The 62,515-nt window shown below is 41.6% G+C and overlaps 2 protein-coding genes across 5 annotated transcripts in view; both read right to left on the bottom strand.

The window, feature by feature from the left end:
- Window positions 1-1,887: 1,887 nt before the first annotated feature.
- Window positions 1,888-53,172, bottom strand: VPS39 (VPS39, HOPS complex subunit). Of its 3 annotated transcripts, XM_021712946.1 has the most exons (26): window positions 52,930-53,103; window positions 42,371-42,436; window positions 38,706-38,738; window positions 38,155-38,219; window positions 37,795-37,837; window positions 36,486-36,580; window positions 34,802-34,900; window positions 34,293-34,385; window positions 31,277-31,460; window positions 25,432-25,552; window positions 25,200-25,320; window positions 21,790-21,919; window positions 12,597-12,739; window positions 10,779-10,922; window positions 10,198-10,339; window positions 9,984-10,070; window positions 9,618-9,691; window positions 9,177-9,275; window positions 8,447-8,564; window positions 7,852-7,980; window positions 7,087-7,189; window positions 6,509-6,554; window positions 5,445-5,594; window positions 5,149-5,283; window positions 4,816-4,907; window positions 1,888-3,951 (listed from the first exon to the last, which is right to left on the bottom strand). In XM_021712946.1, the coding sequence occupies exons 1-26, from the start codon at window positions 53,000-53,002 to the stop codon at window positions 3,876-3,878; spliced, it is 2,661 nt and encodes an 886-aa protein (XP_021568621.1). In that variant the 5' UTR covers window positions 53,003-53,103; the 3' UTR covers window positions 1,888-3,875. The 3 variants fall into 3 exon arrangements, with proteins under 3 accessions (XP_021568621.1, XP_008057638.1, XP_021568624.1); XM_008059447.1 differs by lacking the exon at window positions 38,706-38,738 and having other exon boundaries at window positions 52,930-53,172; XM_021712949.1 differs by lacking the exons at window positions 38,706-38,738; window positions 52,930-53,103 and having other exon boundaries at window positions 37,795-38,027; window positions 42,371-42,387.
- Window positions 53,173-55,766: 2,594 nt separating this feature from the next.
- Window positions 55,767-62,515, bottom strand: part of TMEM87A (transmembrane protein 87A) — a 59,454-nt gene continuing 52,705 nt past the window's right edge. For both annotated transcript variants that reach the window (XM_008059439.2, XM_021713014.1), the window contains one exon: window positions 55,767-57,016. In XM_008059439.2, the coding sequence (XP_008057630.1) occupies window positions 56,975-57,016 (42 nt within the window). In that variant the 3' untranslated portion in view covers window positions 55,767-56,974. The remainder of the gene's footprint in view (window positions 57,017-62,515) is intronic.

The raw sequence follows: 62,515 nt of genomic DNA, 5'->3' as shown, positions 1-62,515 counted from the left end.
CCCCATGGCTTGCATTACTGCCTGAGCTCTGACTTCTGTCAGATGAGCAGGGACACTAGATTCTCATACGAGCACAAACCCTATTGTGAACTGCACGTGAGGGATCTAGGTTGCGTGCTCCTAATGAGAATCTAATGCCTGATGATCTGAGGTGGAGCTGAGGCAGTGATGCTGATGCTGGAGAGTAGTTGCAAATACAGAGTAACATTAGCAGTGAGGTTCAATAGCACATCCCCCCCGCCTGCTGGTCCATGAAAATATTATCTTCTATAAAACCAGTCCCTGATGCCAAAAAGGTTGGAAACTGCTGCTTTAGACAATGCCATGCCAACACAGCCAACCCAGGGAATACCAGCTGGGAAGTGCCATATCAGGGACTGGTCTCCTTCACCTGTCAAAAAGGCCCCAAACAAACCATTCTGTAAGTCCTGCCTGCCCCACAGCTTTTATGCAGCATGGAGAGCTCTGGTTCAGTGTTGCATCTGGACTCAAAGATGTTTCTAATCTCTCCCTCATTTATTCCCCAAACACTGAAAGCCTGATGCATGCCAGGTCTTTACTAAGCCCAGGAACGCAAAGGTGAGGCGGGCCCATCCACATCCTGAAGAAATTCACAGCCTCATGACTACCTGGGGCTTCTGCCTGGGCCCTCATCCTGGGTCAGCCTATAGAGTACCCAGTACAGTGTACAGATGCAGAGACAGGAATACAGTTGGGGGTATAAATAAGGACGGGAGAAAAACAGGTCTGCCTGCCTTTTAGCTACTAGAGATACAGGATTTAGAGTTCTCTTTTGACCACTGTAGGCCTTAGGCTGCAGATGGTGTGTGAGGTCTTCTTTACTGTGAACCATGACCATCTAGATGGCCAAGATAGGCAGTCTCCAATAAGGATCTCTGGAGCAGTGAAATGTGGGAGACAATTTCTGTCCCTTGCTTAAGATTCAGTCATCACTCTCTTGCCAAGGCCTAGAGTCACAGGGTTAAAAAAAAAAAAATCCAAAATAAAGGTGATTCAACTCAAAAATGAACCAACCAGCGAAGTTCAGACCAGAAAGAAACTCCCAGAACAAAAGGGAATGTGACACCAGTTGCCAGGATCCAAAGAAGGGCCTGTTTCTACTTAAGTCTGACTGTAAAGTCAAGCCAAGACCTGGGCTGGGGTCTTAGGGAGTCTAGTCCTATTGGAGAGTTCTGTGAATGTGTGTAAGGGACCCATAGATTCACACCAGAGGAGCCTGAGGCTCAGAGAAGGAGGCCACAGAGCTAGCTGGTGACAGAGCCAGGCTGGGATCCAGGCACCTGACAGATTGGGGTGCTTTCTGGGCTGTACCACATTCTTTCTCTAAGCCATCTGCCCTACTGCACAATAAAGTCATGACTCTTAATTCCAGATGTTTTCATTCCCAGAACACTCCGGATGGCCACAGACAGCTTAAGGTAGAGGGGAGGCAGCACAAGACAAAAGGACCAAATTGCCTTTTTGGAGCTGCCGAAGTGGACCAACACTTCTCCACTAATACCTCCGGGTTCCTCTGGCCCAATTCCTTCCAGTCATCATGAGCTGCAGGACGAGGACTAGGCCTGTGTGAAGGGGAAATGCTCGGATCCTCCAGAGTTCCAGTGTGTCCAGTAGAACCCTGTGATGGGGGAATGTTCTGTATCTGTGATGCCAACATACCAGCCATGAGCCACACTCTCTGTACTGGAAGGCACAGCGGGTGAAACATACGCAATATAAAGTGTTACTTGTATACTGACCGTTTTTCTTAGTCACTAATTGGCTTAGAATAATTGGCTTTTTCTTCCCAATTCTTTGCTAAATTATTATCCTTTGCTGTTTTCATTACACTTCACAGGAATGGGGAAATAAGAGACCCAAATAAGCTTGGTTTCTTGTTTTATTAGGTTTATTATGAGGAGCAGTCAAGAATCTCATGAATCCTCATTGCACAGCTTTCATCTCCAGCTGTCTCCATACCTCTGTGGAGGGCGGAGAGTAGAGGGAAGGAAGAATGGAGTTTGGGAAAATGGGGTTGTGTATGTACACCAAGTGGGAAAGAAAACACACAATTTTTATTCTATTGCTTCAAACATAGTTTGTGAGAACAGAAAAGACAAGCACAGCAGACCATGAGGGCAGGGCTCACACGATGGGGCAAGTCCCTGCTGTGCAGCAGAGGGTGGCCTGGATCTTCCCTGCTGTTCCTGGAGGAAGTCAATATAGAAGGGACCATGGGCTGCACTGCTTCTTGTGGATGGGTATAGGCCATCGGGACAGAACTTTTCTCTCTCCACACACTGCTCCACGGAACTCTCATGAAGCACTGCCCGGTCTCACAACCAGAGCAGAACCTCCATGTCTGTGAATGGTGCCTATAGCACTCACTGTCTCTTCAGACCCCCAGGGAGCCTCATCTACTTGCCACCAGCAAGTTGGCCTGTCACACAGCACTGTGCCACTGTTTACAAGGGACCATGGCATGTGAAGGACAGGCCACTAAAACTGTCAGTGTTGGGCAGTGTCACCCAACCTCACTACCATTAAAGACACTGGGGCAACAAGACTTCAAGGCAGCAAAATCTCCAAGGAGGACAAAATGCAGGACCACTCTCCCCATGTCCACAGCCTCCAGAGGTGGAAACTCTAGCCTGCACACCTCTGGCAGGGTCCCTGCAGAGCTTAGCTGATTAGACAGTGAGTTATTTTTAAACCCACATGTCACTGTTCCTGCCTCCTGCGTCCTTTCTGTTGTCCCTGAACACCTCACAAGCACACCTGGCATCACATCGCTGTCAGCTATTGATCCGCTCATTCTCTGCATATAGCAGAGATCCACCTCCCTACATGATTCCGACGCAATCCTCCAACCACTGCAAAACAAAGCTGGGAACAATGGCCAGGCCAAGCTGTAAGGCAAGTGAATAAAACTGGCTGGAAAAAGGAAAGGTGCCCAAAATACTCTGCTTACAAACACTAAGCCAACCCGTGCGAGTAGCTTATGAGTGAAGAAGGAGTAGGTGCCTCTGTGGGGATGTGTGCCTAGATCACATACCTGGGCAGAGCTGGCCTACCCTCAGGAGCTGCGGTCATACTTGGCCCAAGGGGAGGTGCACAGACCCTGACCTAGGCAGAGAATGGTACTCTCCCAGGCATCTAGGCATGAAGTATACGGCCAGAAAAGATCTATTTACAACATACCTGACGATCAACCGTCAATGTATTCCTAGGAACTGAGACTTCCTCTTGCTTCTCATCTTATCTTGTTTAAATATTAGTCACTCTCACAGTTGAGAAGCAGGAAGGAAAGCCTGGGGAGGAGCAGTGGGGGAACTGATAAACTAGGAAAAAGAAAAGGAGACTGAAAACTAACAGGGGAGCAGGGGAGCTACTGGGGGACACAGGGCACAGCTACCATGGAGACACAACTGGCAGTACACAGAAAATGAGCCATTGGGTCTATGCGGTCATAGTTCTAGACAGCCACACTGAGGGGGTCTTTGTGAAGTTGTGCACTTATCTTAACAGAAAAACCCTAGATAAACAACTCCATGGTTACAAACACTCGCCTCAAGCAAGGTTCCTCATTCAGGTGACTGGTATGCAAAGGCAAGACGGTGCACCTCCTCCTGTCCAAGCAGGCACTGAATTCTCTGGACTTGCCCACAACATAATGGCATAAGGTATAACTAATCTCTTTTCCTATTAAAAAGCTGGCAATTTAGAGATGTTCCAGGACGCAAAGTAGCCAGCAGTGTCCAAATGGGGAGACACCTGGTGGAAGCAGCCCCAGATTCCTAAGGCCAGGTGCTCCTTCACCTCTCCAGGAGGGTCAAGCTGTCCATTTGCTGAATCCCGGGGATGTCATCCTGTCCTCAGGTATCAGCCGGGTTTACCTCTTTGGAACAAAAGTAGTGTACAACCACTCCATTGGGGTATCTTGCAAATGCACTGCAAGAAAGGAAAATGGCTTGGGAGTGAGGATTGCCTCTAAGATCCAACTTCTCTGGTAGTGGCACCTTCTTCAGAAGAGGCACCTACCAGTGAGCCATCCCAAGAGCAGCCCGTCCAACCCTCCAAGAATAGCCTGCCCTCAGAGTCTCTAGATTTTTATAGCTGCCATCCCTGTCAAATAACCGAAGAGGATGAGGATGAAGCGCACAGAGTTAGAGGGCACAGTAATATTTTTCATGAAGTCTTCAACACAAAACACATGGCAGATGGGCAGGTAGCATACAAGCCTGGGCTAAGCTGGCTCACTGAGAGCTGACAAGCTCATAAGAACAAGTTTCAGGCCAATTCCAACAAAGAACAGTTATGTTTTTCTAAAGAAAAGGATCCTCCCAGCTATACTTACAAAAGAACAAATCACTCTCCTTTGAAGGAAAGACACTGACTACAGTGTATGTATCTGAACATAGTATAAGCCTGGCTCAGGATTTTACTTAAGTCGTGAGGTAGCAGCTTGAAAGATCTTTTTCTTCCTTCAGAAGCTAATCCTTAAAAAATAAGAACTTTCTGCCCCCATACATCTTTTACACATCCACTGGCTACATCATCACTTCTAGTTACTGGAGGGGAAGAGCCCAATAGGCCCATGCCACGCATTTCAGGTCTTTATATTTTCAAAACTCACCACACCAGAGAGCAAAGACGGTTCTCTGAAGGTTTAAGAGCTAAAAGTAGTCCACACAGCCAGCAGTCATGTTTCCTCCTTGGTTAAAGGGCATAAATCCATCCCAAGCATTCCCCAACCCCCACCCTAAGGAACCCTCAACAGACCTCAGCTGTCACTCAGGTGTGGGGGAGGCTCACCTGTTCCCAATCTTCTTCTTACACACCATGCACACCTTCTCCTCTGTGATGATGCACTTTACCTGCTGGTGTAAAATCCGTTCTTCCTGGACCTGGAAGAACAGAGAACAAGGTCTGGCATGTAGAAACAGAAGGCAAAGGTTGGCACTATTCCTCTCAGCCTCCACAGATTCTTCTTGAAACACTGGCAACTAAATGTTAAGCTAGCTACTGAATCAGTTTGAGCTACACCGTGCAGGAACACAAAGTTCTGCCTCGGCTGAAATGAAACATGTGCACACTATCTCGTATACTTAAAAATAACAGCCACCCTAGAGTTTGGAAGGTCCATACCCTCAGGAACTCTGCATGGAGAAGGTTCTTGAGCACTTGATTGAACCGTTTCTTTTGTGCATTTTCTTCTAAGACCTTTTCCAGAAAGATGCGTATATCATTGATCTGAGTGTTTGCTGGCAGAAGATTGAGGGCCTAGGAATAGGAACAGAAATGGGACAGGGTGAGGTGGAGCAGGAGACCAAGGAAACATCTGAATCCTCAAAGTTCTCAGGCCCTGGTCCCTCTCTGCATTTCCTCTTCTCATTTGGTGCTTCCTGCAAATGTCCTCCACCTCCCCAAGAAGAACTGCTGACCTTGGTGGTATCCAGTTTGCTGTGGTGCAGTTCAAGGACCTGCAGGGCAGCTTGGAGGTTGGCTTGTGGCTCCAGCAGTTCCAGCTTGATTGGTCCCAGGCAGTGAATGCTGGGGGGTGACAGGTACATCCGGAGCAGGGACAGATATACCTGTCTCATACAGATACGAGCCATACACGTTAGGCTGGCAGCAACCCTCCCAGGTCCCCCCAGCAATGAGCCTAAAGATTAGAAGTGTTAGTGTATAGTAATAGCTGTCATGAAGCATTTAAAACTCATCACTTTCACCTTTTAAAATTTGGTAAAGTCAAACAGCCAACTGAAGATGTTAATTAAGGATCCTTTTTTCCCTGAGAGAAAAAACCAAATGCCTTGTATTTCTTTAGCATTATACCACTTACAAAATGTTAACACTGTAAAATAACTCAAAAAGATTCTTTCTTTCCTATGGCTTTGAAAGCTAAAACTATGTCTACATTTTGGCAGGTGGGCATTAACCCAAGATAAGATGATGCATATTCTAATAGTACTGATACCACAGGGTTCCTCAACCTCAGCACTCTTAACATTTTGGGCTGGATAATTTACTGTTGTTGGGGGTATCCCGTGCAGCATTTAGCATCATCTCTGGTTTTACCCTCAAGATTCTAGCAGCAAACCTACCCCAAGTAATGGCAAACAAAAATGTCTCTAGACATTGACAAATCAATGTGTATTCCAGACACAGTAGATCAGAACTTTCAGATGTTCCTTCTCAATAGTAGGCTGACCACATAACTTATTATACAAATCAGGCTTCTTGAAAGTAAACAGACAAGAGTGCTATTAATAACCACAGGGACAACCAAAGATATAAGGCAGAACTAGCACAGGCACATCAAGATGAATGGTTGCCTTGCCTCTCCCTCAATACTCACATGCAAAATCAATCAATGCCCTGACCCATGCCTTGTCTTACTTTGCAGTTCATACCAGTGCCACCTGTGACCACACCGGATGGGGTAGGGTATGCTAAAGGAGCAGAGAAATGCACACGTGATCCCTGGGCCAAGGCCACTACTCACATCTTTATTGCCGTCTTTGTTTTGGTCATAGTGTTTGTGGCAGTACCTGCAAGGGAGAAAGTGGTGAGAGCAGGCAAGGGGGCTGCAGCTACATTAGGAGCCATCTATGCAGCCTGCTTGAGCAGCCTGGTGGTAGCCAAAACCAGAGGCCAGGTTGGGAGACAATTCTCACTCCTGCAGTGTGGGGAGATGGCCTTCTTAGCTTTTTAGCTCTCTTGGGGCCTGCTTTTATTTTATTTATTTTTAAATTATTGAGTAAGGGGTCTCACTCTGTTATCCAGGCTGGAGTGCTGTGGCATGATCACAGCTCACTGTAGCTTCAACCTCCTGAGCTCAGGCAACCCTCTGCCTCAGCCTCTCTAGTAGTCAGGACTACAGGCGTGCACCACCATGCCTGGCTAATTGTTTTGATTTTTTTGTAGAGATAAGGTCTCGCTATGTTGCCTAGGCTGGTCTCAAACTCCAGGTCTCCAGCAATCCTCCCACCTCAGACTCCCAAAGTGCTGGGATTACAGGTATAAGCCACTGCACTCAGCCAAGGGCCTACTTTTAGACTCCTGAGGAGGGGGCCAACTTACTCCTCAGCCATTCTTGTATCCTTCAAGATGTGGACATAAATGAAGAGTGCTTGTTCGTGTTTCCCCATACGCCCCAACAGGAGAGCTCGTTCCTCTAAGAGGCCTAGAAGGAAAAAATTATGTAAGTAATTGTCACCACCCTTATGCAAGCACAAGGTCAGGGACTAAACTACTAGAGGAATGGACTTTGAGGCAACATAAAATGGAAGAAAATATTTTTATTGCCTGGGTTTTTTTTCCAAGGAGAAAATTTCTACAATTTTAAAAGGGGGGGACAGAGCTATATTAGGAAGTACTTTATTCCATCTTTCTTGTGAACACTTATAAACTGGGTAAGAACACTCATTCAACAGCCAAGGGCATAATAACCATTTACATCATGCTGGGCACTTCAGGTATGGGGAACAAACACCTGGTCTCAGCTCTCATGCAGCTAATACATCAGAGAAATATTTTTTACAGACAAATGATACCAGATTACAAAAATTGCTAAACAATGAACCTGGCCAAGAACATGTTCTGAAGCAGTAAACAGGTTGCAACCTGGCTGTCAATTAGCACATGGTCCACACCCAGAAGAGAGACTTCTCTCAGTCACAGTACAAAAGTGAGTTTTCAGAGGGGACAAAGCAGGCACACTGGCCTGAAACACCTGATTTTTCCCAGACCTAATTTTGCGGAGAGGCGGAGAACCAGAAAAGGAGCAGATCTGTTTTTGCATTACTTTCAGCTGAAGTGGCTTCTAGCCCTAAGTCAGATACTCACCATCAAAAGGAAAATCACAGATGAGTCGTCCTGGATCATAGTAGCTGGAAATCTCCAAGAACATGAGGAGCTTCTGCCGGTACTCTCCTAGTTCACCCTCTTCTTCTCCGGCAGGGACTAGAGTTTTGCCTTTAAGGGAAACCAAATGCAGCAATGTGGGGTCATCAAGAATAATGAAGGGCTGATTTAATGATGTTACCACATGATAAGAAAGGGCCTCCACAGTGGCTTCTAGGACTTCTTTAGCTCTTGGTCTCTACATGGCCCCAAAACATCAACTTAAGGTTAAAAAAACAAGCTGAATTGAGAAATACTCTGGTATAAAAACCTGTTCCTTATCAGCACATCTGTTACTGTGCAGACAGATGTGTTCCTTCTGCCCTCCCCTAGGGATAACTCTGAGTCACTCAGAGATGCCCGGACTCAGAAAAGAGTTCCCGAGTCTTGTGTGCCAGGCTCCCTGGCTCCTCTAAGGAACTTCCTGCACACCTGAGCAGACAACAGTGAGGCCTCCTTTCCCATACCACATATGATGCCCAGCTCTGTGCCTGCCTCTAAGGCCTGGAGGCAACCAGTTTCCTGTGAGTATTTGTACCTGCAGGGAAGGATAGGAGATATTCCTTCATCAGACCTTGCACCTTCTCACAGTACAGCTGGATCAGGCAGTTGTGGAACCGAGAGCCCGTCTCCTCCCAAACATGGATAATATGTTCCTGGGGCGAAATGTAGGTCTTTGTCACTGGTACCCTCCCCATTGTGACTTGGTCTCCCAGTCTCCCTCACATTTTTAAGGCCCAAAAGATCCCATCCAGATTATCCCCTCATCAAGCTGCAGAGATTCCCAAGGGATAGCTCTTCTAAAACCGCAGGAAAATTTCACAATGCACTCCAGCAATACCATTAATTGTTGCTCAATTTCCAGTCTAAACTCCTTTTATTAATTTTGTCCCATAATCATCCAAACTCTTCTATCAGCCCACGTAATTCCGCTTAAACATTTGTATTCTAGTACTTAAAACCTATGTGTTTGTCCTGTGGTCACAGTTGAGTTTGGTTGTACAAATGTGGCCTTAAAATCTTTTTCTGAAACACCATTCATTTATCCCTCTATACTTTACCTAAATGTAGTAGGTATCACTAAAGGAGCATTTCCAGCTTCGTCTACTAGGATCTTTTTCTTCAGAGGAAGCTGAAATAACCCTCTTCCTTACAGTTCTATGAATCCCCAAGTGACAAACCCCAAATCTAAAACGCCCAGTAACTGAGCCATGTAGTCCTAGATCCTAGGTTTATAGCTTTTAAGTGCAGACCAAACAGTATCTTACCAAGTAAGGAACGGCCAGACCTTTAAAATTCTCTATTAAGAAGCTGAGCACTCGATCGCGTGGCAGAGCCTCCACCTCTGGGAGATCTTCAGTAAATATCTGTCAGAACAAACCTGAGTTTCAGCAGCAGAACCACTCGACCGGAATTCCACCAAATACACACACATACAAGTGTAGAGATCAAACCGACAGACTTTTGGAGGGGAAGGATGTATAAGAAGGCATCTGTAGGCTGTCAGTGTGTCAGACTAAGCGGCAAGCGTCCTTGACACTTGCTCAAGGTTCTTTCTACCATTATACTGTTGTCTCATATGTCCCAGTCCACCCTTTCAAACACCAAGGAACTGCATGAATCTATCCTCCTCTCTACCCTCTGCTGTCCCAGGGACACTCAGGACCAACTGTAGTACCAGATAAATCCAAGGGACTCCCATAACCCACCTTCAGGCCATCTTCTGGGAAGTCTCTCAGCACCCATACTGAGTAGGAAAAAATCAAATGCAGATTTTCTGTGCCTAGAGAGAAAAGTAAGGCTTGTCAGCAGTTGAAGCCCATGGCACTGGGAAGGCAGGTGGGCAGGTCACCCCAGAAGTCATTTTCTAGACAAGACGGCTCTGCTCAAGCACCAGTCACTCAGCACTTGGCCCTATTGGGCTGGCTACATATCAAGGGGTTTGACCACTGAGGGACTTTAATGCCAACTGGAGAAACGCAGTTTAGTGAACACAAAGGAGGGAGGAACGTGATCAGCCAGAATCAGAAAGGGAGGGAGACCAAGAGCTTCCCCGCTTTCAAAGTCAGACTTACCCAGATGTTGCAGATACTGCACTGTCCTCTCGTGGCCTTTGAGAGGGGAGTTTGCTTTCTTGGACTGGTCCACCAGCACCTGCAGAGCTGGCCACAAAGCCCGAGGACAAGGTCATAAGCCTCTTCCTCTGGGGGAGACGTATTGCCCCTCAGCAGGTTTCTCCACCCATATACAGGAACCCCTCCCAGAGCCAGGAACGCCTCCTGCAGTCACCTTTCTCATGGAGTCCCTTCTTCTCATACAGGATGATCAGCTCACTGTACTTGTGAGCCTTCTTCAGCACATGCTCGCTCTCCTCGATGTGGCAGTGATTGTTCTCCAGGCGCAGCAAGGGGGCCACCAGGGCCACATTTGTCTGCAGGGGGAGCAGGACTTCAGCAGAAACTGGCTTCCTGGGGAGCCTCGCCCTTCCCTAGCCCAGGCCTGCTCACGCAAACAAGAGAAAGCAAGTAGCCCTTTTTCAGGATGGCAGGTAGTGGCTTTTAGAGTACTTATACCCTTTCAAATAAAATGTTTTAATATTCTGGAGAGGGGGAGAACAGGGAGATATCTTCCTTGAGGAAATACTGTCCCTGTTGGCCTTGTGGCACTAACCCCAATCTGACCAGAGAAGAGCCCACTGTATAATTCTGGGTTGACATCATGCCTTATCCTCTTAGTTCAAGAGACTCACAGATATCATATAAAGACTAAGTAGTTCCTAGCATTAAAGATTCTACTCTTACTAGTGGGAGTTCCCCCAGAGTTTGAGGACAATGGGGGCCTGTGGGCACCAGAGTGCTCAGATAACTCACATGGAGGTAGCACTTGAGCAGGGTAGTGTCAATGATTTGCAGGAGCTTCTTCTTGGACTTGATGGTGGGAGTGCCTTCCATGAGTGGGGAGGTGCTAGACTGGTGATCAGAGTCATTCAGTTTCTTTACCAATTGACTTCGTTTCTGCAAAGGTCAAAACTGTGGGGTCAAAGCCAGGATTAAGACTTCCTTTGTCACCTAAGCTACAGGTAACTGAATACTTCCAAATCAGCTCATGCTTATCAAGTTTGATCTCATACTAGCACTTAATTTTTATTAGGGATCAAAGTCATTGACTGCCAAATTGCCAGAGACAATAACAATATTATAATTATTTGTTGAATGATTACTACTCATCAGGCACTGTGCCAAGCACAGTCAGAGCTAAGTGAGCCTTCTCCAGCTTGTATACTTTAAACCTAAAACAAATGCAGGTATTACTATCCCCATTTTCCAAGTAAGGAACCCAAGGCACAGATGTTAGATACTTCCTAGGTAGCAGAGACAGGATTCAAACTGGAGCCTGATTCCAAAGTCCATGTTTTTTAAATTTTTTAAAAATCAACTTTATTGAGGTAAAATTTACATACAATAAATGTACTCTTTTAAAGTATACTGTTAGGTGCATTTTGATAGATGTATACATGCATGTAACCATCACCTACATGAAGGAACAGAACATTTCTATCACCTGAGAAAATTCCTTTATGCACTTTCCAAGCAATCCCACCCACCCCACCCACTGGTCTGCTTTCTCTCGCTGGAGGTTAGTTTCTGCCTATCCTAGAACTTCATCCAGCGAATACTCTCTCAGGTCTGGCAAAACCATAGTCTTGCTCTGCCACCTCTCTGGCACAGCACCAGAAGAAGGTGAAGAAGGCCAGGGAAGAATTTGTACTCACCTTCCTAAAGCTAAGACATGGGCAGCAGAGGGCCCTCCATAATGGCACAGGCTTTGGGAGACATTATGCCCAGGAATCTTTTTTACTCGACACAGGGCTGTGTAGGGTACAGGCAGGGGCAAGTGTGTATACTTCTTGCAGGCTGCCAGTCATAGCTGGATAGCCCTGGAGTCCTATGTCAAGGATGTGCCAAGGCAACCCATGTTTGACCAGACCTGCGTGCACTAACTGATCCAGAAGCAGGGAATAGAAAGTGGCATTACAATCTTTCCAGCAATACATTTCAGTGCCTACCCGAAGATACCTTACAAAGGCAGAACACTTAAGAGGAAAAATATTAATAAGTTCTGAATGCATGCACAGAAAATAAACAATGGTCTTCTGTGCCATAAATCTGGGATTAAGGGGCTTTAATGGAGATACTAGTTTTAGTGTTGGCTTTAAAATTTCACTATTCTGTCCTAATAGTAAATTGAAAGAAATTGAAATCTAATACCTCTGCAAAAAACATGTTAAGGAATATTTATGGAGGAGGAAGGTCTTTCCCAATATATGACTAAATTTTTAAAAAGCTGTGAAACAGAATAGACAGTTTGATATCCATTTGTATAAAGAAACCAATAAATAAATAAAGCTAATTCATAAATAAACATAAAGGTCTAGAAGAACAACATTAAAATGTTGGTTACTTACATTTTGGTATGTTTCCTGGTAACCATATGTGGCAAAAAACCCAGCTCAATGGTTCTGTTAAGTTGGGAGAAGCAGCAGAAAGAAACTATGCCCCACCCAGGCTTTTTATGCACTCACTTGTGGGATGCCTATGACATTATAGAAGGCCCTCAATCCCTGGTATAGACAAACAAGTACTAGAACTTCCATGTAAACTCTGGTGTATCCTCCATACTATACACACCTGCGTCAGGTAGTCAATCAGAGCTAAGTGAGCCTTCTCCAGTTCAGCCCCGGACAGCACAGGCAACGGATTAGGATACTGTAACTGCTTCCTGTAGTCTGTGGGCAGCAGGTCGGGGTACAGGCCCATCACGTGGGTGGGATCTACATGGAAGGTAAACATGATTCCTCAGGAAAGGAGCCCAGCAATTTAAGAATAAAATAAAACAAGACTATTACTTATAGCAAAATAAGTTCCAGACTAACTTTTTAAAAAAGGAATGACTCTAAGTTCATGAAAACTCAATAAGCTATATATACTTAGAATGTGAGCACTTTATATATCTTTCTTTCACTAAAATGTTAAGAAAATGGCATGACTTTATATTGCAAGACACAGACACATACACAGAATTAGAAATGAATATCTGTCAACTCTCTGAAAGTAGAGGATAAAAAATTTCCAAGGAAAAATGGTGACAGTGAAATGAAAAAGATCAAGAGACGTAACAAAAATTTTATAGGTCAAAAAGGAAAATTACTAAAAAAACAAAAATCAAAAAAACCCCCCAGAACAACAGGCTAGGAAACATATTTGCAGTATATATGGCACAAGAATAATATGTTGATTATATACAACAAATTCACAGAAATTAGTATTGAAATATAATATTTCATTTGAGAAATGGGTAAAAGAACAATTGAAAAGAATATAAATAAGTGGGAAAATATTCTGCTACATTAAGAATCAAAGTGGAGCCGGGCTCAGTGGCTCAGCCTATAATCCCGCGCCTTTGGGAGGCTGAGGTGAGTGGATTGCCTGAGCCCGCAGGTTCGAGACCAGCCTGGGCAGCGAGACCTCATCTCTACAATAAATCAAAAAATCAGCTGGGCGTGGTAGCGTGTGCCTGCAATTCTGGCTACTTGGAAGGCTGAGGCGGAAGGATCGCCAGAGCCCAGCAGGTCGAGGCTGCGGTGGCCGGGAGCGGCCACTGCACTCCAGTCTGGGTGACAGAGTGAGACTCCAACTCAAAAAAAAAAAAGAATCAAAGTGGTATACATTAAAAATATCAAGGAGGTGATTTCCATTACAGTATCCTCACAGATGTTTGTAACAGCAAAATGCTGTTACATCCCTCCACTGCCACTGAAGACTGGTTAAATAACACGTAGTACATCAATCCTGTGGAACACTGTGTTGTTTGTTGCCAACTGGCACTTAGCACCCATTTCTGTTCTTTTCAAGTGTTCTTTCCTGGCCACAGGGGCTATAAAACTGAAAACTACTTTTCTCAAACTTCCTGGTAGTCAGGGTTTTGGGTGAGAATGTGGTTCCACTAATGAGAAGCATGGGTGTGAGACTGGAAATTGAAGTGAGATAGAAGATTCCCTCTTTATACTGAGCTGCCAGCTCATGAGTGTTTGCAGGCAGACTCGGGGTTCCAGTGTCTAGTTCTCAGTTGTCCTTATCTAGAGGCACATGCCCACATGCAGCAGTCAACATCTCGTCACCAGCTCCATGGGAACAGAGGTTGCTGCAGGGCTTGGGGAATGGAAGCAGCAGCAACTTGCTGACCTCTGGATCACAGGGATGTGCCCAGGAAATCAGTGTGCAATAGCAGATCTGTCTTCTGTGCCTGCAACTCATCTACCCATTTGTGCGTATGTGGTAAAATACACACCACATAATATGTATTATTTTAACTACTGGTAAGTCTACAATTCAGTGACATTAAATAACATTCACATTGTTGTGCCACCGTCACTACCATCCACCTTCAGAACTTTTCCATCATCCCAAACTGATACTCTGTATCCAATAATCAACAATCACTCTCCACCCTCCCTCTAGCCCTCTACTCTATGTGTGGTCTCCATGAATTTGCCTCACCAGGTACCTCATATAAGTGGAATCACACAGTATTAGTCCTTCTGTGTCTGACTTGTTTCACTTAGCATAATGTCTTCAAGCTTCATTCATGTTGCAGCATATGCCAAAATTTCATTCATGTCTGAATAATATTATCAAAATTATTCATGTCTGAATAATATTCTATTGTATGCATATACCATAAGATGTGACATTTTATGTCCACCTAATTAGCAAAACAGTTATTTTTATACAATACCCCCCAGTGGTTGAAAATTGTGAAAACAAATCACTCTTGCACTGCTGCGGCAATGAATATTGCTACCTCAGTAAGGAACAAAGTACTTGAACCTACTAATCTTACTTCTAGAAATTTCTCCTAAGAAGATATCCCAAATGATGGGGGTGAGTCCCATAATATGTATGAAGAGATATATAAAGCATGGTTTGTAACAATATAACTTGAAATAATGCAGAATTCCTTTAGCAGAATAAAGTATATTTAACTCAAATAGTAAGAGTATTATGAAATTACAAATTATAACTAGGAAGACCACACAGCAACACAGAAAAATGCTATAACAATTTTAAACAACAAAAGCTATGAAACTGTGATCATAATTTTGTTAAAATATATACATGTAAAAAAAAGTTTGAATGAGGAAGAGATGAAATGAGAGTTAAGGTTGGATCTAAGTTTTTCTTTTCTTTTTTCTTTTTTTTTTTTTTGAGTTGGAGTCTCACTCTGTCGCCCAGACTGGAGTGCAGTGGCACGCTCCTGGCCACCACAGTCTTGACCTGCTGGGCTCCAGCAATCCTTCCGCCTCAGCCTTCCAAGTAGCCGGAACTACAGGCGCGCGCTACCACGCCCGGCTGATTTTTTGATTTACTGTAGAGATGAGGTCTCACCAAGTTGCCCAGGCAGGTCTTGAGCCCATGGGCTCAGGCAATCCACTCACCTCAGCCTCCCAAAGTGCGGGATTACAGGCTGAGCCACTGAGCCCGGCTGGATCTAAGTTTTTAAAGTTTTTTTCTTCACATTTTTACAAACTTTTTTTGTACTAGCATTACTTTATTTTCATTTTTTAAAAAAAGTGTCAGAGTGGGGTAGAGGAAGGTCACGTCCTTTCCATAATGTAAATGAGTTCTTGGCAAGCTGACCAGAAGACAAATCCTACAAAGGACCCACATTATCCCCAAGGCACCCGTGCCTGGCAACATATTTCTTTTTTCTTTTTTTTTGAGTTAAAGAGTCTCACTCTGTCGCCCAGACTGGAGTGCAGCGGCAGCTCCCGGCCACTGCAGCCTCGACCTGCTGGGCTCCAGCGGTCCTTCCGCCTCAGCCTTCCAAGTAGCTGAACTACAGGAGCGTGCTACCACACCTGGCTAATTATTTGATTTACTGTAGAGATGAGGTCTCGCCAAGTTGCGCAGGCGGGTCTCGAACCCGCGGGCTCAGGCAATCCAGTCACCTCAGCCTCCCAAAGCGTGGGATTACACGCTGAGCCACCGAGCCCGGCTCTGGCAACATATTTCTGCCCAGCCAGGGAGACCCTGTTTCTCAGGATCAGAGAATCATGATATGAAAAAAACCTTCCCAAGAAGGAACGGGTAGACAGGACGGCTAGCAGCTCTGCAGGGGAGGGCGGCATGGAAGCACAACTTGAGGGAAGAAGACAGCTGATGGGAAATCAAGTGAACACATGGCCTCGCTGAGGCCTCATTTGCCTCCTGCCCCCGAGGTTCATGTCTATAAACAAGGATCTAATTACATTGTTCTACTTAAAATGTGTTGCCATGTGAGGCCTATTAAACAAAGTCCAGCCTCCTCCATGGCATTCAAAGTCCTTTGAAATCTAGCTCTAACCTATCTTTCTTGGGTTACCTTCACACTGGCTCTGGTTTCACAGGTTCTCAGACATGGGATGTGAGTTCCCTGCCTCTAAGCCTTTCTTTATGCTCCACTTTCCTTCTCATTCCTCAGGGCCCGGTTCACCTCCTCTCTCCCTTACTCCTGGAAGACTTCCTCACTTCCCGATGCCCCTGGAGAACTTTTTCACAATTATCCTAATGGTTCACTGAGTGGTTTTATAGGTGAGTTCTCTGTGGACCTATAACGTCTTACTCATTCCTGAAGCCCAGGACCGAAGGAAGAGCTAGCAATGAGTACACCTGATTTGCCTTGGAGGCAATAGGTTCTAAGCCCAGGATTATGCCACATGTAGAAACCAGCACAAAACAGACATATGACTAACGATGAAATGATACCCCCCATGCAAAACAAAGGATACATACCTACAGTGTGGCTTTGGCCACACTGATCTGGCAGTTTCCTGAATATACCAGGAATCCTTCCCACCTCACCACATTTGTACTAGCTGTTATCTCTGCCTGGAAAACTCTTTCCCAGAATCTGCAAGGCTCATTGGATCACCTACTTCAGGTTGTAACTGAAATGCTCCCTTCTCAGCGATGCCTTCCTTAACCATTATATCTTAAATTATAATCCTGACTCCCACCTTCACTACTCCTGATCCCCTTTCCCCTGCTTTATTTTTCTTAGCACTTATCAATTCCCAACATATTATAACTTTATTTATTTTGTCATCTGCTCCCTACCCATCAAAATATAAGACCCACTACTTGGCACTTAGAATCATCTTCAGTATATGTAGACACTTGATACACATTTGTTGAGTGAAAGAATAAATGGGTAGATAATGGACAGAGTATCTGTATGGGTTTCAAGAAATGTAAGAACTCTCTCACTCATACTCTTGCCATTCCACACCACCCACATTGGACCACCAAGATCCCTAACTCTCAGGGCCTCAAGCAGTGAGTCTTCTCATCATGCCCTTCTGCTGTAGCACTTACCTTCCTACCTTGAATCAGAGCTTTTTATGTATAAGTTGTAGGTTGCCACAGAGAAGTAACTCTAAAGTAGTGGTTCTTAAACATTTTTAGGGTCTCAGATATCTTAGTTTGATGAAAGGCTTTGATCCTTTCTACAGAAAAATCCATATCTGAACAAAACTTTACATTGAGTTTAGGGTGGTTCATAGACTTACTAAAGCCCACTCACAGACCTTATGTCCCCCAGGTTCACATAATAAAATTAACACAATGGGAGGAGACAGAGTTTCTTCCTGACTCATAACAAGTAGAAATGTAACTATGACAGTGACACTCCTATGACAGGAGTGACACTCCTATGAGTGACAGTGACACTCCTATGAGGGAAGAACAGGGAAGCAAACCTGGGCCCAGTCCATCCTGCACTAGGAAGAAAGGGCCTGGGCTTGGTAGATACCATATTTCACCCATTTGAGACTATTCTCTGCAGTGGGACCTCCCTCTGACTCAGATGAACATGCCTCTGTACAACTTCCTTTTGCTCCAGTTCTGCGCTCACAGAGCACTCTCCTGACTTGGCATCCCAGATATACCCTGTTTTAAAACCTGAGTTTCTTTCATGTGAATTGGCTCATGTGCAGTTGATAGGTGGGGGGATATGTCTACATTAGGCAAAAGTCATGTGGTTTGTGTGAGATTTTCCCTAGCTTGTTAATGTTCTGAAGCAACCAGGGCTAGGCTTCCTCGCAATGAAGGAGAAAGCCTTGGCCGGGCATGGTGGCTCATGCCTCTAATCTCAGCACTTTGGGAGGCTGAGGTGAGAGGATTGCCTGAGCCCACGAGTTTGAGACCAGCCTGGGCAACTTGGTGAGACCTCATCTCTACAATAAATCAAAAAACTAGCTGGGATAGTGGTGCATGCCTATAGTTCCAGCTACTTGAAAGGCTGAGGCAGATGAATCACCTGAACCCAGTAGGTCAAGGCTGCAGTGGCTGTGAGTATGCCACTGCACTCCAGCCTGGGTGACAGTGAGACTCCAACTCAAAAAAAAAAAAGAGAGGGAGAGAGAGAAAGCCTTAACTACACACAAAGACCTAAAGAAAAGAGTTGAAAATCCTACAGAAATACCTTCCTTTAGAGCAAGTAGCTTTAAGAACCACTATCCTGTCTATTAAGTTAAGTCATCTGGAGAAGCTGAGCATACAAATGAAGCAAAGATGTCTCCCCCCAATATTAATCTTTTGTCTCATAAAGGAGTCTTTGTCCAGCATCATATTTTTTGTTTTGATGAAACTGGTTTCTATTAGAACCACAACTCAAAGGAGAAAGCATAGCCCCAGGACTGCAAAGGACTATTATGCTAGATACAAAATGCAGTGGGAATGTAATTTTAGTAGAATTATATTATTTTTATTAGTGCTATACTTACTAAGTCACATAGACTTTGAGAGGTCTGCTCCAAGCTTAGTTTTCCGATAAGCTCTGTCATTTTTAGTGAGCATTTGTTTTAGGATGTAAGGTTTTACAGGACCACATACAAAGCATTATAGCAAAAATGCCTGGACCTTAGTATATATAAAAAAGGTGTCCTATATGATTATTCTGGTCACCAGGAAGGATCTAGCCTCCCTATTTATTATTGTAAATAAATAAAAGGGATACCCATGGGATTTTGGATGAGGTCAGCCTGTTATGAATGATCTCTGGATGTACTAAAATTATTCACTTTGGATCTGAGGACCAGACCTTAGACTGAGGTCAACAGAGGCACTGCCTGAGAAGTTCAATCAATAGCCAGCTGCCCCTTAGACAACACTGCCACCAGCACACATTTTCCTGCTGCCAGAAAGGGTCCACTTGTGCCTTATCTTCCTCAACAGACTGTTCTTTGAAAGAATTCCTATCTGGTTATTGTTGCTCGGAGCACAGCACAGTGTACTGTACTCTAAAATACCTCAGTATATATTTGGGGAATAAATAAATTAAAAGGCAGTAGCTTCATTAGGATTGGCTTTAAAGTTTTAGGATTGAGGTTCGAGTATTGTTGGTACATGGAAAAAGGGTCAAATTACTACAGCAGTTCTATCTTACTATTCCACTGTCTTCCCAAAGAGCTGGTGGTATGCTGAAAATAACACCCCAGTTAAGTTCATTTGGAGAAAGGATGGCAGACGTTGATCAATTTCAGGCAGTCCAGCTCCCATCTCCCTTCTTAGGAGCAACCTACTTCCTTTTGGTGAGCTCCCTCTTCCAGACTCTGTATAGTCTTAGTGGAAGGCTAGCTCTAGGCACCTACCTTTGCCTTTTAGAAGCAGAAGGGGGCCAGACCTCTTTCCTCACCTCTGCTAGAGTCAGGGAGGGGGACCATAACCTAATCCTGATTGATCAGATCCCCTTGACCTTGAGAAAGTGATCCAAAGATGACAAGCAGTATGGTCCACACCAACATATATCCCATCCTACACGTTCCTCTTAGGTAACATGACACTCCTCCATCAAGAAATGCAGTTTGTATTTCCTTGCCCTGAACCTGCCAGGACCCCTGAAAATCAACAGAATACAGCAGAAATGACAGTCAAAACAGGCACTGAGGCTTCCAATTTAGGTCTCTTGGATTTTTTTCCTTCTGGGAAGAGCCAGCTGCTATGTATGAGGCCACTCAGGGAGCTCTGTGAAAAGACCCACACGGATAAGGACTTAGGCCCCCAACTCCCAGTCAGCACAACTTGTCCGCCATGCAAGTGAGCAAGCTTGGAAGGGAATCCTCCAGTAGCCCAATCAACATAAAACTGCAACCATATGAGAGACATGAAGCAAGAACTGCCCACCTGAACTCTTCCCAAATGCCTGACCAACAGGTACTAAGAGAAACAGATAACTATTGTTACCTTAAGCCACAGAATTTTGGGGTATTTTGTTACGAATTAGATAGCTAATATGCTAGTAAGGGACAATTTGTATTAAGGATGCAACAACAGGGGAAATGGTAGTGACAACTGCTAAGAGGATGGCTAAACCAGGGCAGGACTGCCAGGCCTGTCCTGGCTACAAACTGATGACTGTCCAGGCTTCCTGTTTCCAGCTTGGATGGCCTCCAGCGTGCCTTTCAATCCCATCTATTCCTGAGCCTAGTGTCCCATCAACTTTATGGGTCCTTCAAGTTGCCATCACCTTATTATTTCAATAAATCCTGCTTAATTTATCCAGATTCTGCTTAAATAATCCAGAACTGGTTTCCAATGCTCACAGCCAAGAACCTTAACTGATGCAGGGAGTTACCCCAGTTCATTATTGGCCAAGGTTGAGGGATGGAGGAAAAAAAGCAAAATAATAAAGAGGAGAAAAGAGGAAATAATAATATAATATAGAATCAAACAAAGCATATAAAGATTGGTCCAAATTAAGCAAAAATAGGCTATACAGAAATGAAAAGCTTAATACTAATAACACCAAACAAGTGTTTGTGCTAACACTGTTCTAAGCACTTCATATGATCTTCACAGCAATATTATAAGGTAAGTAGTAGCAGAATTATCTCTCTTTTGCAAAAGAGAAGTGAAAGCCCAGGTACTCCAGGGTACCTGCTCCCCACCACTATGCTCACGTCTAGAGGTTCTGGGACACTAAGAAAAGGAAGGGCTTTACAGCACTGCCCTGGGTTGGCTTTCAAAAATGACCTGTGGTTTAATAAAGGGACTTTTGTCTAGAACATCATTCAACAGGAATAGGTGGGAACAAAAGGAGCTCTGGAAGCCCTCAAACTGGAAACAGGAAGCTGGACAGTAATCAGTTTGTAGCCAGGACAGGCTGGGCAGTTCTGCATTGGCATAGTTACCTCTTTAGCAATTGCCACTACTGCTTCCTCTGTTATTTTTATTTTTTTATTTTTTTGAGTTGGAGTCTCACTCTGTCGCCCAGACTGGAGTGCAGTGGCACGCTCCCAGCCACCGCAGCCTCGACCTGCTGGGCTCTGGTGATCCTTCCACCTCAGCCTTCCAAGTAGCTGGAACTACAGGATCGCGCTACCACACCCGGCTAATTTTTTGATTTATTGTAGAGATGAGGTCTCGCCTGCCCAGACGGGTCTCAAACCCACGGGCTCAGGCAATCCACTCACCTCAGCCTCCCAAAGGCCGGGATTACAGGCTGAGCCACCAAGCCTGGCTGTTACATTCTTAATAAAAACACTAGCTAGTCAAATACCCATTTATTGAACAGAATAACTTTCTGTCACCATTCTCTAATGGCGATGGCAAAAAATCCTGGACACTTGGACGTCTATATTTATTGGTAAGATCAAGTTCATATAAATATGGTTTATATAAATATGTAACCACTATAGCCACCCACAGGATCTTGCTAGGTATGAGGATCAACTTAGCTGAGTATAAACTGTTCCCATTCTCAAAGACTGCTATCATCCCTCCTCATCCTTTCCAGGGTACCCCCCATATTAGTTCCTTATCCTAAGGCCACACTGCTTATTACCTGTGCCAAGCTTAGCAAAGACCTGCATGGACTCATCAAAACGCTTCTGGCAGAAGAGGTTGAAGGCATACAAATTCTTGATATGATGGATTTGTTGCTGCTTTTCACTGTCGGAATCATCTTTCATTTCCTAATGAGAGTAGAATAGGTAAGAGTTCACTTACTCAACAAATATTTATTGAGTACATTCCAGGTGTTAGACAAGATCCTAGGAGCTACAGATGCCAAAGTGAACCACACAGCCACATAGTATCTGCCTTGTAGACTGCCCTTACCGTCTAACCGTGAGACTGCTAAGTAACTATGCAATTAAAACAAAACAGGGTTTCCATGAAATGCCTAACCAGTATTTCTGGAAACTGTAATGGTCATGAAAAACAAGAAAAGACAAAGAAAATGTCACAGACCAAAGGACACTAAGGACACAGAACAACTAAATACAACATTGATTCATGGATTTGATTCTGGAACAGAAAAAAGGTCATTAATAGGAAAACTGGTCAAATCTGAATAAGGTCTAGTTTAGTTTAAAAACAAAAAATTAGCCAGGCTCAGTGGCTCAGCCTGTAATCCTGCGCCTTTGGGAGGCTGAGGTGAGTGGATTGCCTGAGCCTGCAGGTTCAAGACCTGCCTGGGCTGGCGAGACCTCATTTCTGCAATAAATCAAAAAATTAGCCGGGCGTGGTAGCGCGCGCCTGTAGTTTCAGCTACTTGGAAGGCTGAGGTGGAAGGATCGCCGGCACCCAGCAGGTTGAGGCTGCGGTGGCCGGGAGCGGCCACTGCACTCCAGTCTGGGCGACAGAGTGAGACTCCAGCTCAAAAAAAAAAAAATTAAAACAAAACAGGGTAACAGTGATGACAAGTATGTGGGAGGGGTCCCCAATCCAGTCTGAGGACAGATTCCAAGAGGAATCTAAACTGAGACATAAAAGATGAGTTGGAGTTAGACAGGCAGGACTGAGCAGGTGGCAGAAGGGAGGTAAGAGAAGTGTGTGCTCCCTGGCCAAGGGGACAGCATGTATATGACCCTAAAAGGATAGAGGGAACACAGTATGCTCAAGACATGAACAACATCTGGCACAGCCAGCACAGTTGGAAAGGGTCCTGTTCACAGAAAAAGCTAAATAAATGGAGTTATTATCAGCTTTGTTTCTTTGGCATAAACTTTTTTCTAATATCCCTTTTAACCAAACGTTATTAAATTTAATTTCTGTAATCCCAGCACTTTGGGAGGCCGAGGTGAGTGGACTGCCTGAGCCTGCGGATTTGAGACCTGCCTGGGCAAATTGGTGAGACCTCGTCTCTACAATAAATCAAAAAAATTAGCCAGGCATGGTAGCATGTGCCTGTAGTTCCAGCTACTCGGAAGGCTGAGGCAGAAGGATCGCCGGAGCCCAGCAGGGTGAGACTGCGGTGGCCGGGAGCGTGCTACTGCACTCTAGTCTGGGTGACAGAGTGAGACTCCAACTCAAAAAAAAAGAAAAGAAAAATTTAATTTCTTCCTTCAAAACGTCTCTCAATTGTCCCCCTTTCTTTCCTTTCCTACTGCCATCACCCTAGTCCAGACCATTGTCAGCATGTGGCTATACTTGGTATCAGTTCTCCTTTTTGGTACTGCAGAGGCTTCCAAAACCTGGTGCAGGCCTCCTTATCTAGCTGATTCCCAAACACTTAAGCCACACATTTTGCTCCCGTCAGGATGGGCTCCAAATGTTCTAGAAATACACCACACTGGTTTTCACTTCTTTAACTTCCTCTTGATCTTCAACACTCCCTGTTTACTGCTCCTGACCCTCATCTTACCTGTTCTTAAAGGGTCAACTTAAGCATCCAACCTTATGATGCCTTTTTTAGCCCACAGTGAACTTGTCCCTCTCTGACAATGCCAAAATGTAGCATGTACCTGCCCTCTGAAAGTTCTGTGTCTGTTCTCTTACCTATTTAAAATAAAAAACCAGTTCCTGGAGGACTACTATCAGTCAACCTTCTTTTGTCATAAGAAGGGCAGAGCACATGGAAAGTAAAAGCCTAGAAAAGACAAGGCAAAATGGGAACCCACTTCCATCTTCTCTACCAAAGATTAAACAACCTGAGCTCAGATCACTGAGAAGACTATAAGAGCTTCCTGTTAAGAAAAACGAGCACTAAAAAGAATAACACACTGCATATCCTTTTGATAAAGGTCAAAAAGTGAATACATTATTCATGTATATTAAATATATTTGTAAAAGATTAACCAAAAAAATATTTTTAAGGGCATGAAAATGCAAAATTTAAGATAATGATTTCCATCTGGAGGAGAGGCAGAGAGATGGGACAGGAAGGAGCATCTAGGTCATAAAAGTTATGGTTCTTGGGTAGGATGGTGAGTTCATGAGTATTCATTATATTATTTTTAAAAATAAAAGTGGAAATAATTCAGGACAATGCATGACTGGAAATAAAAAATAGTAAGATGCTGAAATTAAAGGCCCAAGAAGGCAATCCTCTTTATGGGCTATTAACCATGTTTACCTGTTAAGTCTAGATTTTTGCTTTAAGTCCAGAACTTATATATTCAAAATAACATTTGTTCTTCAAAAATAGCCACCATAGATGATTAAAAATATTTATTCCAAAAAAATGTGGTCATTGCCATTCTTTCAGAAACAGTTTATAGGATACTCCAGGAATTCCATTTTATTACCACTACCTTCATAAAAATCTCTGCTTTAAAACAGCACTGTCTAGTTTAACTACAAGGTTAGGCTCAGAAAAGATTTTAATTGTCTTCTGAAATCAAATCCATCCCCTACAGATGACAATAATCACTGAAGATGTTTAAAAAAACAAGACACAGATTCTGAAGTCAAGCTCCAAAATGGATTTTGGCAATGGGTGTAGCACTGGAACAAACAAGAGCATGGTCAGTGCTTTGCTATGAACAGCATCCTAAGCAAACATCAAAGTAAGTAACAATCATAGACATGAAACTGCATCCCGGTTGAATGCAACAACATGAGGTGGTTTCAGAATGTCTAATGAAGGTCTACTTATCGAAACACAGAAATCTACTGTTGAAAGGAATTGAGGGGTCTTCTAGTTGTTGCATTCAACTAGACTATAATATCACTTTATAACTGTTACTATACTTTGATTTTGCATTGTCTTGAACTTTTCAATATTCCCATTAATTCTAGAAGGTACTGGTATTACATCAAGCATTCCTTTTACTTTTGAAAGATAAGAATAGTGAAATTAGAGTTACACAGATATTTTATGGTAGAGTCATACCCTGACACCAAGCCCCCTGACTTTCAGCTCTGTGCTTATTCTGCTAACCCAAACATGAACATCTAAACCAAAATCACCTACTTTTGAGAATAATGAGGTTAGGTAGACTACTCCCAAATCTCAGGAACAAGACTTACGGCGAGCTGCAGAGCCAATTCAAACTGCTTATCCTGGAGAAGCTGCTGGATTTGGGTTGCCATGGGGACAGGAATGAGTCTCCAAACAAAATGATTGCTGGCCACATAAATGATGTTTGATCTAGAGGCAAGAGTAAGAATATTAGCAAAAGACCACAGGCTTCATGATGATAAGGGTGATTTGAAAGCTTTGGAATAATTTGGCAGTCACAGTAAAGAAAAAATTCCTTACCCTCCTGAGGTAATGAAACGGGGCCTTTGTAATTCAATGCTCTGGACCAGAAGCCTCGGCTCAAATGTTCGGATCTCCACATAACGAGGCAACACTGCAATGATGTATGGAGGCTGGTGCTCTGTGTGAGAGAGAACATGTTGAGCCGTTGTTCTGGTCTAAGCCTCTGGGTTTATGGAATGTTTCACTTGTTCATTCTAAGCTGCATTTAAACAGACCTCCAAAAAGTTCACTAGTCAAATACCAAGCCAGGATCCTACACTGTGATATAAAAAGGAAAAAAACTTATTTGCCTGAATGATGCTAAGAGAAATCTCGCCACAAAAAAGATGCATCCAGCTTTGCTGAGAGTGAACTGTTCCCACTCCTACACCATTTCCTGCAGACAACTGGATGAAAGCTTCACTTGCTCCTTTCTCACTAGTCACAAAAACCAGACCAAACACAGGCCAGCTGCAGCTGCCCCTAACAATGTATCGGTGGGAAAACCAGGTTACAGAACCCCATCTTTCATTACCTTAGGAAAGGCGAAAGGCAAATTCTTTGTTCCCTAAAATGATTCTAAAGGAAGAGCTCCACATTTCTAGTTAATGTTGTCTCCACTAGAGATTTTCACAGGGAACATATGCAAAGCTCCATTTGATGGCTACTATGGTTTGAACGGTTTTGTTACCTACAAAACTCATGTATTGTAAAAATCCCCAATGCCACAGTGCTAGGAGGTATGGCCTAACAGGTGGTGTTTAGGTCAAGAGATTCTGCCCTTATAAATGGATCAAGCTATAAAAGGGGCTGGTAGAAGTAGATTCTCTCTCTTCTGCCATGTGAGGCTACGGGTTCATTCCTCTCTTGGCCTTCTGCCTTCTACCATATGAGGACGCAGCAAGAAGGGCCCTACCAGACACCAGATGCCAGCACTTTGATCTGGTACCTCCAAGCCTCCAGAACCGTGAGGAAATTTCTGTTTTTTACAGATTACCCCATCTACAGCATTCTATTATAGTTACACAAATGAATTAAGGCAATGATATAATGGTACACAGAGAAAGCAGAGGGACAGAATTCTTTGTGTAGCCACTTTCTATTTGATACTTGTTGTAAATCTTACTACTCTTTTCCTCTATTATACATATCTAAAAAAACACTTTCATTCACAAGAGTGAATGACCCAGCGTAAATTCTTGGGTTATACCCCTTTTCTCCCTTCTTCCTCTATCATTTGAAGATAACATTTACCATACCCACTCTTTTCTTCCTATACTTTTTGACACGCATATGACAATCTGAAGCTTAAAATGCTGAATGAAGAAGAATAACCCCACAACACTGCTAAACAAGTCAGTATGTAGAAAGCAGAGCTGATAAAGCTATACAATCCTTGCAAGGAAAGTCTCCCCTTGTTTGCGAGGTTGTGCAGTAAAGGAGATTTAACATAAATGGAGAAAATGTAGATAAGCTACAGAAAACATATCTTTTAAAATACAAAAACTTAGAATAAGACTGAATAAGGATCTGCTTTACTTTACAATGAACTTTAAGTTAAATGTATTGCTTATAAAGGGAAACCTCCTCCAAACAGAATTTATTTATTAAAAAATTGTGTATTTATTCTTACACATTTAACCTTCAGTCAACCTCAAAGTACTCCCTGTTTGATGCAATACACCTATTGAGATGCTTTTCCCACTGCTTAAAACACTTTTGAACTAGATAATTTTGATGCCCTTTAGTGCTTTTTGCTGTTTTTTGTTTTACCTCTTCCACACTGGCAAATGCTTCCCTTTGATAACTTTTTTCATCCGGGGAAACAAAAAACAATTGCTCAGAGCAAAATCAGGTGAATAAGGATAGTAGGGTATAGGGGTCATGGGGTTTTTTGGTCAAAAACTGCTGAACAGGGTTCATGACCTGCCTGGGCAACTTGGCGAGACTTCATCTCTACAACAAATCAAAAAACTAGCCAGGCATAGTAGCACGTGCCTGTTGTTCCAGTTACTTGGAAGACTGAGGCGGAAGGATCACCGGAGCCCAGCGGGTTGAGGCTGCGGTGGCTAGGAGCATGCCACTGCACCAACTTAAAAATAATAGAAACATTTTCTATGACTATATTCCATATTAACATCAGGAATTAGTTAAAAAAAACACACACACACACACAATGAAATATCACCTCGTACCCAGTAGGATGGCTACTATCAAAAAATCAGACAATGAGAATGTGAACAAATTGTGCACTATTAGTGGGAATGGAAAATGGTGCAGATACTATAGAAAATAGTATAGTGGTTCCTGAGAAATTTAAATATAGAATTACCATATGATCCATGTATGAATGAATGAATAAAATATGGTATATACATATAACGGACTATTATTAAGCTTTCAAAAGAAAAGAAATTTTGTCAAATGCTACAACCTGGATGAACTTTAAGGACATTATGTCAAATAAAATAAAGCAGTCTCAGAAAGACACATACTACATGATTCCACTTATGTGAGGTATCTAGAAGCAGTCAAATTCATAGAAGCAGAAAGTGGAATCGTGGTTCCAGAGGGTGGAGGGTAGGGGTGCGAAATTGAGCAGCGCCTTAATCGGTATAGAGTTTCAGTTTTGCAAGATGAAAAAGTTTTGAAGATCTATCGTACAACAGTGTTAATACACTTAACACTATTTAGCTGTACACTTAAAAATAATTACATGTAATAGTTATGGGTAAATTTTATGTTGCATGTTTTTTTTTTAAACCACATTTAAAAATAAATTTTTTAATATTAAAAAAACCGGTCTGGGCAGCAAAATGAGACCTCATCACCATCAAAAATTTTCAAAATTAGCTGGATATGGTGGTGTGTGCCTATAGTACTAACTATTTGAGAGGCTGAGGCAAGAGGATCACTTGAGCCTAGGATGTTTAGGCTGCAGTGAGCTGTGACTATGCCACTACACTCCAGCCTACATTACAGAGTGAGATTCTGTCTTAAAAAATAAAATAAAATGTTAAAAAAAAAAAAAAAATTGGCTAAGTGCAGTGGTTCAGCCTCTAATCCCAGCAATTTGGGAGGCCGAGGTGAGTGAATTGCCTGAACCCACGGGTTCGAGACCAGCTCAGGCAACTTGGCGAGAACTCATCTCTACAATAAATTGAAAATTAGCCAGGTGTGGTAGTGCCCCTAAAGTTCCAGCTACTTGGAAACCCGAAGCAAAAGGATCCCCAGAACCCAGCAGGTTGATGCTGGGGTAGCTGTGAGCATGCCACTGCACTCCAGCCTGAGTGACAGAGTGAGACTTCAACTCAAAAAAAAAAAAAAATAAGAAAGCAAACCACTAGATGGCATGATCATCATATAATTTAACCACAAAGAATATATTAATAAAAACAGTCTCGGTATTGTTATTAACCCACTATGAATTTATATTCCTAATTATCCACTTTCTGATCACAAGTTGTTCCTAGTATATTTGTGACTTATTTCTGTTATTTTCTAGTATATTCATGTACTTAAAAAATGGTACAATAAATTCCAAAGCTAGAAGATAACTCAGAAACGAGTAACTTAAGGCCCAAGTCATATTTCCATCATTTTGAATGCTATTGCTATTTTCCATCTTACCAAAAAAAAAATTTTTTTAATTTACTGTTTTGTATTGTATTTTTTCTTTTCTTCTTATGCTGGCCTCATTTTGAAAAGTTAGTACAATTTTCTTTTTTTAGTGCTAACTTGTATACACGTGTAAAATTTCTTGATCCTGTTAAAATCTTGGCCCACTTGAGTAAGTTCTAGTTTGATTAAAAAGGTAATCCATGCCGGGCTCGGTTGCTCAGCCTGTAATTCTGTGCCTTGGGAGGCTGAGGTGAGTGGATTGCCTGAGCCTGCGGGTTCGAGACCTGCCTGGGCAACTTGACGAGACCTCATCTCTATAATAAATCAAAAATTAGTTGGGCGTGGTAGCACGCGCCTGTAGTTCTAGCTACTCGGAAGGCTGAGGCAGAAGGATCGCCGGAGCCCAGCAGGTCGAGGCTGCGGTGGCCGGGAGCGGCCACTGCACTCCAGTCTGGGCGACAGAGTGAAACTCCACCTCAAAAAAAAAAGGTAATCTATAATAGAAATCCCTTTGGTTGTCATATCTTATCATTTGTTCAGTCTCCCCAACTTTTGACAACAGAGAATGTCTGGATCTCTTTGTATCTTCAAAACTTGGCAGAGAGGCTGGTGTACAGCAGGTATATGGTGAATGGCTGTCAAGGATAATGATACGCGTATTCAGCAAGCATTTTCTAAGAGGCTCTGATGTCTCAGGCACTGCACTATGTATGAAGTAAGGATTCAAGATGGATCTAGACATGAGTCCAGACCTCACGGAGTTCCTACGGAAACAGAGGGCACAGACCATTCATTACATCTGGTATGACAAGGTGCTGTGAGAGATACTTGAAAAGGCTATGGAAGCACCCAGGAGACTTGACTAATCTCATCTGTGGGTTGGAGAGGACCTCACAAGAGGAAGTACCTCAAAACATGCCACAGTATATTAAGGCACAGAAATGGTTTTAAGAGTCACTGCTGGAGGGTTTAAAACAGGACATCTTACACTGAGGAATCAGAAACACACTTCTAACATATGACATGCATATGCATCTTCATCTCATTTACCAAGGTTCCTCTTCTGAAGGGAAAACAAGGTCCCTTAGAAAACTATAAAGACTGTCATAAAGCTCTTAAACCCCCTGAACTTGTTCATATATACATAATCTTGGGCCTTCTAAAATACTGACCTTTTGATTTATCTTCCTTATGGTCTATGCATCACTAATCACCACCAAGATAACCACTCTAGAACACAATGCTTTTGTCAAGACGTTCTACCAATTAGGACTCTGCTAGCTTCTCAGATCTTCTCATGGACCTCTAATAAATGGCCCTATCTACCTTCTCTGTAATTCAGATCACCTGTTTAAGCCAGGTCAGTCTCTGTAATGTCCCCTCACAAATGGGCATGTCTTCTGATTTCCAGACATTTCTCAAACTACCCTCTGCCTAGAATGAATGGGAATTTTTCTTCAAGTCAGACCCCAAACTCCCTGCCTGACTCATTAATGAAACTTCTTACTGACTAATTAAATAATGAACTTCCCTTTCTGTGAACTACTGAATTTGAACTCATCCAATGTACCACCTTAAGCAGTACCTTGTTTTTCTCTTTATCCAAGATATGACCCTTCTCTCCAGAGACAGGGGTCTTTAAAAGATAGAAAGCAAGTCTATATGTCCTACTCCACAGCAGTAACAAGGACTGAAAATGAAACCTACACAGGTGGTCATACACTTCCAGGCAATACCACTGTGGAGAGTTTGGAGCCCGAGGCAGGTGGAAGGACTGAAATACCTTATGTGTAGGACAGAGACTGACACCTAAATGCTGTCTATAACTCTAAGCTACAGAAACAATAGCAACAATAACCACCACATTGAAAACCCTTCAACATGGAATTACTTGTACTAAAGGAATAGATAAAGAATTTCCACTAATTTCCAAATGTAGTCTAGTCAGTAGGGGACACAATAAAATGCTTAAAAAGAAGGAAGAATAGCAGTAGTCAGTCACTTCCTAAAATGTACATTTTTGTTTACAACTTTCCACTTTTGAAGCAAAACTCAGCTTTCTACAAAAACTAGACTACCCCACTTTTAACGACCCTGGACATGGTCTACTTAGAGGTAGGGAAACTGCGAGTGAATGACACAACATAAACCAGTCTGCGAAAGCTATGAAGGGGACTCCATTCTGCAGGATGCCACACAAAACCAGTCCAAAGGGGGAAACTGTAGCTACTGTTGGTCTCACCCATGGCCACTGGTATGTCTGTCCAATTCAGGGCACATTTCTGTGTGCAAATCCCCTCCTCGTTGAGCACCACGGTGAGATCATCCTGACCCACAGCTACTTTTCCATCTGCGAGAGGTGCAACTAAGGGCTCCAGCTGTTTTCCTGTTGGAAAGAGCTCTTTGATGGACCCCTTTCCATCCACCTACAGGAAGACACAAAGTGAGTTACCCAGCATTCCCCACCCAGAGACACAAACACAGCCTGGAAAATTCTAGATAAGACCCCAAACCTAGAAAAGTCAATGATATTCCTTGGCAGACATAAGAAAATATTATAGAGTTCATTATAATAAGCTTCGTTATCACAATGTAAAACCAGTTCTCTTTCTCCCAAATGCAAAAAAAAAAAAGCAGCTAGCATGGCAAGTGACAATGCCAGGTGCTGGTGAGACTTAGGGCAACTGTAAGTCTCATACACTGCTGGTGGGAATGCAAAATGGTCCAACCGTCTTGTTTGTTAGTTTCTTATAAAGTTAAATTTGCAATTACCATATAACCTAGCAATCCCAGTGCCAGGCATTTGCTCAAGGAAGATGAAAACTTATGTTTATACAAATACCTGTATGCAAATGTCTATCAAAACCTTATTCATACTTGCCAAAAATTGGAAACAACTTTTTTCTTCAACTGATAAATGGATAAACAAACTGTGGTGCATTATTATAGACTACTTACTACTCAGTCCTAAAAAGAATAAACTATTGACACATGCAATGGCACAGATGAATCTCAAATGCATCATACGAAGTGAAAGAAGCCAGACTCAAAGGGCTACATACTGTATGAGACCATTACTGTGACATTCTGGAATAAGCAAAACTAAAAGAGATAAACAGATTGGTGGCTACCAGAGGTCTGGGAGCAGAAGGAGAGGCTGACCTCAAAGGGACAGTATGAGGAAATTTTGGAGGGTGACAGAAATGTTGTGAATCTTTATTTTGGTGTTAGTTATACAATGCTAGGCATTTGTCAAAACACAGAACTGTATACAAAAAATAAATTTTACTCTGTGTAAATAAATGAATAATTTCCAAATAGCCTGGCCCTCAAGCAAGAAAACGTCACCTTCAAGAAGGTGATGGCAGCATCTAAGGTAGTCAGAGAATGGAAAGCCCTGATCCACCTTTGGCTTAGACCTCTCACTCCTTGCAGACCTCTCTCAGCACCCATGTGCCTAGGTGCTGTTTAGTCAGTTGCATGGCAGTGACTCCCCCATGATGCTGCTACTCTGATGCTGATAAAAGTAGGATATTCCAACAATAAAAATGTGGAACAAATATATTAATATATTAATAAGGTAGCAGTGAAGCGCTTACCCAGTGGGGGTTACAGAGAAAGGCTTCAAAAACTGACAAGTCTGAATTATGAGAGGGGTGATAATTTAGATTTAGGTTATTCTACAAAATGAATGGTATATCAATTTTTTCTACATATGATACACATATTGGAGAAAAAACAATGTTGTATCACCCACTTATGTTAAGAGAACAAGCAGGTTGTAAAACAAAGTGTATAACATGATATTTTTGTAAATAGGCTGGAAGCCCATATACCAAAGGGTTAACAGTGATTATTTCTGAGTGGGGGTGATTATGGATGATTTGCACATCTTTTATTTCCTCATCTATATTTTCTTATTTTCAGTAATAAGTTTGCATGTGGCTTTTGTAATTTTTAAAAAAGTGAAAATAATTTTAAAAACAAATACAAGGAAGCACTCCCAAAAAACCAGAAATGTCTCCTGGAGGGCAGGCCTCTTATAATATAGGCTTCCCTCATTAGGTGAGTGTTCTAGAAAGCCTTTGACATCAATGTACTAGCTAGCATTGTTGTGAGAGGCTACATTCCACTTCACCGAATTTTAAGGGGGAGAGTCTTTCAACACACTTGCCCATTTCATGATGGGTGATTTACGAGCACAAAAATGGCATGATTCACATGCCCCATCCTCCCTATCCACGTGATCTCACCTAAGCAACTTTTTTTTGTTTCCTAGGATTACAAAAGTCTTCAAAAGAAAACGTTTTGCTGATGTGAAAGAGGTAAAACAAAAAATGGCAGAAGTACTAAAAGTCATCGAAATTAATGAGTTCAAAAACTGTTTTGAGCAGTGGAAAAAGCATCTCAATAGGTGTACTGCATCAAACGGAGAGTACTTTGAAGGTGACTGAAGTCTAAACATGTAAGAATAAATACACAGTTCTTAGTAAATAGATATGGGGTGTTTTAGACGCCATCCCCTCAAATACTAAAAGATTTTAGGGGGCAGGAAACTAAAAATCTTAAAAATACTTAAGCTGGGTGTGGTGGCTCATGCCTGTAATCCCAGAACTCTGGGAGGCCAAGGCAGGAGGATTGCTTGAGACCAGCCTAGGCAACATAGCAAGGCCTCATCTCTACAACAAATCAAAAAAATGAGCCAGGTGTAGTGGTGCAGACTTGTAGTCCCAGCTACTCAGGAAGGTGAGGAAGGTAGAGATTCCTTCAGTCCAGGAGTTCAAGGCTGTGGTGAGCTGTGACTGTGCCACTGCACTCTAGTCTGGGTAAGAGTGAGACTCCAACTAAAAACAAACCAACCAATCAACAAACAAAAAAAACCTAAGCTTTTAAAAAATTAGTTTAAAATTTCTGAGCACTGAAGCCTTAGATAGCAGTGTATGATAATGTAGTTGGACAGAGACAAACAGCCCTAATTAGCTGTCCTAATAATTATATCCACACTATGAATAATCATTAGAGAATTAAAAGTTGACTCCGGTTTAAGCTACAAAGATAACTGATTTATGAAAAATGCTAAGAGCATGAAAAATAACTAAACAATAAACAATAAATCCTGTTTAAAAACCCTGCCAAAACTTTACTGAAGGGGCCTCTTGACCTGTAGTTCAGAAGCACATAATCATCTGCCCAAGGTAAATTCAAAATAATCTTCCTCAAGGTGAACTGATGATATTTGCAAAATAATAAGGTTTTACCCTTATTAGGTAGTAGTCTCTCTTGAAACCCACACAGATAGAATTTTCACACCATGCCATGGACTTGGGCACGTCTGGTACACTGAAGTCCCCCTGAAGAAAGACAGCAAGAGTTCAATTGAAAAGATGTTAAGGAAAAAAAAACAGGACCTTCCTGTTATTACAACTCTATTCTGCAAAATAACCCTCACTCTCACCTGAGCTCAGTTCTCTAAGCACAAGGGCAAGAAACTACTCTTAATAAAAATGTAAGTCACCTATCAACTGACAAAGTGCTTTTGGAAAAGGTGAAAACCTATTCTTAAATAAACCAATCAGCAGAGATGTAGAATTACAAGTAGGCATGAACAAGCTCTCATGAGCCTCATACCAGAGTATTCATTTGGGGGGGAATCTATAAAACTGGGCTCTGGAACTTCACTAAAACTGAACAGGAAGTCTTTTAAGCTGTGGATCAACTACAGCAGCAGCTTCCACCCAACCCATGGATCAAGCACAGTAGCCTTTACCTGCAATTCATGAAACTCCCTGTCCTTCCAGAAATAGAGCTGCAGCTTCTTCTTCACTGCCACACACATCCGCAACACCTCCTCACCAGTCTCTGTGTGCTGAGAAGAGACACCCAGAGCAAATGAGGATTCACATCCAGTGATTCTCCGTAACTGGGTAACAACTAGGTGAGAGATTTTCTATCCTGAAATGACTACTAACCTGAAAATCCCCTATAGTATCATCATGCCAGAAAAGCTGAGCAGAACACTATTCTCAGAGATATAATAATTTTTAAAAATTGGCTGAGGAATACTTCTTCTCTAAGGGATGCCTGCCAAAGACCCCAGCAGCAGCAAAACACACGGACAGTCACAATTCAGACGGGAAAATCCTGGAGCAGACTCTCTCCTACATAGTTCCTGCTTTTTTTCCTTAATTGTTTCTTGCTCATGGCTGTCAACACATGCTGGGTCAGGGATCAGCATGTGCTGGTGGCAGCATGACCATTTTCAATCCTTTAAAGGAGTGGGTGAAAGAAAATTTCAAGGTTGGTCGTGGTGGCTCATGCCTGTAATCCCAGCACTTTGAGAGGTGTAGGCAGGAGGATCACTTGAGCCCAGGAGTTCAAGACCAACCTGAGCAACATAGTGAGACTTTGTCTCTGCAAAACAATTAAAAAATTAGCTGGGTGTGGTGGTGCATGCCTGCAGTCCCAGCTATTTGGAAGGCTGAGGCTGAGTCCAGGAAGTCGAGGCTGTGGTGAGCCGTGATCGTGCTACTGCACTCCAGCCTGAGTGGCAGAATGAGACCCCGAGTAGAAAAAAAAGGAAATTCCTAAGCATAAAACAATGCATTATCACCGTAGACCATAAAAGTTAAAAAGTGATCAGAGCTGAGTAGAGGGATGAGGCAGATTTTGAAGACTGTAAGGATAATGAATTGGCAAAAATAAGGAGAGGTATCTTTTCTAAACAATGAGAAGTCCCTAATGACAAAGACCACAGTGATCTGTTTAGAACAAGAGTCAATTTAATGTCCTACAATTATGTTCATGATACTGTTTTGATCTTCCTTTCTCACTAATGGTTTGTCTATGACAAGTGTTTTTACCCTTGGTTAGTCACCTCCTGCCATCAGTACCAGACTCGCATTAATTCACACACAGAAAATAAAAACGTTTCAACTTCACATCAATTATCAAGAGGAAAATTTCTCTAATAAAACCTAAGGGGAAAACTTCTCTAAGAAGTTCTAATTTCCGCCGGGCTCGGTGGCTCAGCCTGTAATCCCACGCCTTTGGGAGGCTGAGGTGAGTGGATTGCCTGAGCCCACGGGTTCGAGATCCACCTGGGCAGCGAGACCTCATCTCTACAATAAATAAAAAAATCAGCCGGGCATGGTAGCGCATGCCTGTAATTCCAGCTACTTGGAAGGCTGAGGCAGAAGGATCGCCGGAGCCCAGCAGGTCGAGGTTGTGGTGGCCGGGAGCGGCCACTGCACTCCAGTCTGGGCGACAGAGTGAGACTCCAACTCAAAAAAAAAAAAAAGTTCTAATTTCCCTAATACAATCAAATATTCTCTTTGAAGTCTCTGCTGGGTTTGGGTCATCAATGTCATTCTTCCCACCTAATGATAGAAACGGTATAGAAATGACCATATTGATTAAAGCATAAAGCCAAATTTCAACTTGGGTACACTTACCTGGAGGTCACATGTGAACAGTGATGCTCCCTTTGCCTTTGAAACTGTGGTGATTTGTTGAAATGTCAACAGGTCATGGACATAAATGTTATTTTCTGTTTGGGAGAGGATGTAAAAATATCATTATAAATGATCATAATTCTCTAATGTAGTAGCCACTTTCAAGACAAAAAAAGTAACTGTGTAATATTTAGAAGATAAAATGGCAGATGTTGGTTGAAGGTGTACCAGTATAAACATTTAAGATGTCACTTGATCTTCTAACTTGAATATTTTGCTCCTTAAAAATTTGGGAAACTTAAGTAAAAAAGATCTTTCACTTCCAAAGCATTCTTATACTCTGTCCTTCTCAAGTCCAGAAATTGATGATCCAATATTTGTACAAGAAATGGCTTTCAAGGCTACTTAAATTAGGAGGTTCTGATTAGCAAAAGGACATCCCCTGTGGATTTTGTACGAACCCATGGCAATGATTTTTTTCCTAGCAAAGCAAGCAAAATTGTAATTTTACCTAGGCCTTGTACCTAGTTTTAGTCAGGAAGATTTTGTTACTGTAAAATGTTTATCTGTGGACCTAGGAGCTAAGTTTAAACTGATTTTACTATTTGGGCCCTAGGCTGAAAAACAGTGTGAGGCAAGCCTCTAGTCCTCTGCTTGTAAGAAAAGGCCTCATTGGCTGCTTTCAATGAAACCATGTTTTTTCAAACAAGACCCTTAACAGTCTGGCCCTGATCTGTCTCTTACCTGGTATCCCATCACTCTCCACCACATATCCTTCGTCTGGCCACAATGAACTACTTGCCATGCATTGCCGTATTTCAGAGCCTTTGTTCAAGTTTTTCCCTCTACCTAAATACTCTGCCTACCTCTCTTTCTAGAAATTCTAATCATTCACCAGACATCATAGTCCCTCTCATGACTAAGATCATGCAACACTTTTTATAAATTTCCACTGAAGCTTACCACATTATATCATGATTACTTTCTGTCATTTCAGTCTCCATAATCAGAATATAAGTAACAAAGAGCAACCATGCCTGAACTTGGTATCACCAATGTCTAGTCCAGGATTTTCACAGAATAGGGCTCAACAGAGGTTTGATTGATTATTGAATGAAATAAAACTTCCTGGACTGCAGAATTCAAGTTTATGGAAAATGCCATTGCCTTTATTTATCCACATACCCTACGGTATCTGGTTTTGGAACATGTCAGTTCATTATTAAGTAATTACTAACAAATTAACCATGAAAGAGTTAATTAGGTCACAGTTTTTCTTTTTAGGCACAAACACAACTTCTTTTCTTACCTAATAAGCTGACCAGAATCTTAAACTGGGAAACCACATGGATCTGGAAAACAGCGTATCATTAGACCCAATAACATTTCTGACAAGGTTTAGCAAATGTTCATTTAACAACAGTATTAAAAAGGGACTAAAGAGCCTATTCCAGGGTCAGGGGATCTGACTTAATTTTCTGTGGAATCACAATTTCTGCTTACGAAGAGAATCTTAGGCATACAATACGTGGGCAGAGATCTCTGCATAAATGGAAAGACAGAGAAGAGGATTAAAAGAGTTAATAACTTTTAAACATGATCAAAGTTCTAGATTCACAGGGGCTCATATAAGTCAAATATTCTTGTAACAACTGCCATCACTGCCTACCTGCTGAATCTTTTTGGAGAAGTTCTTATTGGATTTCTCTAGTGTCACTTCAAACCTGTTGCAACCTATGGAAAATAAATAAACACTGGCAGTTCCAAACACAGGGGCACATATAAAAACTACAACAAGAACACTGCTCCATGGTGCTTGCTTATATAAATCTTTCAAAGTTACTAAAAGACTAGAAGTCAGAGATCTGAAAGAGCCATATTGAACTTAGTAAGATACTTTCAGCTCCAATTTTAGAACAGAGGGCTTCATGCACCTTCACTCGGCATTAGCAGAAAGGATCACACCAAGTGTATAATGAAGCTGCAGGGTACTTGTGAGTCTGCAGGTACAAAAGAAGTACCTTGGCAATGTGTTCTACAAGGAAGAGTATAAAAAGTAATAGTCAAATATGAGAGCCCAAGCAATGAAACCCAGCCCAAAGCATCTGTAGGTTTAGACCACTAATTTCCAGCAGGTACCCTATGTCCTATATCATGGGGACAGAGCAAACACTTAACCCCATATCCAGAGCTAAAGCAATTTAATGTATCTACACTTACTACCACTTTCAGGAGATGCTACATCTGCTGGTATTATTGCAAAAAAGGGGAAGAAAGTTACATGTCATAAAAACATTTGAATTCAGCCTTGCTAGGGATGACAAAAATATTCAGGCTCAAAAGTCACCAAAGAGTCAAAATGAGAATAATTATCATAACAACAACAGCAGCTATCATTAAGTAATATCTAGATGCCAATAACTAATGCCAGTGGTCAATCTTATACTTTGAGTGGATCTTTTACTCATGCATAATTTTTAAACTTCATGCACTGGTCATCCTTAAAAAATATTGGTTCACTGCATTATACAGATTTTCCCAATGTTGGCACATTTCATTATGGAAGACTTTTTAAAATTATACTTATTGTCACCTCCAATCTAATTAGAAAAAAAAAACAAACCTTTAAGTATGGAGAAGCAGTCAAGCTCATGAGAGTGGACACAAGTTTTCCATAATACTAATTTTCTCTTGAAAGTTCTAACTTCTGCCAGGAGTAGTGGCTCACACCTGTAATGCCAGCACTTTGGGAGGTGGAGGTAAGAGGATTGCCTAAACCCATGGGTTTGAGACCAGCCTGGGCAACATGGCAAGACCTTGTCTCTATAATAAATCAAAAAATTAGCTGGGCATGATGGTACACGCCTGTAGTTGCAGCTACTTGGAAGGCTGAGGTAGAAGGATCACCTGAGTCCAGCTGGTTGAGATTGTGGTGGCCGTGAGCAAGCCAGTGCACTCCAGCCTGGGTAACAGAGTGAGACTCCAACTCAAAAAAGAAAGCAAGCTCTAAATTCTATCACTCATAACAAATACTTCTAGTTGTTTAAAGTAACAGCTTCCTTTTGTTTGCTTAAAAAAAAAATCTGCCAAATATTCAAATGGTCTGAAAAATCATAGCCTGTCAATCATTCTTTCAAGCAATGTAATACTCGATAAAAAAAATAGCTGTTTAGCTTATAACTCCAACAATCACACAAGCACTTTTCCCTGAAACAGCCATCAGACTTCATGCCTTGGCACACAGCATAAATGTGTTTACTTAATTTACATATATTTCCCATTATATTACAGAAAATTATTAAAAACATGCGTTACCAAAAGTCAAAATATAATAAAGTTAATAACTTTTACTGCCGAACAAAGAATATTCTAAAGTAAAACTAGTTTTAATAAAAAACAAAACCAGCCAGGCGCTGGACCATACACCTGTAGTCCCAGTTACTAAGGAGGCTAAGGTGGGAGGATTGCCTGAGCCCAGGAGTTCAAGGCTACAGTGTGCTATGATCACTTGTGTGAGTAGCTATTGCACTCCAGACTAGGCAACATAGCAAGATTCCATCACAAAACAAAACACCACTAAGAGCACACAGTAAGAATAACACCATGACTGCCAGTACAGTTTGATACCACTCTTGATTTGTGTTCAGAGGCTAGCAGTTTTAATTACTATTCCTTTTGCACCTTCACTGCAAATGTCAATATGGTGAAAAATAAATAATAATAATGTTTTAGTGTTACTGTCAACTCAGTCTCGTCCGTGTGGGTCCTCTGAGGGACTCTTGGGAACCCTTAGGGGTCTAGAGAGCACATTTTAAGAACTGCTGCTCTAGAGTGACAGGACCACTGCAATAAACCCAGTGTTGTTAAGGTCTTAGATACAAACTAATCTAACTCCTCTCTTCAAGATAAGAGTAGAATAAAGTCTAGAGATGTTTTCTGAGCTCAAAGAAGAAGGCTCAGATCAGATCAGAACCTAGATTCCCTAGCCCTAGTCTTTACTTGACACCTTACTATCCCTTTCATTTCCTCAGAAAGACAGTGTAGGCACAGTCCTATCTGGATTTGGAATATCTCAAATTTAGAAACAAAATTAGTCCTATAGCTGATTCACTGAGGCCCAGGTCTATTTCTAGCCCACGTTGGACCAGAGCTGGGTCAGAACTAAACTGTTCACTAGGTTATAGGGAGAAAGGATGTTTCTTAAGCTTTCAAATTAGAGTTTGATTTCCTAATTATCTAATGTAGGTTAGTATTGCTATTCAAGTTACCTATGGAGAAATGGCAGCCCAGGAAGATAAACTAACTTGTCAAAGGTGACATGGTAAATTGATCACAGGGCAAGGAATAGTCACCATCAGGGTGCCAAGTCAGATTAACACTAACATTACCAGTTTGGGTCTACACTGTGTTGAAAGAGTCACTGATCCTTCAATGAGCCTAGTCTAGGTTTCAATTTCTCACCACTTATATCTGAGCCCAAAGTAGAGATTCAAAAACAGTTGTTGAATGCTGAATAAGATTCAAGGCAAGTTTAATTTTAAAATTATAGACCAGGTAGACATCACAGAATGCAAATATTCTGGTTATAGGAACCAGAAATTTAAAGCAAAGATTAGCAACGTACTACACATGGGCCAAATTAAGCCCTCAGCATGTTTTTGCAAATAAAATTTTACTGGAACACAGCCAGACTCATCATTTACATATTATCTATGGCTGTGTTCTTGCTACAATGGCAGAGTTGAGTAGTCATAACAGAGATTTTATGAACCGTAAAGCCTAATATTTACTCTTTAGATCTTTTTGAAACAAGTTTGCAGACTCGATTTAGAGGAAAGCTGAAAAACTAAGAAATGAAATAAACTCTCTATTTTGTTTTCTAGTTTCTCTTCTTACCCCACCACAGAACCTGACCAGGATACCTTCCTCTTTCCCTACTGCAGCAGTAAAATGCCTTCTTCCTCAATATTGCGCCAAGTTCTTTTTTTTTGAGTTGGAGTCTCACTATGTCACCCAGGCTGGAGTGCAGTGGCACACTCATGGTCACCCCAGTGTCAACCTGCTGGGCTCCAGCGATCCTTCTGCCTCGGCCTTCCAAGTAGCCAGAACTACAGGCACAAGCTAACACGCCTGGCTAATTTTTTTATTTTTATTGTAGAGACGAGGTCTCACCAAGTTGCCTGGGCTGGTCTCGAACCTGCAGGTGCAGGCAATTTACTTGCCTTGGCCTCCCAAAGTGCTGGGATTACAGGCTGCATCACCAAGCCCCGTCATAAAAGTTATTCTTTAACAGAATAAATTTCAAATACTCTACAATATTATTGATAAAGTCACATAGATTTGAGCTTTTTTCAAAGTCCTTCCAAGTCTGTTATTGCATCTGCCCCCAACTCTGTGAGACAGATACTTTATGGAAAAGAAAACTGATGATGGGAATAACCTGCTCATAATCACATGGCCTAGGAGAAGTAGAAGTGATTGCAAATCCAGGTCCTCTCTTACTAGTCTACTCCTCATAAGTTAATAAGGTCGTTTAAATTAATGGTTCCTATTCTTTTTTCCTACCACCACACCATTTATACAAAAATCTTACTCCTATCAGTAATATTTATATACAGTGAGTCTCCAAGAAATGAGGAGAGAAGGAACATTCAGCAACCCCTTCCAGAAGGGAAATACAATTTGGAGGAAAAAACCCACAACAAACCTAGAGATCCTTACATTTCTCCCTATTTTCCCATTGTGTTCCCTCCAACCCTAATCCCTCTTTTAGTGGTACAGGAATCACTGATTTCACAGTTGTATACTAGTTGACTATGAAAACTTATCTTTTTGCATGAGCAATAAACTATTTCTTTCTTGGTTCTAGAAAGTCTGCCACTTACCAACGTCCTTCCGAATCCTATAAAGAAGAAGATGTCCTTGCTTGGTTCCCACAAGAAGCCATTCCTCTGGAAAAGAAAAGAGCTGTCAATCAGCTGTAGTATAACTCTATTTCTTTAGTAGGGACTTATAATCAAAAAATCAAAGTGTCAAGAAAATGAGTTGCTTTCAACAGCAGGTATTTTGCAAAGCTAAGAAATGTTTATATGCAAGAAATGTTTGAGACGCTACCAATCAAAAAATATTAATTGACTAATTAGTAGGCTAGACATATTAGAGAATAAAAAATGTTCCTGGCTTAATTATTTCAAAATTTAACTGAGATATAAGACTTTTTCATTTTAAGATGAAAAGATTAAGATTAGAAAAGATTGCCAGGTATAGTGGTTCATGTCTTTAATCTCAGCACTTTGAGAGGCAGAGGTGAGAGAACTGGTTTAAGACCAGCCTGGGCAACTTGGCAAGACCTCGTCTCTACAATAACTAAAAAAACTAGCCAGGCGTGGTGGCGCATGTTTGTGGTTCCAGCTACTTGGAAGGCTGAGGCAGAAGAATCTCCTGAGCCCAGTAGGTCAAGGCTGTGGTGGCTGTGAGCATGCCACTGCACTCCAGCCCGGGCAACAGAATGAGACTATAACTAAAAAAAAAAATTAATTAATTAAAGATTTTTATTTTCCATTATTTACATATTTTTATTAAGATACTATTTTTTGTTCTGCTAAAAAGAATATGAAAGTTTATAAAATCACAAGATGGACAGTACCAACAGTCTCAGAAATAATAGCTAAGAGGTATCCTTTGAAGGTTTAATGATTTTACTTTAGGGAAGATAAGTTCCATAGCATAATACGCTTACAGAATTCATTATCTCAAAAGATAGTCTAGCAGATAATAATAACTGCTGATAAGAATATGAAGAATGCTCATATATTGCTGGCTGAATGTAAAATGGTACAGGTGCTTTGGAATATACAGTCTGGCAGTTCCTCAAAAGGCTAAAAACATTAAGTCACTCTAGGACCTAGCAATTCAACTCCTAGGTATATAGCCAAGAAAACTGAAAATATATGTCTACAGAAAATTTGTTCACAAATGTGTTATCTGTGATGACTTAAAGGTGGGAAACATCCCAAGTGTCCATTAAAGTATGAAGTTAACAAATTGTAGTAAGTCCATATAATGAACTATTAGCCAGCCATTAAAAGGAAGAACTGATATATGCTACATCACGATGAACCTAAAAACACTATGCTAACTGAAAGAAGCCAGACACAAAAGGTCACATGATTCCATTCATATGAAATACCTGGAATAGGCAATCCATAGAGATACAGAAAGACTAGCAATTGTTCTGGGTTGGTGAGCTTGGGGGAAATGATAAGTGAATAACAATGTGTACTGGGTTGTTCTGGGGTGATAAAAATGTTCTAAAATTTTTTTAATATTCTAAAATTGATTGTGGTGATAACTGTATAACTTGAATGTACTAAAAACCATTGAATTGCACACTTTAAATGGTCAAATTGTATGGTATGTGATTTACTACATAAATAAAGCTCTTGTTTTTTGTTATTGTTGTACTTTTAAAGATGGTCTAGGCCAGTGGGTTTTTTTTTTGAGTTGGAGTCTCATTCTGTCACCCATGCTGGAGGGCAGTCATAGCTACCCCAGTGTCAACCTGCTGGGCTCCGGCAATCCTTCTGCCTCAGCGTTCCAAGTAGCCGGAACTACAAGGCACGCTACCATGCCCAGCCAATTTTTAATTTTTATTGTAGAGATGAGGTCTCGCCAAGTTGACTACGTTGGTCTTGAACCCGCGGGCTCGGGCAATCCACTCACCTCGGCCTCCCAAAGTGCTGGGATTACAGGCTGAGCCACCGAGCCCGGCCAGCCAGTGATTCTTAAACTTTAGTATGCATCAGAATTATTTGAGGGCTTGTTAAAAAAACAATATACTGGGCCCCGCCCCCACAGTTCCCGATTCAATAGGTCTAGAAGTGGGCTCAAGAATTTTCATTTCTAGCTAGTTCCCAGGCGATGCTGATGCTATTGGTTCAAGGACATTTTGGAAGGCAGTGGTCTAGGCTAAAAATAACAAGGCCCAGAAAAGGTTTAAATAACTACCCTGACAAATCCATATTACATCATTCAGGGAAGGTAAGTATATACGGAGAACTCCTCGGTTTTTTTATAACATAAAGGTCATTCATTCATTTCTTTCATAAACTCGCTTGATTCTTGAGCCTCTGTAAAATAAAATATGGGATAATGATACACAAAGATAACCTTTATTGAGCATGTGTTGTATCCCAGAAAATGTTAAGCAGGTATCACATGCTATTTCACTAGTCCTCACAACTATCCTATGAAGTAAGTCCTTGTTTTAAATTCCCATTTTATGGATGAGGAAGTTGAGACCTAGGAGATATATCATATGTCCAGAGTCACAGACATGGCAAGTGGCAGAGTTGGAATTCTAACCCCAATCTGTCTGACTCCTAACCACATGCTGTGTTGCACTTTTACTAAGGCATCTCATGTCTTAGTAATGCCTGTCAGCCAGCAGTTGTCTGAAAGGCAGCAGGTATATCTATAGAAATCGGTCAGGATCCACATTTTTGATTCACAGGATCAGGAATATTTCTCCAAGATAATGTTCTTAATTATCCAGAAAAGGATAATGATTCTGTTTTCTTTAATTTGGGGTCTTTTTTTTTTTTTTTGAGTTGGAATCTCAATTTGTTGCCCACACTGGAGTACAGTGGCATGCTCACAGCCACTGCAGCCTCAACCTGCTGGGCTCAGGTGATCCTTCCACTTCAGCCTTCCAAATAGCTGGAACTACAGATGCATGACAACATGCTTAGCTAGGTTTTTTTTTTTTTAATTGTAGAGAAGAGGTCTCACCAAGTTGCCCAGGCTGGTCTTGAACCCCTGGACTCAGGCAATCCTCTTTGTCTGCCTCCTAAAGAGCTGGGATTACAGGTGTGAGCCACCACAGCCAGCCTGATTCTGGGTTTAAAGGAAAGGCAGGACACAGAAAGTAAGACACTATGTGCTCTTAATGACATAAGTTGAAATCAGAAATAATCATAGCTCTAATGAAATGTTGGAGATGTATGCTGGAGTAGAACATGGGAAAAAAATTTTTTTTTGAGACTTTAAAAATATTTATTACACTTGTTTCTAGAAATGACAGAAAAAAATTGGTACAATTATGTTATACAACTTTGGGAAGGCATATTTATCCTTTCACACCAGAAAAAGTTTTATGTAAAGCCAGAAATGGAAACACTCAGGCAGAGTAAATGCTGCTGACAGAAGAAGCCCTTGTGACTTTCTGAAGTTTTCTTCTCAGCTGTTTTTTATTTTTGAGCAAATGCTAGTGCAGTGGAAAGAGTTCTGGACAGAAAAAGAACTTAGAGTCAAAAGTAGACCTTAACTAACAGAAGCAGCTACACACGTTTACATTTTTGTTTGTTTGCTTGTTTTGAGTTGGAGTCTCACTCTGTCACCCAGACTGGAGTGCAGCAGCCATTCCTGGTCACTGCAGCCTCGACCTGCTGGGCTCCGGAGATCCTTCCGCCTCAGCCTTCCAAGTAGCTGGAACTACAGGCACACGCTACCATGCCCAGCTAATTTTTGATTTATTGTAGAGATGAGGTCTCGCCAAGTTGTCCAGGCGGGTCTCGAACTCACGGGCCCAGGCAATCCACTCACCTCGGCCTCCCAAAGCGCTGGAATTACAGGCTGAGCCACTGAGCCCGGCCTACATTTTTTAAAAAGGGTCTATCAATGCAACTCTCCTGCAAGGCATGATCATATAAAGGCAAAAGCCAGCGCAACAGAAATGTCGATAAATGCTGACCTGAATCTGGTACATGAGTTGGATAGTGGCAACTATTTCTGTGTTTCTAAACCAGTGGATGTTTTATTACTGTTTAAATCAGCATGGATACTATATTTATAGTCACAGGTGGGAGCATGCAAATTATTTATCCATAGTCCAGATTTGTTTTGCTGCATTTGCACTGAAAATGCATTGTGTATACTTCATAGATATGTTAAAAATTCCTGCTGTTTTTCATGAATGTAGCAAAACTGAAAATTGCTACTTTGTAAATCAAAGTTCTTTCTTTTGAGTTGGAGTCTCATTCTGTCACCCAGGCTGGAGTGCAGTGGCATGCTCACTGCCACAGCAGCCTTGATCTGCTAGGCTCAGGTGATCCATCCGTCTCAGCCTTCCAAGTAGCTGGAACCACAGGCATGTGCCATCACGCCCAGCTAATTTTTTGATCTTTATTGTAGAGACGAGGGCTTGTGTTGCTCAGTCTGGTCTCAAACCCGTGAGCTCAGGCAATTCTCTTGCCTCCGCCATCCAAAGTGCTAGGATTACAAGACATGAGCCATCATGCCTGGTGTCAAATTCTTTTTAAAAAATATTATAAAGCTATAGTAAAGCTGGCATTTTACTGTGATTTAAGCAACAAAAATTCCATTTTCAATGTCTGCTATGTAAAAAGTACTATTTTAGCCGGGCTTGGTGGCTTAGCCTGTCATCCTGCTCCTTTGGGAGGCTGAGGTGAGTGGATTGCCTGAGCCCGTGGGTTCGAGACCCACCTGGGCAGTGAGACCTCATCTCTATAATAAATCAAAAAAAAAAAAAAAAATCAGCCGGGCGTGGTAGCACATGCCTGTAATTTCAGCTACTCGGAAGGCTGAGGCGGAAGGATCGCCGGAGCCCAGCAGGTCGAGGCTGCGGTGGCCGGGAGCGGCCACTGTACTCCGGTCTGGGCAACAGAGTGAAACTCCAACTCAAAAAAAAAGTACTATTTTTAGAGCTTCATTAACAGGTATCACAATATTGAGCAATTCAATAATACTAAAGTTGATTTTTAGGATACACACTGATATTTCACATATATATACAAAATAAAGTGATAATTTTTTAAAAATCACTCATAACATACATAAAAATCTATAACCAAAACAAAAGGCCAACATAATGTTCACTATCTTCCCATCCTTGCTCCATTCTGCCCCCCAAGCCTGTCAGTTCCTCTTTTATCTTTTTTAATAGCCTCAGCTTCCTCCCAAGTCTGCCAAGGTCTATCAATTTCATCTCTAAAAGAACCTTATGACAGCCCCCTCCCTTAAGAGTTTTTCCAGGAACCCCCTAGAATAGCTTCAACTGGTCTCTCTCCATGCATTCTTTCATGTTTGCTATTCATTCTCTCAGAGCAGATCTCTGATGCTGTCACATTGGGGCTTAAAAACTCCTATGAAGCTGCACTATCAAAGTATGAAGTCAAATTCCTAAACCCGACAGTCAAGAGTCTATTTTCCATTTTTATTCAAATGTTCATTTGCCAATAGATTTTTTTTTTTTTTTTTTTTGAGTTGGAGTCTCACTCTGTCGCCCAGACTGAAGTGTAGTGGCCGCTTCCAGCCACCGCAGCCTCGACCTGCTAGGCTCTGGCGATCCTTCCGCCTCAGCCTTCCAAGTAGCCGGAATTACAGGCATGCGCTACCATGCCCGGCTGATTTTTTTATTTATTGTAGAGATGAGGTCTCGTTGCCCAGGCGGGTCTCAAACCCGCGGGCTCAGGCAATCCACTCACCTCAGCCTCCCAAAGGCATGGGATTACAGACTGAGCCACCGAGCCCGGCTGCCAACAGATTTTTTTAAAAATCAAATGTCTACTCTACTGGTCATAAAAAGGAATCATAGATTAAATTCACTTGAAATTTAAAAAAAAATGTTTAACTGAAATTTTATTTGACCCTTCACTTTCATTTGGAGGTGCTGAGAAAAAAATGTATTTCTCATATATGCAAAGCATTTGTAACAACTTTCTTTTAAATATTAATTAAATATTTCTTTTAAATACTCATTCCTAATCCTCAAACTTGTAAAGTTCAACAGTACATCATCCAGATGTGCTAATGGCACAGAGCGCCTGACTCATGTTGGGTCCTCCACTCTCTAGGATATGTTATCACTTAACACAGCTGTGCATGCACAACACGCACAGCATGAGGTGGACAGTCTCTTCGGAGACTTAATACAGTACTACACAACAGAAAATGGAACACACTACACAAACATGAAACACACACACACAGCCAAGTAGAGTCAGCCCTAGAAAATCCCTGATGGCCTAATCCTGAGCCACAAGGTTGGACTTAATCCCTTCTGGGAAATAAGGCTGGGCCCTACTGCTAATAATTACCTTAACGAAGCTCCATCTGACAGTACACTACTGGCCACTGTAGGTAGTAGTCACCTCTCTTTGGGTCACATGGCAAAGAACAGTATTTCTCAAAGCATAAGCCAGTTAGCTACATTTAAACCACTTGGACTTATTAAAAATGCACGCTCCTGGGCCCTGCACATGGAGATTTTGATGAATGATTCTGGGGTGGTACCCTGAAATCTGCATTTAAAATTTTCATTCTATGAAACATTTATGTAGTTAACATAGCCAAAACTATAAGAAGTCTAGCTTTTATCACTGTCCATTCTATCCTGTCCTTTCTTTTCCCTTCTGCTATAGGTATCGTTTTAGTAATTTTTGGATTATCCTTCCATTGTTTCTCTGGAAAACAAGTAAATATGTATGGACAATACAGATATACAGACATAAGTGTATTTTTAAAAAAATATTTGTCCTCAGAGCAACCAAAAGTCTACATTTTTAAAAGGTTCTGAACATACATTAAAGTTTGGGAACCAGGCTTCAGAATCAGCCATGATTTACTGGACATGTGACCTTGGAAATATTTCTTAAATTCTCTAAGCTCAGGTCCTTCCTCTGTAAAATGGAGAGGTGGTTATTTCATAAACTGCCTAATACAGATCATTACTTAATAAAGGAAACTGATTATCATTATTATTCATATATTTAATTGATCATATAATCATTTCATTAATTAAACAAATATATAATGAACACCCATTGAGTCAGGAACTGTTCTAGGCACCTACAGCAATATACCAAAGTTCCTGCCCTGAGGGAACTTATATTCTAATGTAGAATGAGAGAGACAATAATAATTAAATATACAAAATATCAGTAGATGGTGACCTGTGATTAGAAGATAAGGTTAAGAAAACAGCACACTGGTAGACATGGCAATCTCTTCTATTTAGGATACTTAGAGAAGGTCTTGATGATTTAGGTCTCATTCTGTCACTCAGGCTCAAGTGCAGTGGCACAATCACCACTCACTATAGCCTCGACCTCCTGGGCTCAAGTGATCCTTCCACTTCAGCCTTCCAAGTAGCTGGGATTATAGGTGTGCACCATTAGGCTCAGCCAATTTTTTGATTTTTTTTTTTTTTTTTTTAGAGACAAGGTCTCGTTATGTTGCCAAGGCTGGTTAGGTGACATTTTAGCAGAGATCTGCATGAAATGAGGCATAAGCCATATATACTAGGGTGAGAGAGTGCCAGGCAGAGGAAATAGCAAGTGCAAAGGCACTGAGGTAGGTCTGTGCTTTGTGCATTCATGAAATAACAAGGAAGACTGTGTGACTGGTCTCAGAAAGGAGTATGGCGTAAGACTACAGGAAACAGGGAAGTAACCAGGGCCTGATCATATCAGATGTTGCCAGACATGATGAGGACTTTGGAAGTTACTCCAGTTGTGATGTGATACAACTGGAGGGTTTTGAGTCTCTACAAAAATCTGAAGTGATCAGATTTAGACTTCCAAATGTTCATTCTCTGTAGATAGAAAACTGAAAATGGTACAAACACAGGTGAATCAGAAGATTACTACAGTAATTCAGATGAGAGATGATGGTGCCTTCATCAAGAATAGTAATAGTGGAGATGGAGAGAAATGACTGGATTTTAGAGTTATTCTGGAAATAGAGCAAATAAGATTTGCTGATAGATTGGATGTTTTGTACAAAAATGAGAGAAGTCAAGGATGATTCGAAAGCTTGTGCCCTTAACCAAAGAAGTAAACAGAAATGCCACTTGCTGAGATGTGGCATACAGGAGGAGAGGTGTGTATGGGGGGAGTGAAATCAAGAACTGTTTTGGCCATGCTACTACATACCCAAATGAAGATGTTGAAAAGGTAGCAGGATATACAACTTTGCCATTTAGGAATAAGTCACCATCATTGTGTTCTCATTTCTAGTTCCCAGGAGCTAGAGTGTGTTGTCTCTAAGACACCTTTCAGCTCAGATATTATTCAGTCCCATATGACCTGGCTCCTGGAGGTTCCTAGATGAACTTCCCATCTAAAGGTATAATGTATATAAAAGGGGTACAATAACTCCTCTACATACCAACCTTCAAATTACGAACTTTAAAGGTGCACATCTGCTTTTTTTTATGCATTATTTCTTTCCACCAGGAGTCAGCATAGCTCATTAAATTCACACAGTTGATTGTATCAGGTGGGTACCTAGACTAACTTTGTTGGACTTAAAACAAATTGGACTTACAAATGCATTCCCAGAACCAAACTCATTTGTATGTTGAGGACTTCCTCCACTGACTAGAAATAGCAATAACTATTGCTGCTAAAGTCTGGAAATAAAGTACTTTTGCGGCAGGAGATCTCTTTTAGCCCAGTATCTACCATAGCACCCTAGGAAGCAAAGAGCATTTCTCCTGTTTGGTGGGTGATCAACACAGGCCAAAAGCTACCTACCACTTCAAAACTGTGTTCCTGAAAAGCACAGGTACAAGGAATCTTTACTGTGACAAAGTGGAGCTGATGAGAGGTTCTAGGAAAAATATGTACCATTGTCCAATAGGGGATCGGAGTCAAGGATTCTGCAAGCTAAGTCAAGTGTGGCAACAACTGCATGCATCCTTTGCAAAAGCCTATGTCCTCAGCCAAACTGGGTATCTCCCCTCAATGTTGCAATGCTAGGCAGCATAAGTCTCTAGTATCATTTATCTTGCGTGATACTCTGTTCATACTTCTTTGTCTCCTACTACTGATTGTCCTAGGAGTACAGGCACTGTCTCTTTTTTTTTTTTTTTTTTTGGTTTTTTTTTTTATGAGTTGGAGTCTCACTCGGTCGCCCAGACTGGAGTGCAGTGGCCGCTCCCGGCCACCGCAGCCTCGACCTGCTGGGCTCCGGCGATCCTTCCTCCTCAGCCTTCCGAGTAGCCGGAATTACAGGCATGTGCTACCACGCCCGGCTGATTTTTTGATTTATTGTAGAGATGAGGTCTCGCTGCCCAGGCGGGTCTCGAACCCGCGGGGCACTGTCTCTTAATCATCGCTGCATTCCTGAAAGGATGGCCCATATAGACATCTAACACATATCTGATGAATGAATCTCTCTGTGAAGAGTGTCAAATCTTTCATTTTTTAAAATTTCTTTTTTTCTCCTTTATTTAAATTTTTATCAAGAGCATCTAATAACACTAATTAAGGTACTCTTGAGATGTCTGAAGGAAGTAGGATTCTCTCCTTAACCTAAAGGACTAGAACAGCTTACTGTGGAGGTGTGATCTTATAGAGGCCCAGAGCTGTGAAAGGAAGGGGGATATACGTTCACATGAAAAGCTGCAGTGAAAGAATCCCACTGAAGAGGTCATGAAAAACTCTGCAAGGATGGCTAGGTGACACTGAAGAGATGCTGCACAGGATGGTAGCCACCACCAAGATTCCAGGAGGCCCATCATGGGTACCTAGCTCAGTACAATATCTGATTAAGGTTCCTGAGTGACCTTTTAATGTTCTTTGATTTCTAGGACGTAAAGATTAACGGGAATGTTTGAAATTATTTGCTTGGTCTTTGGGGGCTGTTATTAGACCAATCACTCATAGATAAAAGCTCACACAATGTTCATATTTAAGAGTCAAGACTCCTGGAACCTTCATTGCACTTCAGAGTACACAAGAGATGACACTGTCTCCTGCACTAGTCAATCCCAAAAGGACTATGCAAATTTTTATGGGTTAGGTTTCATGAACGTCTGGAATGATGCTCTTCTATCTTCAGAATTAGGTAATGTGAGCACTTTGGATATAAAGTAATCAACCACTTGGCCAGATTAAGAGGCTAGAGTAGCTACATGAGTTACCTTCAAGAATGAGAAATTCATGAGGAATGATCACTAAGTGGGGGACAGCATATGATGTTAACTTGCTCAATGCCCCCAAAAAACCAGTGTAATCTTTCATCTAGAAAACAACACAGTAATCTGAACAAGTTCAAGTCCCTGGCACGCTGAGAACTTCCCAATGATTTGCCCCTCTAAAATGAACACTTCTTGGGAATCAAAACGGGTCAAAGCGAGCACAGTTTAAAAGGCAAGCTCAACCTCCAACTCCGCACAGAGTGCAAAGGCAAGTGGAATGTCTTTAAATGACTGGATACCTAGGGATAAACTAAGCAACCTCACAGACATCGCTGTCTATAGCCGGTAGTCACCTCTCTGTCCTGCCTCACCCCAGGTCCCTCTTGGGCAGCATCCGATCGAAGCCCTCACAAATGAACGCCTGTCCACGTCCCCGGCCTCGCAAAAGATCCGGGCCGCTTCTGCGCTGACCCCGCCTCGGCCCGCGGCCCCTCGGCTCACCCCAGGCAGCCAGACAGTCGATCTGCAGAGGCAGCTTTTCTAGAATCGGCACTGGCTCGAAAGCGTCGTGCATGGCGGCGAGGAGAGAGTTGCCGCCGCCGTCTCGCCCCAAGTCTGCCGGACCAGGTTAGGGTCCGGGACAAGGCTGGGGGAAAAGAAAACCGGGATACCGCCCGGAACCCCACTACAGATCCTCCGGCAACACAGCCATCGCCACCCCGACTTCCTGCTGGGTAAGCCCGCCCCTTCCGCAGTCGAAGCCCCGCCCCTTCCTCCCTGGCTCCCAATGTACTCTCAAGGAATTCCCTGGTCCCTAGGTTTCCTTCGTCGGCCTGGCTCCGCCATCCAGAATAGCCATGGGCTTAATAAAGGAGGAAAAAGTTCGAAGAACAGTTTTAAGCAATGAGCGTGGTGGGTAAGAATTCGGGCTTTGGCATCAGACTGATCCGAGAGAAGACCTGCTAGGAATCTTAATTTTGGAAATTAGCTATATCGTTTAGGAAATGAAATCTTTTCAAGGGCTTACTTCCCTACTCTGCAAAATAATTTTACTGTAGTAAATTTCTATGACCTGGCGTCGTGAGCGCTTAGCAACACCTAATACACTTCAAGCTCTAAATAAATTGTAGCATTAGTATCACTGTATCCAAACTAGTTCAAGTATCTTCCCTTTATACTTTCAAGGGTGTTCTAGACCAGTGGTTCTTAAAAGTGTGGTCCCTAGATCAGAAGCATCAGTATTACTTTTGAACTTGTTAGAAATGCAGTTACATGCCTCACTCCAGCTTTACTAAATAAAATTTTGGAGGGGAACAGCAATCTAGTCCATGCACTCAAAATCTTGAGAACCATCATTCTAGGCTAGGGTTTTTCAACTGTAGCACCACTGACATTTAGGACAGGATAATTCTTTGTTGGGGGTGGGGGTGCTCTGTGCAACGTAGGATGTTTAACAGCATCCCAACCTCCACCCACCAGATGCCAGTAGCACTTTTCCCCCAAGATATAACCAGAAATGTCTCACTTTGCCAAATGTCCCTGGGATGCAAAACTACCCTGGTTGAGAACTACTGTTTTAACAGTACATGTAGAGATATTGTTAAAGTGTAGATTTTGACTCAGAACCAGAGTACAACCTTCAACTGAGTACTTCTGACAAGCTTCCAAGTGTTGCTAATGTTACTGGTCCCTGGACCATTCACAAAATGAGTGGCAAGAGTTTAGGCAGCAAGAGTTGACTCACTAACTATTGAAAGTCAGTAAGATAAACTTATTTTCAAGTTGTTGATCACATTCCTATTCATCCGACTGTCCTAAGCTGTGTTTTACATCCTAGTAATTCCTTTTAGGAAGGTTTAAGTGTCATGGCTCTTTCTTCTTATAGGTATGTACTGTTTAAGGTTATATTAGTACCCCCTGGAAACTTAAAAAACAACAAAACTGAGTTTGAGCTGTAAGAATTACCTGGGTCTGGTAATCCCCCCCTAAGGAAACAATAAATAGGTCAAAAAATTAAATATTTGAGCTTAAAGCAAAACTGTAAAAAAAGGAGTCTATGATAAAAAGTTAAAAAAACTGGTCCTGGTCACTTTTATTTAAATAATGTAATGTAAGTTTAATAATGTAAGTTTCTTCATATGTAAACTAGGGATACTTGTCCCATCTTTACCAGAAGTTTTTCTGATAAACAGATGAAAGCATATATTCAAGTAGTTAGAAACACAAAACTTGCTAAACAAATTTTGTGTTATGGTTGATTTTCAATACAGAAGCTTATCACCTTCTTGAAATCGTAGTAGTGCCAGCTGCTCTACTGGAAGAAAGTCTAATAGTTCCTTTTAGCTCCAAGTCCAAGACCAAAATAAATAATAACTCTGGTCAGTTGCAATAGCTCATGCCTATAATCCCATCACTTCAGGAGGCTGAGGCAGGAGGACTGCTTGAACCCAGGAGTTTGAGACCAGCCTGGGCAACATAGCAAGATCTTGTCTCTAAAAAAACCTTTTTTAAAAAACCCAAATCTCTAAGGTAGCCAAGCTTAATTTGATACCTGGGCAACATAGCAAAATCTTATCTCTACAAAAAGATCATAAAATTAGCCAGGTGTGGTGGCACATGCCTGCAGTCCCAGCTACTTGGGATGCTGAGGCAGAAGGATTGCCTGAGTTCAGGAGGTCAGGGCTGTGGTGAAGTGCCACTGCACTTCAAACTAGGTGACAGAGTGAAACCCTTACTCAAAAACAAAAATCTCTAGGTAACAGGTCAACGTAAAATAATAAATTCCTTCTGACCTTTCCCAAGAAATGACATACTATATCCAATCCCAGTAACACAGGAAGTTATAAGTAAAATTATCAGGCTCCAGGCTATAGAATTTGTACTATATAATCCTGCTTTAACACAATAGGTTTTTTTTCCTCTAATCCCAAATCAACATCAAACAAGCCTCAAAAAATATTTTACCAAGTATCTTGCTGCATTATAAGCATTATATATATCTGTTAAGTTTTAATACACAACTGTAGCACACAGCAATACCACCAGTCTTTGGCTAATGAGTTAGTGTAAGAATATAATCAAATCTTCAGATTGTTGTTTCTTAGAGAAATTGCCTAGGCGAGTTTTTTAAAAAATCACCAAAGCAAAGAGTTGTAGAGAAACTACATAAATGGTAACACTTTCACTATAGTATGAGTTGGTGAAGACTTTGGTAATGTGGTCATTGGTTTCAACAGAAAATAAAACAATCTAGAAAAAAAAAGCCATGGAAAGAAAATTTTCATGAGAGTCTGGGAGAAAGAAGGGCCTTCAGAGAGATTAAAAACAATGAGAAAATATTAATTTTGTTAACATTTTTTATATTAAAAAGTGGCATGAACTTTTTATGTAGAACAAAAATCTTGGGAAGGCAAAACTGGATAAAATCATTAAAACAGAAATAGAGTGCTTCAAATGAATCCCATCACCTTGTGATGTCCCTTATAAACAATCTCTAAACCAACACCAAATACCAGAACAGTCCATCCTAAGGAGCGAGCAGCAGTCCAGGGCTTCCACATTACTTCATGCAGGAATAACTATGTAAATTAAGCCAGTAGGTCCTGTTTCTTTTGTAGAAGTTCCCTCTTCTGAAGCATTTGTCGTTCTAGCAGGGTGCTCACCTACAGCACTTAAATAGAGCACTTCTCTGCATCAGTGCAACACCCAGTGAATGGCATGAAGGCAAACAAGACATTGCCTAGGAGCCTGCAATGACACCCTTGAAGGCTTACAAAACAGTAGTTAAAAGTCTCGGAGTGTGCACCACATTGCCAGCAATGGGATGTGTCACAATAGCAGATGTCAAAAGAGTTAAGCTAATATTTCTCTTTAAAGTACATCTGAAATAGAAAAATCTTTAATATATACCATTTGTAAACAAAATTGCACTTGATTTTGCTTTCTTAAATGATCTGAATCACATTGTAACAGTTTCTCTCTTTTTCTTTTCTGATCATTGATAGAACCATGGCTCCTTAACTCAGAAGGGCCCTTTTTTCCTCAAAACTAACTTGGCAAGATGTAATCTTGTCTTCCCAGGAAAATGAAAAATAATTAACAATTTCCCCCATCACCTATGTAACTCCCTAAATAAATAAAAATTACAAGCAGTTGCTCCTGGAGATTACATATTATGATGTTGATGACACAGTCCTTTAGAAGATGTTAAACTTTTTAGTTCAACAGATTAAACAAATGAAATATTATAGAAAGTTCAGGAACAACACACATAAGTTGCATGAACATCCATATCAGGATCTGGGAGGGAAAGGGGCATCAATGTTGTAAATAAGAAGCTTGTAGATTTTTCTCATCCTATGAACTTGTTTTCAATAAGATAATCTCTTTTTTCTGACACCTCTCGCCAGCTCCAATGCCCCAAGATCAAGGAACAGATCAGGATGTCATTGCCTCCTTTAATCCCAGGGAACAGTGTAGAAGACTGACACAGAAGCTGATCTCTTCCCTGATAATAGCCATCTTCAGCTGCAAATCTTCCCATTCTTTACTCCATTTTGGACCTTTCAAAGTGTGTGATCATTCGTTCCTGGGGGGGAAAAAAGGTTTATTCTAAGTATATTAGTTTAAAATATTCTGTCTACATTCCAAATATCCTCTACATAGACTATCCAAAAAAACGTTTTCCACAAGTACTTGTTTATGTTAATTATTTGGAGCAATGGTTCCTAAACATCTAGGAAGATTTTGAACATCCAGTTGTCTCGGCCCCACCCAACATCAACTGAATCAACATTTTCTAGGCGCCTAGAATGCAAATTGCCAACTCCAAAAATAAATGTATATATTAGAACCAATTAAGATGATTAAGCAAATATTTACTTAAGACTAAGCTTTAATAAAAATTTGTACCTTCTCTAATTTAGGAATTTAACTTGAAGATCTAGTCAAGGATGTAGACAAAGATTCAGTCATAACACTCAGCATTGTAACAAAATAATAGAAAGAACCAAGTGTCCAAAAATATAGAGCTGTATAAACAATGATATATTCTTACAATGATATATTACAACACATTAAAATTACATTTAATAAAAAAGTTCCAGAGTCCTGTGGCACAACAATGTGCATGCAGCATTTTACACTTGACAATGATTATGAGGGAAGATTTTGTTAGGTGTATTTTACTACAACTGTCTTAAAAATCATGTTAAAAAATTACATTTGATTATAAAATAGTATTTACAGTGCCCCATTTCAATTTAAAAACACTAATGTACTATTACCATTAAATTTCCTTTCTTATGCAATTTTTTACCTTAGAGTTACTTTTTTTTCATTTTCCTTTGCTTCATTTGCTAAATACTTCTCACAAGTGTATCTTCATTTGTTAAATACTTCTCACAAGTTCTATCTCTGACAGAACTATAAATCCTTCTTGAATATGATCAATGATATCAGATAATCTATATACTTTTCACTTTTATCTTAGAAATAAATACCCCTTCTGAAGCTCTCTGTTCTCCCACTCCATCCAAGCCTTTGGCCCTGCTGCCACCCTGAGAATGTCTTACATCATAATGGGACTTCTTGTCTCTCAGTGTTGGACCCTTTATTTCCTACATCCCAAGTCTTTCTCTTAGTTTCCTCATTTTTGTGGAGAATATTTTCTACTACTTTCCTGAGAAAAACACACATAGGATGTCAATCATTTTGTTTTTTGTGTAACTGAAAACATCTTTATTTTACCCTCATATTGATAGCTTAGTTGAGTATATAATTCTGGGTTAAAAATAATTTTCCTTAGAATTCAAAGGCATTGTTTTGACTTCCAAAGTTGCTGATGCCTTTCTGATTCCTGGTCCTTTGCATAAATTCCTCTATAGTTCATTTAAGTTCTTTTTCAGCTTCTAAAAAATAAAGGCCTTGGAGAAAATGATGTCAGTAAGATGGCAGAATAAGAAGCCTGGACTCTCCTTCCCCCCCACACACACACTGATTCAACAATACACAGAACAATTCCCCTTGTAAGAAGTCTAGAAACCAGTTGAGGGGCCCCCTTACTACAGGTGAGCATGAAATCAACCATATTAAAGCAAGTAGGAAAATCTGAGGCACTGTCTTGCCATAACTGACCCCCTCCATAGCCAGCACAGTACCACATGATAGGGAGGAACCACCCTCCCCAACTCCTAGCTTCTCCCTGGGGATTAAGAGAAAAGACTGGAATGTACATCCAACTTTCTGACTTTCCTGGAACCTGCCTGAGCGACTGCTTTCTGTCTTGCCTGAATCTGAGGGCTAACAACAAAAGGTTACAGGTTGGAAGTTGCTGAAAACAAAGGTAGAAGTTTGGACTAGCAAGCAGGGGCTAAAACCATAGCCCCTCCCATAGCTCAGTGCAGAGCAAGCAGGTGGAAACTCCCCCCAAATCCCAGCATCTTCCTGGAGAGTTGGACTGTAAATCAAATGTTCCACCTTTTTTGGGAGGTTTTTCGAGGGGATTGGCTTCTTGTCTGAAAGCACAGAAGAGATCAACACACTTTAGGTGCCTAGGGGCCAGCGTGACATAAAAAGAGCTAAGCTACTGTGCCACTGCTCCAGAAGACCTGTGGTATAGCAGATGAACACTAAAAGGAACAAGATATTATAAATTAATGGGAGAAAAAAACCCCAACAAATTCCTCAGATTAGAAATTTAGATGCAGAAGTCCAGAGAAGATGCAATACAGAAAGGGTTTAAGAAGCCCCCAGAGCCGGGCTCGGTGGCTCAGCCTGTAATCCCGCACCTTTGGGAGGTTGAGGTGAGTGGATTGCCTGAGCTCGTGGGTTCGAGACCCGCCTGGGCAGCGAGACCTCACATCTACAATAAATCAAAAAAATCAGCCGGGCGTGGTAGCGCATGCCTGTAATTCCGGCTACGTGGAAGGCTGAGGCAGAAGGATCACCGGAGCCCAGCAGGTCGAGGCTGCAGTGACCAGGAGCAGCCACTGCACTCCAGTCTGGGCGACAGAATGAGACTCCAACTCAAAAAAAAAAGAAACCCCCAGAATCTTGGACCAGGCTGACCAGTGAGAGTATTCTGTACAAGTCTAGTCCATGAACACTGAGAGAGGTTGCTGGTTTTTGTTGTTTTGAATCAGGGTCTCACTCAGTCACCCAGGCTGAAGTGCAGTAGCACCATCAGGGCTCACTGCAGCCTCAACCTTCTGGGCTCAGACTACCCTTTTACCTCAGCCTCCTGAATACCTGGGGCTACAGACATGCACCACCATACCTGGCTATTTTTTTATTTTTTGTAGACATGAGGTCTTGCTATGTTGCCTAGGCTGGTCTCAAACTCCTGGATTCATGCCATCCTCCCTCCTTGGCCTCCCAAAGTGCTGGGATTATAGCCCTCTGAGCCACACCTGGTCAGTTGCTCAAAAACTGTTAAAACTAATAAACTAATAAATGGCTAGACACGATGGCTCACGCACTTTTCTCCCAGCACTTTGGGAGGCTGAGGTGGGCCGACTGCTTGAACCCTGGAGTTTGAGACCATCCTAGAGAACATAGCGAAACCTCATCTCTACAAAAACATCAACCAGGCATGGTGACGTGCCTATAGTTCCAGCTACTAGGATGCCAAGGGGGAAGGATCATCTGAGCCCAAGAGGTCGAGGCTGCCATGAGTTGTGATTGTCATGATTGTGGTACTCTACTCCAGCCTGGGCAAGAGAGTGAGACCCAGACTCAAAAGAAAAACAAACAAAAAACCTAACAAATGAATTCAGTAAAAGTGCAGAATACAAAATCAAAATTTTAAAATTGCATTTTTTAAGTTGGATTCTCACTCTGTCGCCCAGGCTGCAGTGGCACACTCATGGCCACCCAAGCTTTGACCTACTGGGCTCCAGTGATCTTTCTGCCTCAGTCTTACAAATAGTCAGAACTAAAGGTGAACGCTACCACGCCTGGCTAATTTTTTTAATTTATTTATTACAGAGATGAGGTCTCGCCAAGTTGCCTGAACCCACAGGCTCAGACAATCCACTCACCTCGGCCTCCCAAAGTGCTGGGATTACAGGCTGAGCCACTGAGCCCGGCCAAAAAGTTGCATTTTTATACACTAACCATGAACTAATCAAAAAAGAAATTAAGAATACAGACTCATCCCATCGAAAAGAATATTTAGAAATAAACTTAACCGATTTAGGAATAAACTTAACCAAGGACATATACTGAAAACTACAAATATTGATGAAAGAAATTAAAGAAGAGGCTGCCAAGGCAGAAGGATCACTTGAGGCCAGGAGTTCCAGGGGAGCATAACAAGACCTTGTCTCCACACAAAATTTAAAAAGTCAGTCATGGTGCATGCCTGTTGTGCCAGCTACTGGAAAGGCTGAGATGGGAGGACTACTTGAGCCCAGGGGAAGGAGGTTGCAGTGAGCCAAGATTATGCCACTACTTCAGCCTGAGTGACAGAGCGAGATCCTGTGTCCAAAAAAAAAAAATTAAGGAAGACATAAATAAATAGAAAAATATTCCATGTTTCTGGACTGAAAAACTCAGTATCACTGAAGTGTCCATGCTACTCAAAGCAATCTACAGATTCAGTACAATCCCTATCAAAACTCCAATAGCAATTTTTACAGAAATGAATCCCAAAAGTCAACACAATCTTAAGAAACAAGAATAAAAAGCCATCATACTGCCCTAATGTATTAAATGGCTATGTTAGTTAAAACATATGGTACTGTAATCAAGATAGATATACAGACCAAAGAAACAAAATGGAGTCCCAGAAATATAACTACATCTACAACTGGGTGGGGAGGGGGGAGAACAAAACCTGGAATTTATTTATAAAAAATTGCATCTTTACTCTTACATGTTTAAACTGCAGTCACCTTCAAAGTACTCTCTGTTTGATGCAATACACCTATCGAGACACTTTTTCCACTGCCCAAAAGCATTTGAACTAGGCAATTTTGATAACTTTTGGTATTTTGTTTCACCTGTTTCACATCAGCAAAGCATTTCTCTTTGAGGACTTATTTCATCCAGGGAAACAAAAAGAAGACACTTGGGGGCAAGATTGGGTAAATGGGGGGAGAGGGGACCTGGGGGTAGTACCATTTTTGGCCAAAAACTGCTGAATACTCAGTGCAGTGTGGGCAAGTGTACTCATAAATCATCCATCATGAAATAGGCAAATGGGTTGAAAGAGTCTCAAAAAGAAATTCATTGAGGCCAAATGCAGCCTCACAACACTAGCTGGTATACTGATGCCTATGGGTTCCTAGAACACTTTCCTAGTGGGAGAAGCCTGTATTACAAGGGGCCATCCCTCCAAAAGATAATTCCATTTTTTAGGGGGTCTCCTTTGTATATGGACAACTGGTATGACAACAGGTCTCTGAAAAGACAGTCAACACTACACAATAGGGAAATGATAGTTTCTTCAACAAATAGTGCTGGAAAAACTATATGTTCAACTGCAAAAGAAGTGGGCTCTAATCTTCACCATATAAAAAATCAACTCAAAATGAATTAAAGATTTTAACATAAGATCTGAAACTGCAAAACTCCTACAAAAAAAATAAGCTTCTTGAAATTGGGCTTGGCAATGATTTCCCAGAAATGACACCAAAAGCACAAAGCAACAAGAACCGAAAGACCAATGTGACTACATCAAACTAAAAAGCTTTGCAAAGAAAAACAATGAACAGAATGAAAAGCAGCCTACAGAATTGAAGAAAATATATGCAAATCATAAAAAGTCATGTATCACTTAGTGACATGGGTATACTCTGAGAAACTCGTCATCAGGGAATTTCATAGAGTGCACTTACACAAATCTAGATGTTATACAGTCTACTATACAACTATTGCTCCTGGGCAACAAATTTGTGCAGTATGTTACTATACTGAATACTTTAGGCAGCTGTAATACAATGGTAAGTATTTGTGTATCGAAAGATATCTAAACATAAAAAGGTACAGTAAAAATACAGTATTATAATCTTATGGGATCACTAGCATATATATGGTCTTCTGTTGACCAGAATGTCATTATATGGCACATGACTGTATCTGAAAA

The sequence above is a fragment of the Carlito syrichta genome, unplaced genomic scaffold (assembly GCF_000164805.1).
Source record: "Carlito syrichta isolate Samal-C Ts95f unplaced genomic scaffold, Tarsius_syrichta-2.0.1 Scaffold91562, whole genome shotgun sequence".
Classification (NCBI taxonomy): Eukaryota; Metazoa; Chordata; class Mammalia; order Primates; family Tarsiidae; genus Carlito; species Carlito syrichta.
This window is presented reverse-complemented; position numbering and strand designations above follow the sequence as displayed.

Excerpts from the sequence above, each read along its gene's own strand:
- VPS39 (XM_021712946.1), bottom strand. The coding sequence starts at position 53,002 with ATGCACGACGCTTTCGAGCCAGTGCCGATTCTAGAAAAGCTGCCTCTG. Across the intron at positions 34,386-34,801 it reads GGGAGTTTCATGAATTGCAG|GGGGACTTCAGTGTACCAGA; the intron begins GTAAAGGCTACT and ends GTCTTTCTTCAG. Across the intron at positions 31,461-34,292 it reads GAGACTACTACCTAATAAGG|GTGGATGGAAAGGGGTCCAT; the intron begins GTAAAACCTTAT and ends GTCTTCCTGTAG.